Genomic DNA, 72,089 nt, shown 5'->3' with positions numbered 1-72,089 from the left:
TCGCCACAGTGACCTTTCACCCTCAACCTTACTCTGTAATTGGTGTAAGAGAATTTCAATATTCTTATCCCATTCTGCATTCCACACACCCCTGCAACAGATTGGCAGTGGTCTCCATGTTTTAATCCTTCTTTTGCTTTCATGCTCTTTGTCTTCCATATTCCCCTCTTTGAGACCTACTGGTCTTACCTAGAGAAAGACGACAATAAGCTCAGACCCTCTGATGCCCAACACGGACTAAATAAGTTTCTTAGTCTGAGGTTTAAAGGATTCTTCCTCCATTCCTGGGGTCCCTTGGACCAAAAACCTGTCCTCCAATAACCAGGACAGGAAAAAAATCCCAAAAGCACAAAGCCGGTCGGGAAGGTAAGTGATTGCTATTAGAGTGAGTGTGTTCTAGACCCCAGGTCCTACAAAGTAGGGCCTTCCTCCCTCCTGCCTCCTCTAACCTAAATTAAAATTCCACAGACTTGCCCCAAAAAGAGGGTCCAAGGAAGTTCCTGTGGATTGAAGAGTGAGGCTTTAGCTCAGGAGTCTTTGACAAGAAGGTTGAGTGAAGTGATTACGCCACACTTAAAGAGGGTGAAGACATGACTGCCAAGCTGGTTCAGTGTGCTACTGCTTGATGTGGGAGGTCAACGACTCTGGTGTGTCTAGCTCGAATATGTGTGGAAAGTGTGTGCACATTCAGCTACTGACAGAGCATATCGCAGCACTGCTGAAAGAACTTGAGGACCTTAGGCTCATCCGAGAGAACGAGATCTTTCTGGACAAGACCTTCAGCGAGGTTATTACACCAATCGTACAAGAAGCAAGCAGACGATGAGGAAGGCAGAGAGGAGACAGGTGCAAGAGACCCCGGGCGAAGTACCTGTCAGGAACAAGTTGAATCTTTTGGAAACAGTAGAGACAGATGACACTGCCAGTCCGCGAGGCGGCCAGGTCTGTCAATCAAAAGTTGGCGCAGAGGCAGAGCGGAAGAGTCATACATCGCACAGAGCCGTGGTAATAGGGGTCTCCATAGTGAGAGGAACTGACTGGGGTTTTTGTGGCAGCAGGCGGGACTTAAGGATGGTCTGTTGCCTTCCTGGTGCCAGGGTTAAAGACATCACAGACAGAGTGCAGGAAATCCTCAAGGACGAAGGTGAAGAGCCAGAGGTGGTGGTACATGTCGTCACAAATGATGTCGGGAAGAAGAGGAGGAACATACTACAGAAGTTGCAGGATCAGTTCATTCCAAAAAGGAAGAAAGATTCTAGGAGGAGGCATGGGTGGCCGTGGCTGACGAGGGAAGTTAAGAAACATATAAAGTTAAAAAAGAAAAAGTATAACATAGCAAAGATAAGTGGGAAAACGGAGGACTGGGAAGCTTTTAAAGAACAACAGAGGATTACTAAGAAGGAAATACACAGAGAAAAACTGAGGTATGAAGGTAAACTGGCCAATAATATAAAGGAGGATAGTAAAAGTTTTTTTAGGTATGTGAAAGGGAAAAAAATGGTTAAGACTAAAATTGGACCCTTGAAGACAGAAACAGGGGAATATATTGTGGGCGGCACGGTGGCACAGTGGTTAGCACTGCTGCCTCATAGCGCCAGAGACCCGGGTTCAATTCCCGACTCAGGCGACTGACTGTGTGGAGTTTGCACGTTCTCCCCGTGTCTGCGTGGGTTTCCTCCGGGTGCTCCGGTTTCCTCCCACAGTCCAAAGATGTGCAGGTTAGGTGAATTGGCCATGCTAAATTGCCCTTAGTGTTAGGTAATAAGGGGTAAATGTAGGGGTATGGGTGGGTTGCGCTTCGGCGGGTCGGTGTGGACTTGTTGGGCCGAAGGGCCTGTTTCCACACTGTAAGTAATCTAATCTAATCTAATCTAATATTACGGGGAACAAAGAAATGTCAGAAGAATTGAATTGCTACCTCAGATCTATGCTCACTGGGGAAGACACAAACAATCTCCCTGAGGTATCAGTGGCTGGAGGACCTGAACTTAAGGGAATTTATATTTGCCAGGAATTAGTGTTGGAGAGATTGTTAGGTCTGAAGGTTGATAAGTCCCCGGGGCCTAATGGTCTACATCCCAGGGTACTGAAGGAGGTGGCTCGAGAAATCGTGGATGCCCTGGTGATTATTTTCCAAAGTTCGATAGATTCGGGATCAGTTCCTGCGGATTGGAGGGTGGCTAATGTACCACTTTTTAAGAAAGGTGGGAGAGAGAAAACAGGAAATTATAGACCAGTTAGTCTGACCTCAGTGTGGGAAAGATGCTGAAGTCTATTGTAAAGGATGAAATTACGACATATCTGGATAGTAGTAACAGGATAGGTCAGAGTCAGCATGGATTTATGAAGGGGAAATCATGCTTGGCTAATCTTCTGGAATTTTTTGAGGATGTAACTCTATAGATGAATGAGGGAGATCCAGTAGATGTAGTGTACCTGGACTTACAGAAAGCTTTTGACAAAGTCCCACATAGGAGGTTAGCGAGCAAAATTAGGACGCATAGTATTGGGGGCAAAGTACTAACTTGGATTGAAAGTTGATTGGCTGATAAGAAACAAAGAGTAGTGATAAACAGCTCCATTTCTGAATGGCAGGCAGTGACCAGTGGGGTACCGCAAGGATCAGTACTGTGACCGCAGCTTTTTACACTACATGTTAATGATATAGTGGTATTAGCAATAACATTAGCAAATTTGCTGATGATACTAAGCTGGGTGGCAGGGTGAAATGTGATGAGGATGTTGGGAGATTACAGGGTGACCTGGACAAGTTAGGTGAGTGGTCAGATGCATGGCGGATGCAGTTTAATGTGGATAAATGTATGGTTATCTACTTTGGTGGCAAGAACAGGAAGGCAGATTACTACCTAAATGGAATCAGTTTAGGTAAAGGGGCAGTACAGAGAGATCTTGGTGTTCTTGTACACCAGTCAATGAAGGTAAGCATGCAGGTACAGCAGGTAGTGAAGAAGGCTAATAGCATGCTGGCCTTCATAACAAGAGGGATTGAGTATAGAAGCAAAGAGGTTCTTCTGCAGCTGTACAGAGCCCTGGTGAGACCACACCTGGAGTACTGTGTGCAGTTCTGGTCTCCAAATTTGAGGAAAGACATTCTGGCTATTGAGGGAGTGCAGCGTAGGTTCACGAGGTCAATTCCTAGAATGGCAGGATTACCTTACATTGAAAGACTGGAGCGACTGGGTTTGTATACCCTTGAGTTTATAAGACTGAGAAGGGATCTGATTGAGACATATAAGATTATTAAAGGATTGGATACTCTGGAGGCAGGAAACATGTTTCTGCTGATGGGTGAGCGCCGAACCAGAGGACACAGCTTAAAAATATGGGGTAGACCATTTAGGACAGAGATGAGGAGAAACTTCTTCACCCAGAGAGTGGTGGCTGTGTGGAATGCTCTGCCCCAGAGGGCAGTGGAGTCCCAGTCTCTGGATTCATTTAAGAAAGAGTTGGATAGATCTCTCAAGGATAGTGGAATCAAGGGTTATGGAGATAAGGCAGGAACAGGATACTGATTAAGGATGATCAGCCATGATCATATTGAATGGTGGTGCAGGCTCGAAGGGCAGAATGGCCTACTCCTGCACCTATTGTCTATTGTCTATTATCCCTCGCAATCTAGGACCCGCGCGTTCTTCAGAAGTATCATCGATATCCTCATGTGGACATATTCCTTGCACTGTAGTGGTTGTCAGATTATAATAGTAAAGCGCTGGGGCTCTGTCAGAATAGGAAGCACTTCCAGGGGTAGCTGAAATGACCATAAGTTGCCGTGTGGTGACGCAAACTAAAAAAGACTGAATAAAAGGTAAAGCGCAACAAAAGACGAAGGCAACTACAAGTAAAACCGCATCTATAATAAGACCAATCTTGACAAACCATCCTCCCCAAGACCCTAATATGTCATTCAACCAATCAAAAGCCTGATGACCAAATCCCTCATTGTCTTTTCGCCCCTGTCTTAGATCCTTCAGTTTTCTATTGCTTTAATAAAAGATCCCCAGGGCTAGTGTTGTTAGGTATAAAGGTACAGCAATGCTCCCCAGACGTTACACAAACCCTGCCTTTTTCTGTTAGTATCCAGTATAAGGCCTGTCTGTTTGCCATGTCATTTTGGTTGTAACATCCAATTGTTCTCCCAAGGCCACAAGGGCATCATCAGTATAATTGATAAATCTCTGCTGGTTGTAATAAATGTAATTAATCCATTCAGCATTCTTGCTAACCCCTATCATTGGGATAAGAGTCTCCCAGCCTGCGTGACCCCGGCATTACCAGTCCAGGTCTGCCAGGTTAATGGTCTCCAAATCTGAGTATGCAGGCCTGGCATCAGAGAAGGGGGTATCGGGGTGTCCCCCATGTTTTTCCCCATCCCCCTGCCAGGAGAAGAGCTATGCTCCACATCTCCATCACTATCATTTCTGGGATGATCGGCGTCCCCAAGAACTTCACCTGTACCTTGTTCGGAACCCTGCTGAGGGGTACTAGCCTCCTGTGTACCCTGCCCGTGTCCAAGTTCCTCAGCCTCAGCTCCACTTACCTCAGTGTTAGAATTAGTTTGTGCTGGTAGGAGAGCTTTAGTACAATGATTAAGGTGATACCATATGTATCGTCCTTCCATTTGGATGGCAGTAGGTGATGCCTCAGTCACTGCAAAAGGCCCCTCTCTCCTCGTCTCATTCCAGGGTCTTCGAAAAACCTGCACGTACACCCTATCCCCGGGCTTAATAGGTCCTTCCTTGTTGACAGGTGTCGGATCCCTTTGTGTTTCCTGCAGGTGGATAGTCTCATGTATCATAGTTAGCTGCTGCATATATTGCTTAAATTCTAAGCTTAACTGCTCCAAGCTCGACCCTTCATAGGCACTGGCATAGGTCAACCTGTAAGCATCTCATGTGGTGTTAGATTGGTCATGCAATTATTCTGCATGCGATAACTCATTAGCGCTAGCGCCAGCTCATCAACCTAATTAAGGTTGGTGCTTGCACAGATCTTGCTTAATTTGGCTTTCAATGTCCCATTAATCTTTTCCATCATACCCTGTGACTGGGGATGATACACGTAGGTAAAAACAATGACTGCAGATGCTGGAAACCAGATTCTGGATTAGTGGTGCTGGAAGAGCACAGCAGTTCAGGCAGCATCCAAGGAGCTTCATCAGGAATAAAGGCAGTGAGCCTGAAGCGTGGAGAGATAAGCTAGAGAAGGGTGGGGGTGGGGAGAAAGTAGTATAGAGTACAATGGGTGAGTGAGATAGGGGATGAAGGTGATAGGTCAGGGAGGAGAGGATAGGTAGAAAAGGAGATCGGCAGGTAGGACAAGTCATGGGAATAGTGCTGAGCTGGAAGTTTGGAACTAGGGTGAGGTAGGGGAAGGGGAAATGAGGAACCTGAAGTCCACATTGATGCCCTGGGGTTGAGGTGTTCCGAGGCAGAAGATGAGGCGTTCCCTAAAGTGCTCTGCTAGGAGGCGTCCAGTCTCCCCAATGTAGAGGAGACCGCATCGGGAGCAACGGATACAATAAATGATATTAGTGGATGTGCAAGTAAAACTTTGATGGATGTGGAAGGCTCCTTTAGGGCCTTGGATAGAGGTGAGGGAGGAGGTGTGGGCACAGGTTTTACAGTTCCTGTGGTGGCAGGGGAAAGTGCCAGGATGGGAGGGTGGGTTGTAGGGGGGCGTGGACCTGACCAGGTAGTCACGAAGGGAACGGTCTTTGCGGAAGGCGGAAAGGGGTGGGGAGGGAAATATATTCCTGGTGGTGGGGTCTGTTTGGAGGTGGCAGAAATGTCGGCGGATGATTTGGTTTATGCGAAGGTTAGTAGGGTGGAAGGTGAGCACCAGGGGCGTTCTGTCCTTGTTACGGGTGGAGGGGTGGGATCTGAGGGCGGAGGTGCGGGATGTGGATGAGATTCGTTGGATACACGCACCCAACCCTTTGTTAGATTCTGAAAGACTGCAGCACCAACTTTACTTTCTGAATGAAGACACACCCATTGTCTGAACTGATTTCCGACGGTATACCAAACCTTGCGATAACTTAGTTCATCAGAAATTTCACGACTGTTCCAGCTCCTGCATCTTTGGAAGGGACAGTTTCTACCCATTGGCTAAACCTATCAATCCCCACTCACATGTACCTTTTCCCTCTCACCTTTTTTTATCATGTCCACATAGTCAATTACTAAATGCTTGAATGGCCCTTCCGGCACTGGTATGTGTCCTAAAGGGGTTGTTATCCCCTTCCTAATATTGTACTGTGCACACACCTCACATTGTGACAATAAATAGTCCACTGAAGCCTGCAGATATGGTGACCAGAAACCATCCCGCTTTATCTTCCTCAGCACTTCCCCTCGCGCACAGTGATCCAATCCATGCACCTCTGAAATAAGAAATGTCAACAGTGGGGTGGGTGCTACCCATAAACCTTCCTCTGTGGTCCATAAGCCTTCTTGATTCTGCCCAGTACCCCTCTGCTTCCATAGTGTTTGCTCAGCCAGGGTAGCCCTCCCCTATATATCAATAAGGTCATCTATCATCGGTTCTGGATTTATCCGCACCTGAGGCGCAATAACAGATGAAGAACAACCCGAAGCCATCTTAGCTGCGTCCACTGCCTGATTACCCCTTATCCCCATATCGCTGCCTTTTCTGTGTGTTTGGCACTTAATGATAGCTAGTGCCTTTGGCTTCATCATTGTAGTCATCAACTCTACAATCTGCTGGCAGTGTTATATGGGATCCTCATTACTCTTCTTAAAGCTTCTTTGCTTCCACACTGCCCCAAGCAGGTGGCATACCCCATGTGCATAAGCCGAATAAGTATAAATGTCAGCTTCTTTACCCTCCATCATTTCACAGGCTGCCATCAATGCCTTAAGTTCAGCCAACTGAGCTGAACACAACTGTGGGCAAGTTTCCAGTTTGATTGTCCTATATTGGGACTGGTCCTGTCTTACAACCGAGTACCCATCATGATTCCCATCATAATCCCTCTATCAAGAACCATCCACAAATAGAACCTCCTTATCTGCATCAAGCAGTGGCTTGGGCTGTAAATCAGCCCTCAGTTTGGCAAATGCAGTCACTTCCCTTGGGGGCTCTCCCTCATACACAAGTGGCACATAGTCCACTATGTTCCTTGTAGTACACTTATGTATGGTTATGGTGGGAAATGTCAGCAGCATCCCATATGCTAGTATTCTAGCTGGCGTCAGTACAAATTTCCCTTTCTCCAATAACTCTGCCACCTTATGATAAATGTATAGGATGACGGGGTAACCCATTGTTACTGAGGATGCTTTTTCATATGCAAAATAGGCAGCCACCAATCCCTGATCGCATGGTGGATAGCCCTGAGCTACTTCATCTAGTGGGATGCTATAGTAAGCAATTGGCTGCATGCGTCTCCCTACACTCGCCTCCTGCATTAGTACTGCAACAGTATAGCCTGTCCGCCTGTTTGACAAATAAAGGTGAAAAAAATTGTCGTAATCAGGCAAGGCCAATGCTGAGGCTGACAGCAAGGCTCATTTAAGGGTATTGAAAGCTGTAATAGCCTCTTCATTCCATTGCAAAGCGCCCCTTAAACATGAATGTCCGACATCCTTCATCCTTCCTTAAGGATGCCGTAATCTCAGCATACTCCTCAATCTAATCTGCACTAAATCCTGTCATGCCCAAGAATGTCATCATTTGCCCTACTGTCTCTGGCCTAGGAATTTTAACAATTGCTTCAGTCTGACTTGGTGCAATTGCCTTCGTGCCCTTAGCAACCAGGCAAAAGTGAGGACCGCAGATGCTAGAGATCAGAGTCTAGATTAGAATGGTGCTGGAAAAGCACAGCAGGTCAGGCAGTATCCGAGGAGCAGGAAAATCAACGTTTTGGGCACCAATGAAGGTCTTTTGCCCAACATGTCAATTTTCCTGCTCCTCGGATGCTGCCTGACCTGCTGTGCTTTTCCAGCACCACTCTAAACTAGGCCCTTAGCAACCAGCCTACCCAAATAGTCAATCTGCTATTTGTAAAAGAAGAAAAGGGTATCTTGCTCACACAGTTTCTGACTATCTGAACAGACAAGCGAATCATAACATACTGTATCAGAGTACTTTCTAAAGTCAGACCCTCCAGTTCTGATTTTAACACCTGGTTGAATACATACAGTGAATGCTTAAACCCCTGGGGCATTCTTGTCTAAGTGTATTGCTGACCTTTGTACATAAAAGCAAACAGATACCGGTAGTGTTCTGCTAGAGGAATGCTAAAAAAAAAGCAGAACATAAATCTACCAGCGAGAAGCAAACTGCCTGTGGGGGCACATTAGTTAGCAGTCTGTGCCGATTAGGAACAACTGCTGGCCAATCCTCCACTACCTCATTTATAGCTCTTAAATCATGTACAATTTTGACCCGCCTGCCTTTAAAACTGGTAACATGGAGTGTTGCAGGGTCTACAAGTTTCTTTAAGTATCCCTGCCTTCAGCAATCCTTGTATTGTTGCTGCTATTCCCTCTATTGCCTCTGGTTTTAAAGGATTTTTTTTATTTCAAAAATATACTTTATTCATAAAATAATTTGATGGTCTGTACAGTTGGTCATGCCACACATATGTAAACATGTACATACAGAGATCAAAACTTATCATTTTTATACAGGTCTGTACATTTTTTGATCATATGCCCATATAATTAGCTGAGGCGTCAGCAGAGCCCAAATGACTGCATGGCCCCCCTGTTCTTCGTTAGGCAGGCAGACTTTACACAGTGGTCTTTCCCCACCGTGCCTTGGCGGCAACTGCCCCAAGCTTCAGCGCGTCCCTCAACACGTAGTCCTGGACCATGGAATGTGCCAGTCTGCAACACTCAGTTTTTAAAGGATACTGCGGTCTCCTCGGCAGAATAGCTCTTGGGTTCAACCTTATTTCCACTGGGCTAGCTGATCTCACTCTCCCCACATCTGTATCATGCTGTGACCACAAAGTGGCTGGTAATGTATCCAATTGCTCATTACCATATTGATCACATTCCTCCACTGTCACTGGCATACTCCGCTGGGGTGTTACCTTGACTTCTTTTGGATTCCCTGTCAGTTAGCAGCATGCTAGGATTTTAATATCACTGCCATCCCCGTATTCCCAAACCCCTGTGAGTTGTGAGTATATGCCATTCCCTAACTGTTTCTACATGCCTGGCCATAGGTCCGAAATCTTTAGATTGATATCCCTTATTTACCAGTAAGGTTACATATGGTGCTGTGCCCAGTACACTATACCACTTTTCCAGGAACACATTTCTCTCTATTTGCAGGATCACTCCTTGCTCCCCTATTGCTATTGCTTCACTTCTCAAATGTTCTGGAGCAGTGACTTCCTGCTGCCACTGCCTCTCTAACACCTCATCCTGAGACTCATAAAATATCATTGTACCCAGTGCAGTTCAAACTTAGGTGGTCAACACTTCTGCTTACCACACCTCCCAAATGTCTTGACTATCACCTGCTATACCCCCTGTCCAATAAACATTAACATGTTTAACTTCTTGCATCACTAATTGTGTATTGACCTTTTAAACAACCATGCCCTGCTGTGTGCACTCCAATCTTTTTGCTCACAGTATTAACAAGTTAATTGGCGTCTCTTTAGATACTAATATTGGCAGAACTATCTCCCTACCTTCCATTTTTAATCTTACTGGAGCTGTAAATCAAGTTAACTATGACTTCCCTGAGAACCCAACAGTTTTAACATATTTACTTGACATGGGAAGGTGAGAAGCATACCGCGGCTGTACACAAGTTTATATAGCTCCAATATCTATCATCACCGGTGTCTGCTGCCCTTCGATATTAACTTGTATTACTGGTTCTTGATCAGCCTCCCATGCTATTACAGGGTAGTGCCCCTTCCCTCCTAGATTCTCAGGGCATCCTGAGCACATCCCACACAGGTAAGCAGGTCCTGCTGGGCCTGTCGGCTTCTGGGAAGTGGCCACTGGGGATTCCTGCTGTCTAAGCCCACTGTAGGACAGAGTGGGCCCGGTCCAATAAGGGTAATTCCTCCTAAAGTGGCCCAGTTGATGGCATCCCCAGCACATCATTTCTGGCCCCCCCCCCGGAGCCTGATTATTTATCATGTCCCTTAGGCCCCCATTCCTACATCCCTGTCCTTGGGGACCCCAGTTCTATTTAGGCTGTTGTTTAAATCTGCCCTGCCCTGGATACGTCACCTGCAGGAAAGCTTCTCTAAATACCTCCATTGCTGGCATGGGACTTTCTGGCCCCTATCCAACTACCTGATAGGACCCCCCCACCCCCCCTTGCGCTGGCAATTGGTTCATGCCAGTGTTGATTACTGTGTCGGTTCGTACTAGCAACACCTTTTTAGCCTTCTCTTTTTCTTTCTTTTTAAGCTCTTTGAGCTGCATTTGCGCCAGCTTCCTTTGCAACTCCTCCAGACAGTTTCTCTTTGTCTTTTCAAAAACTTTCAAATTCATGAGCTACATGATCTCTAAATTCCTGGTGGCTCATTGATGATGTCAGACTCACCACCTCCTCCAGTCTTGACCTGACTTGGGAGAGCATTGCCTCAATGAAGAAATTTCAGTACATTGTGGTCAGCAACTGATTAATCTGTATATCTTACTCTGTTTCCCGCCTCCACTTTCTTAACTGTTTCTCCAAGTAGGCCGCCACGTTTTCACTTTCTCCCAGTGGATCCCCTCTCAAAGCCTGGGGGTGATTTTGGGTGGATAACAGTCTTTTAAGGCTTGCTATACATTCTGTCTCACTCGAACAAACCCGACCCCATCAATCATTGGATTGTCTGCTACATTTTTCAAACAGGCTTGGACTATTATTTCCTTTAACTTTGGGAACCCTACCAAACTCACCAGCAGTGCCTTCAAGTCTCCTAGAGCAAGCAATCACCCTGTGGTTTCACCTTTAAAAGCCCTAATTCACTTTCCCGCTCCCTCATGTAAACTGGGCAGCACATTCTTCAGCCCTTCCAGGTCCTGAATTCCCCAAGGAATGTACTGTGGGTTTCTCCTCTCTTTTACAAGCAGCAGTAGCATCCTTCCCAGTTGGCCCTTTTTCCCTTTACCTGAGCTACTTCTCAATAATTCCCCCTTGGGCTCTGAGTCTGATGCTATTTCCACTTCCTCCCATTCTTTAGGTACTGGAGACTTTTTCTTTCCTTGTCTCTCTTCATCCCTTTCCACTTCCTCTGCGCCACGTTCACTTCTTTTCTCATCAGCCCCCCTTTCATATCACCATGAGTATTGTTGTGGTTCTGTTCGCTGAGCTGGAAGTTTTTGTTGCAAACGTTTCGTCCCCTAGCTGGGCGACATCATCAGTGCTTGGGAGCCTCCTGCGAAGCGCTTCTTTGATGTTTCCTCCGGTGTTTATAGTGGTCTGTCCCTGCCGCTTCCGGTTGTCAGTTTCAGCTGTCCGCTGTAGTGGTTGGTATATTGGGTCCAGGTCGATGTGTTTGTTGATGGAATTTGTGGATGAATGCCATGCCTCTAGGAATTCCCTGGCTGTTCTCTGTCTGGCTTGCCCTATGATAGTAGTGTTGTCCCAGTCGAATTCATGTTGCTTGTTGTCTGCGTGTGTGGCTACTGAGGATAGCTGGTCGCGTCGTTTCGTGGCTAGTTGATGTTCATGTATGCGGATTGTTAGCTGTCTTCCTGTTTGTCCTATATAGTGTTTAGTGCAGTCCTTGCATGGTATTTTGTACACTACATTCATCTTGCTCATGTTGGGTATCGGGTCCTTCGTTCTGGTGAGTTGTTGTCTGAGCGTGGCTGTTGGTTTGTGTGCCGTTATGAGTCCTAGGGGTCGCAGTAGTCTGGCAGTCAGTTCCGAGATGCTCCTGATGTATGGTAGTGTGGCTAGTCCTTTTGGTTGTGGTATGTCCTCGTTCCGTGGTCTTTCTCTTAGGCATCTGTTGATGAAGTTGCGGGGGTATCCATTTTTGGCGAATACCTTGTATAGGTGTTTCTCTTCTTCTTTTTGCAGTTCTGGTGTACTGCAGTGTGTTGTGGCCCTTTTGAATAGTGTCCTGATGCAGCTTTGTTTGTGTGTGTTGGGGTGGTTACTTTCATAGTTTAGGACTTGGTCTGTGTGTGTGACTTTTCTGTATACCCTTGTAGTGAATTCTCCATCTGGTGTTCTCTGTACCATCACGTCTAGGAATGGGAGTTGGCTATCCTTTTCTTCTTCTCTCGTGAATCGGATTCCTGTGAGTGTGGCGTTGATGATCCGGTGTGTTTTTGTTTCATGTCAAGCAACATGAATTCGACTGGGACAACACTACTATCATAGGGCAAGCCAGACAGAGAACAGCCAGGGAATTCCTACAGGCATGGCATTCATCCACAAATTCCATCAACAAACACATCGACCTGGACCCAATATACCAACCACTACAGCGGACAGCTGAAACTGACAACCGGAAGCGGCAGGGACAGACCACTATAAACATCGGAGGAAACATCAAAGAAGCGCTTCGCAGGAGGCTCCCAAGCACTGATGATGTCGCCTAGCCAGGGGACGAAACGTTTGCAACAAAAACTTCCAGCTCGGCAAACAGAACCACAACAACGAGCACCCGTGCTACAAATCTTCGCACAGACTTTGAACCATGAGTATTCCTCAGCTGCTTTTTGTTCCCTTAGTCCACACAGCATACTAATCTCATGTTTCAGCTTTTCTTGCTCTCGTTACATAGCTTCCATTTGCTCCTGCCTGTCCCTTTTCTCTCTTTCTTTTCTTTCCCTCAGTTCAGACTAAGACTTTCTATAGGGATTTAAGGAATAAAAGAATGACGAGAGTAAGATTAGAGCCAATCAAAGATAGTAGTGGGAAGTTGTGTGTGGAGTCAGAGGAGATAAGGGGAAGCACTAAATGAATATTTTTTGACAGTATTCACTCTAGAAAATGACAATTTTGGCAAGGAGAATACTGAGATACAGGCTACTAGACTAGGTGGGACGGAGGTTCACAAAGAAGAGGTATTAGAAATCCTGCAGAGAATGAAAATAGATAAGTCCCCTGGGACGGATGGGATTTATCCTAGGATCCTCTGAGAAGCCAGGGAGGAGATTGCTGAGCCTTTGGCATTGATCTTTAAATCGTCATTGTCTACAGGAACAGTACCAGAAGACTGGAGGATAGCAAATGTGGTTCCCCTGTTCAAGAAGGGGAGTAGAGACAACCCTGGTAATTATAGACCAATGAGCCTTACTTCAGTTGTTGGTAAAGTGTTGGAAAAGGTTACAAGAGATAGGATTTATAATCATCTGGAAAAGAATAATTTGATTAGGGATAGTCAGCATGGTTTTGTGAAGGGTAGGCCGTGCCTCACAAACCTTATTGAGTTCTTTGAGAAGTTGATCAAACAGGTAGATGAGAGTAAACCGGTTGATGTGGTGTATATGGATTTCAGCAAGGTATTTGATAAGGTTCCCCACAGTAGGCTATTGTACAAAATGCGGAGGAATGGGATTGTGGGAGATATAGCAGTTTGGATCAGTAATTGGCTTGCTGAAAGAAGACAGAGGTTGGTGGTTGATGGGAAATGTTCATCCTGGAGTCCAGTTACTAGTGGTGTACCGCAAGGGTCGGTGTTGGGTCCACTGCTGTTCGTCATTTTTATAACCGACCTGGATGAGGACGTAGAAGGGTGGGTTAGTAAATTTGCAGATGACATTAAGGTCAGTGGAGTTATGGATAGTGACGAAGGATGTTGTAGGTTACAGAGAGACATAGATAAGCTGCAGAGCTGGGTTGAGGGGTGACAAATGGAGTTTAATGCGGACAAGTGTGAGGTAACTCACTTTGGTCAGAGTAACCAGAATGCAAAGTACTGGGCTAATGGTAAGATTCTCGGTAGTGTAGATGAGCAGAGAGATCTTGGTGTCCAGGTACACAGATCCTTGAATGTTGCCACCCAGGTTGACAGGGTTGTTAAGAAGGTGTACAGTGTTTTAGCTTTTATTAATAGAGGGATCGAGTTCCGGAACCATGCGGTTATGCTACAGCTGTACAAAACTCTGTTGCGGCCGTACTTGGAGTATTGTGGACAGTTCTGGTCACCGCATTAGATGAAGGATGTAGAAGCTTTGGAAAGGGTGCAGAGGAGATTTACGAGGATGTTGCCTGGTATGGAGGGAAGGTCTTACAAGGAAAGGCTGAAGGACTTGAGGCTGTTTTTGTTAGAGAGAAGGTTGAGAGGTGACTTAATAGCGACATATAAGATAATCAGAGGGTTAGATAGGGTGGACAGGGAGAGCCTTTTTCCAAGTATGGGGACGGCGAGCAAAAGGGGACATAGCTTTAAATTGAGGGGTGAAATATATAGGACAGATGTTAGAGGTAATTTCTTTACTCAGACAGTAGTAAGGGTATGGAATGCTTTGCCTGCAACGGTAGTATATTCGCCAACTTTAAGTACATTTAAGTCATTATTGGACAAGCATATGGACGTATATGTAATAGTGTAGGTTAGATGGGCTTCAGATTGGTATGACAGGTCGGTGCAACATCGAGGGCCGATTGGCCTGTACTGCGCTGTAATGTTCTATGTTCATTTTTGTCTTCTGTACTTCTGTCCCATTCTAACTGTCCCTCTATTTTTACTGCTCCCTTTATTACTGGACACTACTTCAATGCCTCTTCATTTGTGTGGGAAGAAGGTCTATTCAGCTCCTCCACATCTGGGTATGGGGGGGGGGAGGGGGGGGAGGTTGTAGGGTATCTGATTCCTGCTTTTCTGTTTCCCGTAACTGCTCAGCTTGTTCTTTCCAGCTTTCCTAGTCACCATGGGTGTCTGACAAGCTACCTTCCACTCCTGACTCTCTTTCCTGAAATGTTTCAGTATTTGCATCGCCTGATCCCTCTTTCGGTTCCTATTTTAGATTTCTCTTTCAGCTTATAGTTCTTAATTAGTCCTTCCACTTCATTGCACATATGAATATCAAAGGTATTCTCTTTTGGCCATTTAGTCACTTTCTTATGCTATTCAAGTCTGGTACAGCTTTGTCAACAGTATAAGCAATCCTTAACTTTATAACTTGCAATTGTCCTTTACCAATCTAACAATTCTTAAATGTTCTCAGTTAATAATTCTCATTCGTTCAGCTTAAACCAATCTAACACTGCACCAGCAAAATGCAGCAATCACTAATGGTTTCTTGAAAAATCTCTCTCTAAAAAAAACACTATCTTAAATTCTTACAGTGCAAAATAAAATCAAACTACTCCAGGATCTCGAGCTCCAGGGAAACAAAATATAAACATTTAACCAACAACAAACAATTATGCATACAAACCAGATCACAATGGTTAAACTATGAAGTCTCTCTCTCTCTCTCACACACAGAAACTTTCTACTCACAGTCAAGAACTCAGCATTAAATCAATGGCTCTTTCTCTCTCATGCAGAGCCTTGTTGCGAACAGCCAAGAGCTTAGCAGTAAATTAATCTCTCTCTCTCTCTCTCTCTCTCTCATTCAGAGCCTTACTTAAACAGACCCTTTGTTAATTTCCCAAACTACTGTCTCAGTATTATACAAGCCTTGTCTAAAACATTCAACAGTCTAGTAACATTTTAACACTATGACTATTTGCTACTATTTTACTTTTAATCATCCACTACAAATCTGCCGGCTTTCTAAACAGGTCTATCAGTTCTCTTTTTTTTTAGTTTAGCTGAGTTGGCTGTAATGTTGGTTTACAGAGCAGTGTGATGTGGACAGCGTGGGTTCAATTCCCATTACCAGTTTGAGGTTGCTATGAAGGAATCTCGTTCTCAAATTCTTCCCTTGCCTAAGGTCTGAGGTCCCTCTGGTCAAAACACCATGAGTCGCTTCTCTCTGTACTGAAGAGGGCAGCCCCTGTGGTCTGGTAAGGCTATGGTGACACACACATTCCAGTGAGTTAACATGTGATTGTATTCTGCTGTTATTGCATCCAGAACTGAACTGTGTTTATTCTTTTTTTTTCTTTTTAACCCCCACACTACCACCTAAGTGCGGTAGTGTTTATTTTATCCCCAGCACCCATGGTGTGTGTGCGCAGGTGTGAGACACAGTGAAAGACACAAAGTGCACGAATCTTTAGTCAATTTCCACTACCAGGAAGATAGGAAAACACCCGGGTGGCCAGTGACAAACACTGCCCTTCACATCAAAGGGCAGTGCTGTGTGATCAAAACAGTGAAGGGGAGGGTAGGGACTAAATCAAAATAGAGTTGGAGGGAGAAATGATGCACTCCACTCCCTGCGGCGCCCACCTCTCCCTGAACAACTCCAGGGTGTTGGTCGACACCGCGTGCTCCTTCTCCAAGGACACCCGGGTGTGGTGAAACGGTTAAAAATTATGTCCCAATACATGTGTGAATCTAACCGGAATGGAGGTGTTGCTTAGTCCCGTGTGAATCTTATTACACACCTCCCCGTGTGAATCTTCTTATCTGTATGTAACCAGAATGGAATGTGTTTTTTAGCCTTGCTCTGCTGTTCACATGAATGTTTATATCTGGAAAAGAGTATATCAGCTGGAAAAGTCTCCAGTTCGGTGAGTCTGCTCCGGGGTTACGTTTAACCGCCGAGCGTGGGTTGTTGGCAACCGCTCTACGAGAACTGACGGCTCCCAGTTCCGGTAACATGTAGAGTGAGTATAAGCCAGACCCGTTGTAAGTATGAGACCTGGTTGTGGCGACGCTGCGGGGAATAAAATGCTCATATTCTAGCAGACTCGCCTCTTGGTCGTTTGTTCTGTGTCAGACTACTCTCCTACGAACCTGACCTAGAGAATTTTTTAAAACACCGGGCTCTAACGTAACCGCGGAAGAGGGGCAGGCAGTCGGCTCTAACGACCCCCTCCACGGCCCGCTGCCTGGACCTGTTGATGGCCAGTTTGGCCAGGCCCAGGAGCAGACCCATGAGGAGATCTTCAGACCTGCCCTCCTTCCTCCGTACCGGGTGCCCAAAGATCAGGAGCGTGGGACTGAAGTGCAGCCAAAAACAGAGAAGGTTTTTCAGGAAAAAAGGTCTATCAGTTCTTTTAGTAAAACAATTCCCCCTTATTTATATTGCCCTATCTGTTCAGGCCCTTGTTTCCATGAGGCATTATCTATAGGGTCTTATATTCACCACGTGGAATTTTCACTACCACCATGTGGAAGTTTTGCTCGGGCAATTGCTACGTTCTATTCTTACTCACCTCTTACCCCACTGCGCAGTTTTCTTGACCAATTCTCCACATTTCCTTCATCCCTTTTTGACTCTGATCTCCTGTATCTGCAGTCCTCACTTTCTCCCAATTCAGTGTGTAGACCAGCAGGGGGTGGGAAGAAACAGCAAGCATGAAGAAGGCTTACACCCAAAATGTTAACTTCTCCATCTCCTGATGCTGTCTGGCTTGCTGTGTTTTACTTTGGATTACAGCATCTGCGACTTGTTTCTCTGGATAATTTAGTGAAACAGGTTAGTTTATTTTAGTCTGACAACTCGGTGAAGCTGGCGAGTTCGTGAGATGAGGTGGCGATAGCTAGGTTGTTGGTTATCAAGGTTGCGAGAAGAAAGCGGGGGAGTGGGGCTGGGAAACGTCTCAGGCACGGCTGGCTGAGCAGACTGGATGGGCTGAACGGCCTCATTCCCGCTTCCCCTGAACCGCACGTGCGGGATGAAGCCGTTGGTTGACGTCACTGGAAGAGGACGGCGCGCGGGGGCGGGAGCTGTCTCGAGCTGCGGCTCCTTAAAGCGGAGCGGCTTCGGGGAGACTTTCAGGAGGAGGGGCCGGGGAGGGGGGTTCGGGCTTTAAGGAGGTTATTGTTGTCGCTGTAAACTGCTGCTTTAGTGTGGGTTTACACTTTCCCAGGTTATCCGGCAGCATGTTCAGCTGGCTGGGGGCGCATGACCGCGGCAAGAAGGATCCCGAGGTATTTCAGACGGTGACGGACGGCCTGAAGAAGCTCTACAAAAGCAAACTGCTTCCCCTGGAGGAACATTACCGCTTCCACGAGTTCCACTCGCCCGCCCTGGACAATGCGGATTTCGACAACAAGCCCATGCTGCTGCTGGTCGGTCAGTACTCCACCGGCAAGACCACCTTCATCAGGTGAGCACACACCAGCCGGACCCTCACTCACTCACTGTGCCCCCCTGGGTGAGAGGGAGAGGGTATTGCACAGGAAAATCAGGCTGCACTGACCCTCACTCACTCACTGTGCCCCCCTGGGTGAGAGGGAGAGGGTATTGCACAGGGAAATCAGGCTGCACTGACCCTCACTCACTCACTGTACCCCCTGAGGGAGAGGGTATTGCACAGGGAAATCAGGCTGCACTGACCCTCACTCACTCACTGTACCCCCCACTCCCGCTGCCATGAGTGAAATCTGAAATCTGTCCCCAGGATGGGAATGTTGCTGTTTGGAGAAACCAGAATCCCCCTGTTAGAAACGAAAATCGCTTCTCAATAATCGCTCTAGACAAATTCAGGAAAACAAAGTTTTATTAACAAGTCTGCAGAGTTGGGCACCCTTGGAAAAAAAAAGGAGCCCCAGGCTAACAATGTTTCTGATTAAATACAGTACAAGTCCCTCCCCTCTATAGCTCTAAAGAGTCACGAGGTTCACATTCTCACAAAGTCTGCAACAGTTTCCCGAGTTTTTCTACCCTGTAGTCTTATCAGTCAAGGACTTATTCTTCTCTGTCAGAGTTAGTGGTCTTATCAATCAAGGACTTGTTTTTCTACTCTGTAGCAGCAGATGTCTCGTCCTTTATTATAGAGAAGCATGTTTTACCCTACCCCCACGGCTCTATTCCCCTTAGACTCTGAGGTCATGCACATCTTAACTATTTGTACCAAAATCGTCTCTCACACCCCTGTATTCATCCTGCCCAGGGTAGAGGACTCACTGAAGAGAGAAATGGCTTTTTGCATCTGACTTTTATCTGTATTTAATATACACAGGGAATAGAATCAGACAGCAAGAATGCAGATGTTTTGGTCAAACTCCTCTGTGTTGACCAGGCATCCCAATCTGATCCCATTTGGCCTATATCCCTCTTGAGCCCTTCTTATTTGTGTTTCAGCTTGGCTTGTTAGTTCTCTGTCTACCTGACCTCTGGGGAATTTATAATTTCTGTTCTTCCTTCTCTACAGGGTTATTTGCCCTTCTGATCCTCCTGTCATGTTTATCTGCTCTCCAGTGTTGGATACTGTAGGGGGTGGGTCCTTGGGATGGTAGCATTTAGCCAGTTTCTGGTATGGTGACTGGTTCTAATGTAATCAGGCAGACCACTAATAATGAGAAAAGCTCATACAGTATGGGAGTAAGTCAAATAGTCAAGGTAGACAAGAGCTTGGCAGAGCATGAGGTGGGACTGATAAATTAGCATTGCATTTCAATGCAAGAAGCCTGACAAGCCAGATGAACTTGGGGCAGAGCTGGGGACGTGAGACTGAGATATCATAGCTATTATAGAAACGTGGGTCAGGGATGGGCAGGACTTGCAGTTTTAATGTTGAGGTATTAATGCTATGGGAGAGAAACAAAGGGGGTCAAGAGATGAGGGCATGTGGAGTGTTTCTTTTTGTTTGGTTCAGGATAGCACTATTCCTGTACTTAGGGAAATATTCCTGGAAGATTTACCAGTGAAAGCATAGGTAGAAGGGTAGAACTGAGAAATAAAGGGACAATCACCTTGTTAGGATTGTATTATAGTGCCCCTCTCCCTGCCCCCCAATAATCAGTAGGAAATTGAGATGCAAATACATAAAAGTATCCCTAGAATAATAGGGTTGTAATGGTGGGGGATTTTAACTTTTTCCAATCCTAGACTGTCAGTGTTAAGGGCTTGAATGGAGAGGCATTTTAAGGAAGTTCTCTTGTATGCACTTGATCAGTATGTAAATGTGAAGGGCTTTTGCCTGAAACGTCGATTTCGAAGCTCCTTGGATGCTGCCTGAACTGCTGTGCTCTTCCAGCACCACTAATCCAGAATCTGGCTTCCAGCATCTGCAGTCATTGTGTAAATGTTCCTACTTGAATAGGAGCAATAATCCCTTCAGTTGGGGAATGAGGCAGGGCAAATGACTGAGGTATCAGTGGGGGAGCGCATGGGGCAACTTATCATAATTCTAATAAAGCTCCTATGGAAAAGGATAAACTTGATCCAAAAAGTTGGAAATTCTAGATTGGTGTAGCCAATTTTGATCGTTCAGGAGGAATTTGAAAAGCTGGGGAGGGTATGCACAGGAAATGGGATTTGATTGGGAAGTGAGTCAAAATAATGAGTTCACAGGCAGTATACTCCTGTTTAGTGTGGAGGGCAAGGCTGGTAGGTGTATAGGGATACTGGATGACAAGACAAACTGAGGTTCTGCTCAAGAGAAAGGAGGCACATGTCAGACATAGCCAGTTGGAGTCAAGTGAATCCTGAGAGAAGTAGAAGGGCAGTGGGAGTATATTCAAGAGGGAAATCAGAAGGAACATGAGGTAGTTTTGAATAGTTATGGAGAATCTGAAGAGGTTGAGTACATGAAAGGCAGAAGAGAAACTAGGGCGAAGAATTGCTCTCATTGAAGAGCAATGTGACTCCTGTCTGGAACCACACAAGATGGGTGAGATACTAAACAAATATTTTGCACCCTCTCCACAGTAAATAATGACGTGGACACTCTGGTACTTGTAGGAAACGAAATAGTGATTGTATTGAAAAGCGTTCATCCAAGAGAAGAGGAGATGCTGGAAGTCTAACCTATCAAGGTAGATAAATTGCCAGTATTTCCCAAGCATTGTAGGAAGCTAGGTAAGATTACTTGGCCCCTTTTCTTTGTTCTTAGAGATATTTGTCATTGACAGCCACGTGAACTAATGGAAGACTGAAGGTTGGCTAATGTGCTATTTCTTAAGTCTATAATCAAAAGCCTGGCAACGATTGACTGGTGAGCCTGACCATTGGTCAGCTCTTTTCTCTCTGGTTACTGTTTTGTCCTGAATATTTGTAGAGTACCTTTGGATTTCCCTTAACCTTATTTGCCAAAGGTATTTCATGTCTCATTTTTTGCCCTCCTGATTTCCCTGTTCAGTGTAACAGGCAATAGAAATATACTTTTCTAGGGTGTCCAATTTCTCTCTCTAGTCATCCAGCATTCCTTCCACCTACCAGCTTTTCCCTTCACCCTAACAAGAACATAGTGTCTCTGGATGTTATTTTGCTTTTGAAGGCTTCCCATTTTCCAGATGTCCCCTTATCTGTAAACATCTGCCCCCAATCAACTTTTGAAAGATCTCTCCCCGTAGTGTCAAAATTGGCCTTCCTCCAATTTAGTACTTCAGCTTTTAGATCGGTCTATCCTTTATCATTATTTTAAAACTTGCAGAATTATGGCCACTAGCCCCATAATGTTCCCCCAACTACAGCTGTTACTCACCCTGCCTTATTTCCCAAGAGTAGGTCAAGTTGTACGCCTTTCTCTAGAGGTGCACCTACAAACATTCAAATTTTCTTGTGTGCACTAAACAAATTCTGCCCCCCCACCCCAGCCCTTGTCCCAGTCGATGTTTGGTTTGTTTTCCCCTACCATAAGTACCCTATTATTCTTAGAGATTGTTTCTCAATTTCCCTCTGAGTATTGTACTATAGAACCCCCCCCCCCCATAAAGAATCACTATGATTGAAGAAATGATCTATCCTAATAAGGATTCCTGTCAACAGGCAGTTTGTTCACAGGCTTCTTGCATGGAGTGAAGAAGCCACTACTTGAGAGACCGTGTGTGCTTGTGTTTTTCTAACTATTGGGTAAGCATTCTCAGGATGATACATTGCAACACTGTCTCCTGTTCAATTCCTACTCAGGAGAGCAATCACTGGTATCATGACTTCCATAGAAAATAAAATTTCCATAGTTCAGTTAAATGAATGTGGTGAAGTATTGAAGATTTAAGAGGAATAATTCCCCTCCTTCAGAGAAGGAGTCTGCATTAAATGGAGAGCACTTGGCCCATTGTATACCTGGAACACACAGACAAATGGACATTGGAGATAAAGTCAAATAGTTAGTGTGTGGGGAATTGGCTTTCAGTCCAGCAATATTCTGGGTACAGTCACACTAACATCTTGTGCAGTTCCAGAACCTCCTCCCAGATTTGAACCAGCATTTTGTTTGGAATAAATATATAAAAAATGCCATTTGCTCTACCCACCTTGTTTCCTGCATCAAAGCACTGTTTCACATTTCCTTGACTCTCAAATTCAAAATAAAGATCTCAAGAGAGTTTGGGTTGGATGTGAAGGGATAGGAGAACTTGAGCTGGTTTAGGCTGCTGCAAACTGGTTGCTGTTCTCCACACTAATTTTAAAATTCAGGTGGTGAGTCCCACTGTCTTGTCAACAAGTGACTGGGACAGATGAGCCAAAGTGGAATTCAACAAAAGCTGTAACGTAATGAACCCCATGTTGTTGCGCTCATCCTCTTGCAGCCTGCCAATGGAATCTGACCAAGTTTACTGACAAGAAACTGGTGTTTACTTGATTATGACTAAACTAACACAAATATATTAATCAAAGTGTATTCAGTCTGCAGTATTACATTGCTCTAGTCATTTGTAGTCAATGTAATACATTTAGTCACCATGTGATTGACTCCACCCATTCACCAAGATACATTGTTGGACTTAGTCTTTAGAAATGAGTTGGGCCAATTTGGATGAAGTGGTAGTGGGAGACAGGAGACAATGATCATTGGAGCTGGTGCTACAAGATGGTGTTGGAGAATGACATGCAGCAATCCAGGGTGAGAAAAACATTTGACAAGAAAGCTGGCCAGATTGACTGGAACAAAGAGGATGGCAGGAAAACCAGGAACTGAAATGGGCTACCTTCCAAAAAGAGATGGTTGAGGTCCAGTTAAAGTTTGTTCCCTCCAAACAGGAGAAGGTAGGACAAAAATAGAGTCCCTCAATCAGAAAGGAGGTAGAAAGCAACACGGGCAAGAAAAGTGCTTCTAAATAAGGCGTATGGCAGAAAATACAGTTAAGAAGCTGTTGGCATATTAAAGGTTCCAAGGAGTGGCAAAAAAAGCATATTATGACAAAAACTAGCAGCTAACCAAGAGGAATCCCACTCTTCAATAGAGAGATAAGAGATCAAGAAAGAATAGAACTGATTAGAGACCAGAAAGAGGATTTACAAGGAGGGAGGTGGTATGGCTGAGGTGTGAAATGAACTCTTGGCATCTATCTTTAACAGAAGAGGAGGATGTTGCCCAGGCCATGGTGACAGAGGAGGGAACATGGTCACAAGAGGGTTCAAATAGGGTCAGGGGATACAAGCTGTCGTTAATATCTGGTCCTTTTGATTTGAATTAGTTTTTTTCTGAAGCGGTACAAACATGAGAGAATGCCACTGTACTGGAAAGACTAGGAAAGTAGATTAAACCATTGGGAGGTGCTGCCATATAGAGAATGATGCACCCACCAGCAGGTTCTGGGGCAGCTTCCGTGCAGTTTAGTCTATTGAATGGACTCTCCGCTCAAATGATGCTGAGCTACATTGCACAGGGCGTACAAGAGAGATCAATGTTACCTGTAGTCCTCCGTCTGAATATCTTGTTCTGAGCCTTACTGTGATATGCCTGTAGTGCTCATAAAGCTTTTCACTGTACTTTATACACATGACAATAAATCAATTACCTGGATCCAGCAGTTTTCTGAACCTCCACTAATCTGAGTAACACTGAACTGGATTGAGAAACGACCTTTCTCCTCATCCCCTCTACTATGTCCAGTGTCTCCTTATCAGGAAAAGGGAATATTCTATTGTCCATGTAGAGAGTGGAGTTTTCAGCCTGACCTGTTGTTCCTTACAGCAGTAACCAGTGTTCACCGCTTCCACTCTCTTCCCTCTTTCTGGTTCCTAGGCCACTCCAATTCAAATTTGAGGTGTCTATAGTGTGACTGGGAACTCATGACGAATTCTAAATGCATGAGGAATGTGTCTGGCACTTTCTGGTTCCACTTATAAGATCCTTCCCCCTCCAGACTCCATTCCACACCCGTCTTCTTCCTCTCACTTACCCCTCCTGTTCCTGAGCCTCCATGCAAGCTCCCACTTTCCTGCCCCCTTTCATTGTGCTGCAGAGTTCAACAAGTGCAACCTCTGACCTCAGACACAAGAGCACAAAGGTGACTGTTGTACGTCACTTTTAAATAAATATCAGGTGCCTCGTGATTCTCATGTGTAACTAACTTTCAGATGAAGGTGGAACATCATTACAAAAGGGGCTCACGATAATGAGTAATGATGGGATACAAATCAGTTTCCTGCTCACAAACTAATCTGACACAAACACAACATTGAGTGAATCGCAGAACAAGAATTCATCTTGGAATGGAGAATTTTTCGTACCTATCTCATTAGATCAGCCTGTGGCCATGTTTCCAACTCCTTCAGAACTCATGAAATTTCAGGAGTACCAGTTCCAATACTGTACAACCCAGATGGGCTCCTTCTTCAAAGACCGCAATTTCCCCCCAGACATAATCGACGATGCTCTCCACCGCATCTCCTCCACTTCCCATTCCTCTGCCCTTGAGTCCCGCCCCTCCAATTGCCACCAGGACAGAACCCCACTGGTCCTCAACTACCACCCCACCAACCTCCATATACATGGTATCATCCGTCGTCATTTCCGCCACCTCCAAACGGACCCCACCACCAGAGATATATTTCCCTCCCCTCCCCAATCAGCTTTCCGAAAAGACCACTCCCTCCGCGACTCCCTCGTCAGGTCCACACCCCTCACCAACCCAACCTCCACTCCCGGCACCTTCCCCTGCAACCACAAGAAATGCAAAACCTGCACCCATACCTCCCCCCCCCCCCCCCCCCCCCCCCCCTACTTCCCTCCAAGGCCCCACGGGATCCTTCCATATCTGCCACAAATTCACCTGTACCTCCACACACATCATTTACTGCATCCGCTGCACCCGATGTGGCCTCCTCTATATTGGGGAGACAGGCCGCCTACTTGCAGAACGTTTCAGAGAACACCTCTGGGACACCCGGACCAACCAACCCAACCACCCTGTGGCTCAACACTTCAACTCCCCCTCCCACTCCACCAAGGACATGCAGGTCCTTGGACGACTCCATCGCCAGACAATAGCAACACGACGGCTGGAGGAAGAGCGCCTCATCTTCCGCCTAGGAGCCCTCCAACCACAAGGGATGAACTCAGATTTCTCCAGTTTCCTCATTTCCCCTCCCCCCACCTTGTCTCAGTCCCAACCCTCGAACTCAGCACCACCTTCCTAACCTGCAATCTTCTTCCTGACCTCTCCGCCCCCACCCCTACTCCGGCCTATCACCCTCAACTTAACCTCCTTTTCCAACGCCCCTCCCCCAAGTGCCTCCTCCCTACCTTTTATCTTAGCCTGCTGGACACACTTTCCTCACTCCTGAAGAAGGGCTCATGCCCGAAACATCGATTCTCCTGCTCCTTGGATGCTGCCTGACCTGCTGTGCTTTTCCAGCAACACATTTTCAGCTCTGATCCCCAGCATCTGCTGTCCTCACTTTGTCTTTTATAAACAGGATCCCAGGATTCTGAGATGGGCCATTTGAGGAATTGGTCAAATTCCCAATATGGGGACATGTATATAGAACATTATAGCGCAGTCCTGGCCCTTCGGCCCTCGATGTTGCGCCGATCTGTCATACCAATCTGAAGCCCATCTAACCTACACTATTCCATATACGTCCATACGCTTGTCCAATGACGACTTAAATGTACTTAAAGTTGGTGAATCTACTACCGTTGCAGGCAAAGCATTCCATACCCTTACTACTCTCCGAGTAAAGAAACTACCTCTGACATCTGTACTATATCTATCACCCCTCAATTTAAAGCTATGCCCCCTCGTGCTCACCATCACCATTCTTGGAAAAAGACTCTCCCTGTCCACCCTATCTAACCCTCTGATTATCTTATATATCTCTATTAAGTCACCTCTCAACCCTCTTCTCTCTAACGAAAACAGCCTCAAGTCCCTCAGCCTTTCCTCATTAGACCTTCCCTCCATACCAAGCAACATCCTAGTAAATCTCGTCTAATCTGTCTAACGAACAGTTATTGTATTCACTAGTAGGCAGGTATAATGGTATACCTTTCTGTAGGTAAGGAGACCAGAATAATACAAAGTGCAGTTTGGGCAAGACCGAACAATTAAAGAATTACGCACATCTCACTGTTCAATATGTACAAAAAGGATTTCAGAAAAATTTCATTCCAATTCCTGTGTAAAACATGTTTGTATTAATCCATCTTTTTATTTTATTCTATTTGATGAAAAAGATTTTTCAAGGTTTCTGACGTCTTGTTCAAACTTCTTCAGGAAATCAAATACTAGTTCTTCATATTCTTTCCATTCAAATTAACTGAGAAGTCCTGCAATGGAATTAAGAATATATACATTTAATTCTCATTTCTTGTGACAAAACCTGTCTGGATCTGAGTAGATTAACAGGGCAATAAGAAAGTCTTCCAGCCTTTTGAGAACCCTCCATCATGCAGTTCAATTGTGATTACAGAAACAGAATTAATAGGCGATCAGAATGAACAGTCCTGTGGCTGATAAGGGGATGTATTTTTGTGAGGTGTTACAATAAATGGATTGTCACTTCAGAAAATTGAACAAGGAAATTTTGGGTGTGCCAATATTTGAAGGAAGCATTACTTGAGATAGTAACTAGCAAAGCAAATGGAATATTGAGTTTATACTGAGAGGATGGATTACAGAATGAGGGAGTTTTTGCTGAACCACAATGGAAGTCTGGAATTGCCCCAACTTGAGCATTGAGTCCATTGATTGGCATTTTAGGAAATATGTGAGTGTCCTTGAGGTTGCAAAGAGCAACTGATAAGGAACAAGGAAATTGAATATGAATGAAATCTGTTTTAAAAAAAAACATGGACGACAGAAACCCATCTACTTTGCCATTCAATGAGGCCATGGCTGATCAAATAATAAGACCGTAAGACATTGGAGCACAAATTAGACGACTCAGCCATCAAGTCTGCTCCACCATTCAATCATGGTTGATCAGTTTCTCAACCCCATTCTCCTGCTTTCTCCTGGTAATCCTTGATACTCAAGAACCTAATAAGACCATAAGACATAATGCTCAATTCCACTTTTCTGTCTTTTTCCCCATAAGCCTAAATTCGGTTGCTGTTTAAAAATCTGTCTATCATAGACTTGAATGAACTTAATGACCCAGCCTCTGCAGTCATTCTTTCCCTCAGAGAAATAGTTCTTGCTCCTCTCCAGGTTAAAATATAACAGCTAACTAATTGCTTGTTGACCCCGAGAGCAATGACCCATCATGGGCTTTCCACTGGAAATAATTTTCATTTGTGCACATTACTCCTGTTGTAATGAAGGAGCACTCTCTACCAAGCTTCCGACTGGAAAAGATGCACAAGAGATCAGGTAAGGTTAGCAGTTTTCTTTCTTAACTACATTCGTGAACCAATAGTTTTTTTTTCTGACAATCGGCAATGATATCATCATTGTGATGATTAGACTCCAGATACTTATTGAACTCAAATTCCACCATTTCCTGTGGCAGGTTTGGAATCCGGATCCCCAGAACGTTAACTGGGTTTTATTTTTGGGTTAATAGACGTCATTGAAGGCAGACAAATGCCAGAAATGTTTCAGACTACAGATAACCGGTATTAATCAAGAAACTCTGTGAATGTTCTGGGGACCTGGGTTCAAACCCTGCCAAGGCAGATGGTAGAATTTGAATTCCGTCTATTTTTGTGGAGTTAGAAATGTACTGATGACCATGAAACCATTGTCGATTGTCAAAAAACCCCATCTGGTTCATTAATGTCCTTCAGAGAAGACAATCTGCCATCCTCATCTCACGTGACTTTCAACCCACAGCAATGTCGTTGACTTGTGCTGCTATCTGAATTGGCCAATCAAGCCATTAAGTTGGATCAATTGCTACAAACTCTGAAGGAAATGTAACCGGACTGACAACCTGGCATTGACCTAGGCATCTGAAATGACTGGCAGAAACTGGCCTGTTGACTCTGCAAAGTCTTCCTCGCTAACATCTGGAGGTGAGGGCCCAAATTGGGAGCTGTCTCACAGACTAGTCAAGCAAAAGCCTAACATGGTCATTGTCTCTGAGGTATGATTCAGTGACAATGGACTAGACACCACCATCATGATCCCTAGATATGTCCTGTAACAGACCCCGCAGAGGGGCTTGCCATGGAAGTCTGAAAGATTGACTCAGGACCCAATGAAGTCTCAGGTTAAACATGGGCAAAGAAACCTCTTGCTAATTATCATGTACTGTCTTCTCTTGGCTAATGAATCGATAGTTCTCCATGATGAACAATTCTTGGAGGAAGCAGTTAGAATTACAAAGGCACAATCTTACTCTGGGTGGGAAATTTCAATGTCCATCCAAGAGTGGCTCAGCAGCAGCACTACCGCTTGTGCAGGTCAGATCCTGAAGGATGTAGTTGCAAGATTGGGTCTACAGCAGATGGTGAGGGAACCAACAAGAGCAAGAAACAGACCTCATTCTGACCAATCTGCCAGTCACATCTCTCCATGGCAATTGGCAAGAGTGACCACTGCACAGCCCTTGTGGAGACAAAATCCCACCTTCACATTGAGAATAGCTTCTATAATGCTGTGTGGCACTTAACACAATGCTAAATGGCATATCCACCAACTCAAGACTCTGCTTCCATGAGGTGCTATGTGCCATCAGCAGCAGAATTGTACTCCCGGCACAATTTGCGATCTCATCGCCCAGTATATTCCCCACTCAACCATTACCGTCAAGCCAGGAGATCAACTTTGGTTGAACCTGAGCTATAGATCAGGTGATGGAAGAGGTAGTGAACAGGCAGATACGGCATGTGGAAAGTCTGAGAGGAGAGCTTGGCACTTGATAGGGCAAAGCCCTGTAATATTGTGGCTATTATGGAGACTTGGATATCATAGGGGCAGGAATGGTTGTTAGATGTTCCAGGGTTTAGATAATTTCAAAAGGAATGGGGGTGAGATAAAAGAGGTGGAGGAGTGGCTTGGCTAATCAGCAATAGTATCACAGTTGCAGAAAGGGAGATCATGTAGGAGGGTTTGTCTATAAAGTCAGTGTGGGTGGAAGTCCGAAACAAGATAGGAGCAGCCACTTTATTTGGGAGCTTTCTACAGGACCCCCAATACCAACAGAGATATGGAAGAGCAGATGGGAGGCAGATTTTGGAAATGTGCAGAACTAACATGGGTGACTTTAACTTCCCAATATTGATTGGAACCTGCTTAGTTCCATAGTTTGGATGGAGCAGTTTTTGTCAGGTGTCCAGGAAGGATTTCTGATGTAATAGGCCGACTAGAGGGGAGGCCATATTGGATTTGGTGCTTGGCAATGAACCATGACAGGTGTCAGCTCTCTCTGTGGGAAAGCATTTTAGTGATAGTGATCACATCTCTATGACTTTTACTATACTCATGGAGAGGGTTAGGAGTAGACCATGTGGGAAAGTATTTAATTGAGGGGAGGGGTAATTTACGATGATATTAGGAACAGGGGTGCCAAAATTGAGAACAGATGTTCTCGGAGGAAATTTGCAACAGAAATATGGAGGTTGTTTAGGAAGCACCTACTGATAGTGCTGGGCAGGTTTATCTCACTGAGGCGAGGAAAAGATGGGAGGTTGAAAGAACCTTGGTTGACAAGGGATGTGGGGCATCTAGTCAAGAGGAAGAAGGGTGCTTACTTAAGATTGAGGGGGCAAGGATCATTCAGGACTTTGAGGTTTACAAGGGAGTGAGGAAGGAACTGAAGAATGGACTCAGGAGAGCTAGAAGGGGGCATGATTAAATCTTTAGTGGGTAGGATTAAGGGAAGCCCTAAGGTGTTCTATGCTTATGTAAGGAACAGGAGGTTGGCCAGAGTGAGATTAGGACTGATCAGGGATAGTGGAGGGAACTTGTGCCTGGAGTTGGAGGAGGTAAGGGGCGTTCTTACTGAATACTTTGTTTCAGTATTCACTACTGAAAGCGACCTTGACATTTCTGAGGACAGCGTGAAACAGACTGATATGCTAGAACAAGTTGATGTTAGGAAAGAGGATGTGTTGAAAATTTTGAAGAACATAAGGATGGTTTGTACCCTGGGCCAGACAGGATATACCATAGGTTACTACAGGAATTGAGGGAATAGTTTGCTGCACCATTGGCAATGATCTTTGCATCCTCACTGTCTACTGGAGTAGTACCAGATGATTGAAGGTTCCCTTGTTCAAGAAAAGGGATTAGGATAATCCTGGAAATTACAGACCAGTCAGTGGTGGGCAAAGTTTTTTGAGAGGGTTCTGAGACACAGGATTTATGATAATCTCTAATCAAACTATGGTTTTCCAGGTAATCAGCATGGCTTTGTGAGGGGCAGATCATGCCTGACAAACCTTATTGAATTCTTTTGAAGATGTGACAAAACGTGTTGATGAAGGTAGAGCAGTGGATGTGGTGTACATGGATTTTAGCATGGTAGGCTCATTCAGAAAGTAAGGAGGGATGGTATATAGGGAAACTTGTCTGTCTGGTTACAGAATTAGCTGGCCCATAGAAGACAGCAAGTGGTAGTAGGTGGAAGGTATTCGGCCTGGAGCTTGGTGACTAGTATTCCTCTTTGTGATTTTTATAAATGAGTTGGATGAATAAGTTGAAGAGTGGGTTAGTAAGTTTGCTGATGACATGAAGGTTGGTGGATTTGTGGATAGTGTGGTGGGCTGTTGTAGGTTGCAATGAGATATTGACAGAATGCAGAACTGGGCTGATAAGTGGCAGGTAGAGTTCAACTTAGAAAAATGTAAAGTTATTCACTTTGGAAGGTCGAATTTGAATGCAAAATGCATGGTTAATGGCAGGATTCTTGGCAGTGTGGAGGAATAGAGGTATCTTGGGATCCATATCCATAGTTCCCTCAAAGTTGCCACCAAGGTTGATTGGGTTGTTAAGAATGCAGATGGTGTGTTGGCTTTCATTCACATGGGGATTGAGTTTAAGAACCGTGAAGTTATGCTGCATCTCTATAGAATGCTGGTTAGACTACACTTGGAATATTGTGTTCAGTTCTGGTTGCTTCATTACAGGAAAGATGTGAAAGCTTTAGAGAGGGTGCAGAGAAGATTTACCAGGGTGGGCGGGCGCAGATTTTGCACTTCCTGTGGTGGCAGGGGAGGGTGGCTTGTTAAGGGGCGTGGACCTGACCAGGTAGTCTTTGGATTAGTGGTGCTGGAAGAGCACAGCAGTTCAGGCAGCATCCGAGGAGCAGGAACGGTCTTTGCGGAAAGTGGATAGGGATGGGGAGGGAAATATATTCCTGGTGGTGGTGTCCTTTTGTAGGTGCGAAAATGTCGGCGGAGGTTGGTGTGGTGGAAGGTGAGGACCAGGGGGTTCTGTCCTTGTTGCAGTTGGAGGGTGAAGTTCGAGGACCGAGATGTGGGATGTGGATAAGCTGGTTGAAGATGCCTTCCAATGCAAGTGGGAGTGGAAATTTGGTGTTTAAAGGAGGAGGCCATCTGGTGCTCTGTGGTGGAACTGGTCCTCCTGGGAACAGATGCGGAGGAGGAGGAATTGGAAATACTGGATAGCATTTTTGCAGGAGGTAGGGTGGGAGGAGGTGTAATCCAGGTAGCTGTGGGAGTCGGTGGGTTTGTAGAAAATGTCAGTGTTGAGTTGGTCACCGTTGATGGAGAGGTCCACAAAGGAGAGGGTCGTGTCAGAGATGGGCCAGGTGAATTTAAGTCTCGATTGGAATGGTGCTGGAAAAGCACAGCAGGTCAGGCAGCATCCGAGGAACAGGAAAATCCCTTCAGAAATTTTGTAATGTGTTGTAATGGAGGTGGAGGTCCAGTGATAGTTTGGCGCAGTGGACAAAGGAGGTGCTGTGGTAGTTTGGTGGCTGTCTCAACCTGTCCAACCACTTCACCAACTCTCGCCCTCACAACGCGCAGCCCTCCACGTCCTTTGCTCCATTCCCAACCTCTCTATCAAACCAGTGGACAAAGGGAGTGCACTGGTAGTTTGGTACACTGACCTCTACACCGCTGACGCCAGGTGCCAACTCGAAGACACCACCTCCTACCACCCCTTCGACCATGACCTTACCCCCCATCACCAAACAATCATCTCCCAAACCACATGCAACCTCATCACCTCAGGGGATCTCTCACCCACAGCTTCCAACCTCCTAGTTCAGCAACCATGCACTGCCCGATTTTCAACTCCTACCCAAGATCCACAAGCCTGCCCACCCCGGCCGACCCATCATCTCAGCCTGCTCCTGTCCCATCGAATTCATCTCGACCTACCTCAATATTGTCCTATTTCCACCCCCCTCCCCGGTCCACCCACGCCCTCCACCACCTCCAACCTCCAAGGCTTCCATTTCCCTGGCCTCCAACACCTCATCTTCACCACGGACATCTAGTCCCTCGACACCTCCATGACCAGGGCTTCCAAGCCCTCCGTTTCTTCCTCTCCCGAAGTCCCCACCAGTACCCTTCCACTGACACTCTTATTCATTTGGCTTAACTGGTCCTCCCCCTCAACAATTTCTCCTTCCAATCCTCCCACTTTCTCCTGACGAAAAGGGTAGCTTTGGACACCTGCATGGGCCCCAGCTATGCTTGTCTCTTTATTGGCTACGTTGGACAGTCCATATTCCGGAGATGCACCAGCACCACTTTTTCTTCTGCTACATTGACTGCATCAGCACCACCTTGTGCTCCCACGAGGTGGTCAAACAGTTCATCAACTTCACCAACACATTCCACCCGACCTTAAATTCACCTGGACCATCTCAGATACCTTCCTCCCCTTCCTAGACCTCTCCATCTCCATCCACAAGGACCGACTCAACAGTGACATTTTTCACAAACCCACCGACTCCCACAGGTACCTGCATTACACCTCCTCTCATTCTATATCCTGCAAAAATGCTATCCTGTATTCCCAATTCTTCTTCTGCCTCCGCCACATCTGCTCCCAGGAGGACCGGTTCCTCCACAGAACACACCAGATGGCTTCCTTCTTTAAAGATTGAAATTTCCCCTCCAACACATCTCATCCACGTTCCGCATCTCCGTCCTCGAACCCCATCCCTCCAAACTCAAAACGACAGAACCCCTCCCCCGGTCCTCACCTTCCACCCCACCAACCTCCACATAAATCGCATCATCCACCGACATTTCTGCCACCGACAAATGGACACCACCACCAGGGATATAGTTCCCTCCCCATCCCTATCTGCTTTCCACAAAGACCGTTCCCTCCGTGACTACTTGGTCAGGTCCATGCCCCCCCAACAAGCTACCCTCCCCTCCTGGCACCTTCCCCTGCCACCGCAGGAATTGCAAAACCTGCGCTGCATCTCTCTCACCACTCCATCCAAGGCCCCAAAGGAGTCTTCCACATCCATCAAAGTTTCACCTGCACTTCCTCACATGTCATTTATTGTATCCGTCGCTTCCGATGCGGTCTCCACTACGTTGCGAGAAGGTGTCCAGTCTCCCCAGAATGTTTCAGAGAACATCTCTGGGACACCCGCACCAATCAACCCCACCACCCTGTGGTCGATCATTTCAACTCCCCCTCCCATTCTACTGAGGACATGCAGATCCTGGGCCTCCATCGCCACTCTCTCACCACCCTACGCCTGGAGGAAGAACGCGTTATCTTCCACCTCGGGACCCTTCAACCCCAGGGCATCAATGTGGAGTTCAGTTTCCTTATTTCTCTCTTTTTTTTCTTTCCCCCCCCCCCAACCTTACCCCAGTTCCAACCTTCCAGCTCAGCACCGCCCTCATGACTTGTCCCACCTGTCAATCTTCCTTCCCACCTATCTGCTCCAACCTATCATCTTTACTCCTGCCTTCATCTTCCCATTATGCTCTCAATTACCTTCTCCCCAGCCCCACTCCCCTCCCACTTTTCTGTCCACCCACTAGGCTCCCAGCCTCATTCCTGATGAAAGGCTCTGGCCCGAAACATCCATTTTCCTGTTCCTCGGATGCTGCCTGGCCTGCTGTGCTTTTCCAGCAACACACTCTGATCTCTAGCATCTGCAGCCCTCACTGACTCCTAGAGGATATATGGGAACACCACCACCTTCAAGTTCCCATCCAATCCTGTCACCATCCTGACTTGCAGACATATTAGTTTCTTCACTGTGAGTCAGAATCCTGATATTCCCTCTCTCATGGTGTGGGTCAACCCAAAGCAGGTGGACTGCAGTGGTTTAGAAAGGCAGTTCGTCACCACCTTCTCAAGGGCAACTAGGGTCAGGCAATAAATGCTGGCCAGACAGCGACATCCACACCCCACAAATTAATTTTAAAAATGATTATGCGAGCAGGAATGATGCCTGTCGCACCTACGGGTTGTAGGGCAGATTTAAGGTGGACTAATGAGACAGCGCCTCCTTGGGCAATAAATGAACATTTATTTAACGTTTGACGGCAAAGGGTCAAATAATTCACTGGGTGCTGGCTCAGGGCACTAGCATCTGTGTATAACATCATTTTAGAAAATATCACCAAGAACAATGTGTCAGCAAACTTTAAGAACAGCATCTCATTTTCCATTTGGTGACCCTGCAGTCTTAACACAAAATTGCTGTTTGTGTTAATTGGTGTTGTGTTAATGATTCCTGTTTTCCTGTCATCAAAGCTTGGCAATGTGTTACATAGAGCCAAAAATATTGGGGTATTTAGAGTGTAATGACACTAACTGTCATAATGTAGCATCATATGCCACCTTAACTTGCTTACTTGCCACCAGGTGGCGGGATCCCCAGTGGATGTCTCTCTTTGCTGGAGTCCTCCCTCTTTCCCTCAGGAACCGGGGGTAGAAGGTGTTTTATGCAGCAGTCCCTTATAACAACAGATTGCAGTGATTCACAGATTCCCAACACAATTGCTTATTTTGTGGTGCTGTTAAGTCTGTAGATCATGCATATATTGGTTGTGTGTGTTTGCAGTCCCTTTTCAATTACTTGGTCCAGGCAGTAGGCTGTGAGGGGGCTTGTCACTGCCAACTGTGCCTGCCCCTCGTCCACAGTTATCTTTGAACATGGTTCTCTTTGGAGGTGTCCACCCACACCAATGCTCTTGATGCCTTGAGGGAGTAGTGGGCACTGTGGGTGGTGGAGTGCTTTATTTCCCCTGCCAACTCTATTTTCATTTAGTTCTCTCCTGAACTGCCCTCCTCTCCTCTCGCCAATTCAACTTTTGATGGAATCATTGCTCTTATCAGGCTTTGCTCATTCATGTTTCACTACACATGTGGATGTTTTCCTGGTGGTGGAGAATAAAGAATAAAGTCTTCACACAATGGTGTCTTGTTGCCTGTGTCAGTAAGCATATTTAAAAAAAAGAGAAAAACATTCTTCAGTTCTCCCTTTATTTAAAGATACTCCACAGAGAAACTGTGTGTCAGTACCTCATTTTTCAAAATATGTTTCTTTGCTCTTCAGGTCAAAAGATCAAAAGTTGAAGAGGTGAGGCATATATATCCTCACACATGGTCCCGATTCTTCGGGTAATGGCCAAAGCATGCAATCCAGCTCTCTTAAAACTTCTTGAGCTAGGGACAGACATCACCAAGAGAAAGTTCTCAGTTAATCTATTTCATTGGCACTTTTTCTTTTTTCTTGAAATATCCCATTTACCTTCACTTGTGGTGGTTATTCATATTCCATGTTGTCATTTTCCAACTACCAGTGATTGAAAATATTCCCATAATACTCTTAAAACAGGAATCAAATATTCCTGTTTTATCCGAGACTTTAAACCAGGAACATGCAAGAACCTGTTACAGTTGGGAATCTCAGGATTCTAAAGGTCGGTTGATAAATTTCTTCAGACATTTCAGTTTTAAAATATTTCAGAACGTTGCTCATAGATTAGATCACTGAACTGCTTAAACTTCATGTAATTTCCCCACTGAGTGCTTGCCGAGCACAATTTATCACTTTATTTATCAATCCAAATTTCAGAAACAATTCCCAGGCTTGGTGGTTTCAAATGGTTTTTGTTAGATCAGTATCCTGAGTGATCGGAGTCTGTTTTAGGTTCTCCCCTTCATGAACACTTTGTCTCAGAAGATAACACATGTCTTGGCTTGTCAAGGACAAGTCTCTCAAAGGCAAATCCAGGTAGGATGTCTGTAAATTTCCATTAATACACATCTAGCAATATGAAAGGTGTCTGGGCAAATTGAAAGGAAGCTGCCAGCAGAAAGAGTTGAACTCCTTGCAGGACTGAGATAGGGGGTGGGGCCCAAGTCACTCTGTGATGTTGTAATTTAATTTTGTTCAGGAAAGCTGTTAAAATCTGCTGTTCATTTCAAACTGACCTTGTGAATTTGATAGTTATTTCTTTGGATTTTACGATTTGTTTTCAATTGTCTCCAATCGTTTTAGTATTTTTAAGATCACCTTCACAGCAGAAGCATTTATCTTTCGCCTTGATGTTTTGTATGTTTGTCTTAAACATTTTTGAAAAGCTGAGTTCAATTTGATATTTGCCGATTGATTGTTTATCTGTATTTTGAGAACAACTTGGGGTTGTAAAGCACAAAAACTTGTTTGCAAAATCGAATCAAAAAACACAGTTCACGCCATTTCAGAAGATTTGAAATTCACCATTAAATCAGTTTTGAATCTCTCATGTAGTATGAACATGATCCCTGATCTCCTGCTCCTCGGATGCTGTATTCCTTTAGTGCTTTTCCAGCACCACTCTAATCTTGACTCTAACCTCCAGCATCTGCAGTCCTCACTTTCACAGTGTATGAACAACACTCTAATTTTCAGTGAGCCCTCTTTAACTATCGGGTGAGTTCCCACCTTCGTGCAGTGTAGTGTGGTATACGGGGTGTCCCTGTCTACTGCCCATTTTTTCAGCTATTTTATACCTTATCCCCATCGACACCTGCTGCAGCCACTGACTCGCAGTTTCTTCTTGTATTAGTATAAATTCATCTACACAACTGTAAATATAAAGTGGTGATGATCACTTCCCCTTTCTGATCTTTTTCCTTCTTTGAAACCATCCATATACATTTTCCTCCCTTTGGATTGAACCCACCTCTCAACATTGCCTTTGTCAATTTTGACTGTTGTTCTGCTGTAAACCTGGTGATGGAGCTCTCTGACATTCAATCAAATTCTCCTCATTCACTCCCAGATTGCCATTTTTTTTTTTAAAAGCCCCCTGAGAATATTGTTCCCCACTAAAGATGTGATTTTAACCACTGACAGAGGCATTGCGACAATGACTCCTCTTGTGAGATCTGTCAGCACAGGTGTGGTATGATGTAGGAAGGAGGAGCCCAGTTAAATGTTAGGCTTTAATGTTTTGAAATTATTTTCCTCGGTAAAAATGGCAGAATAGAGTATTCAACCCCTTGAAACTGTCCCTCAATTCCCTCTGGACTGTCCAAGTGTCACTCTTGCTCTCACTCCTATCTCTTCACCATTTCCTGCTTCAGGCTTCTCTTCCCCTTCCCCAGTTGTAATCTTTCCCGAGACAACTTTCCCAATGCCTCAGCCCCTCCAGTCTCAGGTAGCATCCTTTGTCGTACCTACTACAGTGTGTTTAAATTCTTGCATTCAGCAAAATAAGTAACTATAAGTTGGCGCTTATGGACAGTAATACTTATTTATTAACATAGTTAACATTAGAACAATAAAGTATCCTGTAAACTAACTGAAAACACTACGAACTATATTCTGCTTTTAACTTTGTATGATCATATACCACCACACGAGAACATGGCCAGGCTCGTGGTGATGTCGTTGTTTCTTCCGATGGTCTTAGTGGTGTTTTCTCTTTCGGTGGTTATTCTCGAGTTAATGCCCTGAAGGGGGTTTGTGGTGATTCTTATCCTTCCAGGTCTTTGTGCTGTTTTGGGAGGGTCTTGAGGATCTGTCAATGGATCGATCAGGTTCAATTGCCCTGATCAATCAGACCCAACCAGGTGCTGGCACATTGGGTGTCCATTATGGTAGGTGCTGGGTACATGTATCTGGATCAGTGGTGCTGGAAGAGCACAGCAATTCAGGCAGCATCCGAAAAGCTTCGAAATCAACGTTTCGGGCAAAAGCCCTTCATCGGGAATAAAAGCAGAGAGCCTGAAGCGTGGAGAGATAAGCTAGAGGAGGGTGGGGGTGGGGATAGAGAAGCATAGAGTACAACAGGTCAGTGGGGGAGGAGATGAAGGTGATAGGTCAGGGAGGAGAGGGTGGAGTGGATAGGTGGAAAAGGAGCTGGGCAGGTCGGACAAGTCAAGGGGAGGTTAGAAATTAGGATGAGGTGGGGGAAGGGGAAATGAGGAAGCTGTTGAAGTCCACATTGATGCCCTGGGGTTGAAGTGTTCCGAGGTGGAAGATGAGGCGTTCTTCTTCCATGCGTCTGGTGGTGAGGGAGCGGCGGTGGAGGAGGCCCAGCACCTCCATATCCTCGGCAGAGTGGGAGGGGGAGCTGAAATGTTGAACCACGGAGCGGTTTGGTTGATTGGTGCGGGTGTCTCGGAGATGTTCCCTAAAGCGCTCTGCTAGGAGGTGCCCAGTCTCCCCAATGTAGAGGAGACCGCATCGGGAGCAACGGATACAATAAATGATATGAATATATGTGCAGGTAAAACTTTGATGGATGTGGAAGGCTCCTTTAGGGCCTTGGATGGAGGTGAGGGAGGAGGTGTGGGCACAGGTTTTACAGTTCCTGCGGTGGCAGGGGAAAGTGCCAGGATGGGAGGGTGGGTCGTAGGGGGGCGTGGACCTGACCAGGTAGTCACGGAGGGAACGGTCTTTGCGGAAGGCGGAGAGGGGTGGGGAGGGAAATATATCCCTGGTGGTGGGGTCTGTTTGGAGGTGGCAGAAATGTCGGCGGATGATTTGGTTTATGCGAAGGTTGGTAGGGTGGAAGGTGAGCACCAGGGGCGTTCTGTCCTTGTTGCGGTTGGAGGGGTTGGGTCTGAGGGCGGAGGTGCGGGATGTGGACGAGATGCGTTGGAGGGCATCTTTAACCACGTGGGAAGGGAAATTGCGGTCTCTAAAGAAGGAGGCTATCTGGTGTGTTCTATGGTGGAACTGCTCCTCTTGGGAGCAGATACAGCGGAGGCGGAGGAATTGGGAATACGGGATGGCATTTTTGCAAGAGGTAGGGTGGGAAGAGGTGTAATCCAGGTAGCTGTGGGATTCGGTGGGTTTGTAGAAAATGTCGGTGTCAAGTCGTTTGTCACTGATGGAGATGGAGAGATCCAGGAAGGTGAGGGAGGTGTCAGAGATGGTCCAGGTAAATTTAAGGTCAGGGTGGAATGTGTTGGTGAAGTTGATGAATTGCTCAACCTCCTCACGGGAGCACGAGGTGGCGCCAATGCAGTCATCAATGTAGCGGAGGAAGAGGTGGGGAGTGGTGCCAGTGTAATTACAGAATATCAACTGCTCTACGTAGCCAACAAAGAGACAGGCATAGCTGGGGCCCATACGTGTGCCCATGGCTACCCCTTTGGTCTGGAGGAAGTGGGAGGATTCAAAGAAGAAATTGTTAAGGGTGAGGACCAGTTCGGCCGAACGAATGAGAGTGTCGGTGGAGGGGTACTGTTGGGAACGTCTGGAGAGGAAAAAATGGAGGGCTTGGAGGCCCTGGTCATGGCGGATGGAGGTGTAGAGGGATTGGATATCCATGGTGATGATGAGGCGTTGGGGGCCGGGGAAACGGAAGTCTTGGAGGAGGTGGAGGGCGTGGGTGGTGTCCGACTCCCACAGCTACCTGGATTACACCTCTTCCCATCTAGAAAAGGAAGAATTGATTAGGGATAGTCAAGGCAGTTTTGTGAAGGGTGGGTCATGCCTCACAAACCTTTATTGAGTTCTTTGAGAAGGTGACCAAACACTGGGATGAGGATAAAGCAGTTTGATGTTTATATGGATTTCAGTAAGGCATTTGATAAGGTTCCCACAGTAGGCTATTGCACAAAAAGGAGAGGCATGGGATTGAGGTTGATTTAGCAGTTTGGATCAGAAATTGGTTCGCTGAAAGAAGACAGAGGGTGGTCGTTGATGGAAACTTTGCATCCTAGAATTCAGTTTCTAGTGGGGTACTGCAAGAATCCGTTTTGGGTCCACCGTTTGTCATTTATATAAATGACCTAAATGAGAGCATAAAAGGATGAGTTAGTAAATTTTCAGGTGACACTAAGGTTGGTGGCGTTGTGGATCGTGACGAAGGTTGTTGTAGGTTACAGAGAGACATAGATAAGCTGCAGAGCTGGGCTGAGAGGTGGCAAATGGAGTTTAATGTGGAAAAGTGTGAGGTTATTCACTTTGGAAGGAGGAACAGAAATGCAGAGCGCTGGGCTAATGGTAAGATTCTTGGTAGTGTATGTGATCACAGAGATCCGTGTCCAGGTGCATCAATCCTTGAAAGTTGCCTCCCAGGTTGAGAGGGTTGTTAAGAAGGCATATGGTGTGTTAGCTTTTCTTGGTAGAGGGATTGAATTTCAGAAACATGAGATCAAGCTGAGCTGTACAAAACTCTGGTGCAGCCACATTTTGGAGTATTGCGCACAGTTCTGGTCACCGCTCTCTCGTGGTGAGCACGTGGTGAGCTCTCTCTCTCCAAGCACTAGCTCTCGGAGCACTGCTCCTTCATCAGCTAGCTGTGGATCAGGATCATTAGGCACCGAGCTTATAGCAACAGCTTAGTGTCCTGCAACTGAAATGATATATTGAACAAACCTAGATTGCTATCAAGTCTTTCATCTTTTAGAATGGGTTGCAGGTTTCGGTTCATTATTATGTCAATCCCAGAACTTCTTAAATCGCCTTCTCTGGAGTTTCGGAGGCTGAGGGGTGACCGTATAGAAGTTTATAAAATCATTAGGGGCAAGGATAGGATAACTAGACAAAGTCTTCCCCCTGGGGTGCGGAGTCCAGAACTAGAGGGCATACGTTTAGGGTGAGAGGGGAATGATATAAAAGAGATCTAAGGGGCAACTTTTTTATGCAGCGGGTGGTACGTGTATGGCATAAGCTGCCAGAGGAAGTGGTGGAGGCTCGTACAATTGCAACATTTAAAGGGCATCTGGATGGGTATATGAATAAGAAGGGTTTGGAGAGATATTGGCTTGATGCTGGCAGGTGGGACTAGATTGGGTTGGGATATCTGGTCGACATGGATGAGTTGGATTGTTCTGCACATCTTGACAACTTTGTGAATGCCACCATGACAGATGATAAAGTTTGAATTTAATGAAACAAGTCTGTGGAATTAAGGGTCTATCCAGAGTTGGGGCTGAGGGGATTCCATTGAGCTGAGTTACACAGTGGTTAGTACAGCTGCCTTACAACACCAGGGACCCGCGTTCAATTCCATCCTCAGGCGACTGTCTGTGTGGAGTTTGCATGGTCTTCCTGTGCCTGTATGGGTTCACATCAAGTGCTGAGGTTTCCTCCCATTGTCCGAAGATATGCAGGTTAGGGGGATTAGGCATGGTCAATGCAGGGATAGGGTAGGTGACTGGGTTTGGATGAGGTGTTCTTCATAGCTAGTTGTTGACTAGTTGGGCTGAATGGCCTGTTTTCACAATGTGAGGATTCAAAGATTTCATGACCTATTCTGCTGTTTGACCATGGACAGACCATCATTTACTCACTGAGTAGTAGATTAGGTCAGTGTGGGTGCTGACTGCCCAGTGACTGGAATATCTCTCAAAGATCCTGTTTGTGTCCTTCTTTCCTCCCCTGGGATTACAGGGCTGAGTGATCCTCTCCTTCAAAACTACTCCCACTGACATCCTGCTCCTGACACAGCTTTTCACTGGTGTGCTGCCTATCACTGTGGCACAGACTCTCACTGGGTCAACATTGCCCTGTCACAAACTCTCTCCATTAGTTACTGTTTCTGGCGAACAGTATAGCTACAATCTTAATTCTATTTGTACCTGTTTACATGGATTAGGGGCTAAGGAGAGAAAGCAGGAGAATTAGGGTTGAGAAACTATCAGCCATGACGGAATGGCAGAGTAGGTTCAGTGGGCAGAATGGTTGAATTGTGCTGCTGTGTCTATCGTGTCCCAATGTACATTATATACTTGGAATGAGAATGTGTTGTAATGATATTAAGAAAGTCAGGAAAGCAAATTGGGGAAATTATGGCCACGTGCATGCAACTGTCAGAACAAAAGATGGAGGAAGAAAATTTATTCACTTTCTTTGACATTGAAGAAAAGTGGAAAGGAAAAGGTCGGGATCTACAGAGGGATGGGCCTGACATCAGTGGTGGGCAGAATCTTGGAGGGGATTCTGAGGGACAGGATTTAAACCTGTTTGGAAAAGTAAGGACTGATTAGGGAGAGTTTGTGTGCGTGGCACATTGTGTCTCACTAACATGATTGAGTGATGAGGATTGATAAAGGCAGAGTGATGGATGTGGTCTTTCTGGACTTCAGTGAGGCATTTGACAACAGTTCCCTATCATAGACTGGTTAGCAAGATTAAGATCGCATAGAATACAGGGAGAACTAGCAATTTGGACACTTGACTGACTCGAAGGTTGGAGACAGAAGGTGATAGTAGAGAGTGGCTTTGCAGAAGGAAGCCTGGGACCACCGGTTTGCCGCAGGGATTGGTGCTCTGCCCACTGCCTTTTATAAATGATTTGAATGTGAATATAGGAGGTATGTTTAGTAGGTTTGCAAATGACACCAAAATGGGTGGTGTAGTGGACAGCAAAGGTTACTTCAGGGTAAAATGGAATCTTCAATTGATGGGCTGAGAAGTGGCAGATCGAGTTTAATTTAGAGAACATTGAGGTGCTGCATTTTGTTAGTACAAATCAAGGCAGAACTCATATACCTTAATGGTAAGGTCTTTGGGTAACTCCTGAAGAAGGGCTTATGCCCGAAACGTCGATTCTCCTGTTCCTTGGATGCTGCCTGACCTGCGCTTTTCCAGCAACACATTTTCAGCTCTGATCTCCAGCATCTGCAGTCCTCACTTTCTCCTCTTTGGGTAACTTGCCAAACAAAGAGGTGTTGTAGTGCAGGTTCATTTTTCCTTGTAAGTGGAGTTGCAAGTAGACAGGGTAGTCAACAATCTGGATCAGTGGTGCTGGAAGAGCACAGCAATTCAGGCAGCATCCGAGGACAGGCAAAATCGACGTTTCGGGCAAAAGCCCTTCATCAGGAATAAAGGCAGAGAGCCTGAAGCATGGAGAGATAAGCTAGAGGAGGGTGGGGGTGGGAGAGAGTGGCATAGAGTACAATAGGTCAGTGGGGAAGGAGATGAAGGTGATAGGTCAGGGAGGAGAGGGTGGAGTGGATAGGTGGAAAAGGAGCTGGGCAGGTCGGACAAGTCCGGACAGGTCAGGGGATCGAGTTTCTGGAGGTTAGAAGCTAGGATGAGGTGGGGGAAGGGGAAATGAGGAAACTGTTAAAATCCACATTGATGCCCTGGGGTTGAAGTGTTCCGAGGCGGAAGATGAGGCGTTCTTCCTCCAGGCGTCTGGTGGTGAGGGAGCGGCGGTGGAGGAGGCCCAGCACCTCCATATCCTCGGCAGAGTGGGAGGGGGAGTTGAAATGTTGAGCCACTGGGCGATGTGGTTGATTGGTGCGGGTGTCTCGGAGATGTTCCCTAAAGCGCTCTGCTAGGAGGCGTCCAGTCTCCCCAATGTAGAGGAGACCGCATCGGGAGCAACGGATACAATAGATGATATTAGTGGATGTGCAGGTAAAACTTTGATGGATGTGGAAAGCTCCTTTGGGGCCTTGGATGGAGGTGAGGGAGGAGGTGTGGGCGCAGGTTTTACAGTTCCTGCGGTGGCAGGGGAAAGTGCCAGGATGGGAGGGTGGGTCGTAGGGGGGCGTGGACCTGACCAGGTAGTACCTGGTCAGGTCCACGCCCCCCTACGACCCACCCTCCCATCCTGGCACTTTCCCCTGCCACCGCAGGAACTGTAAAACCTGCGCCCACACCTCCTCCCTCACCTCCATCCAAGGCCCCAAAGGAGCTTTCCACATCCATCAAAGTTTTACCTGCACATCCACTAATATCATCTATTGTATCCGTTGCTCCCGATGCGGTCTCCTCTACATTGGGGAGACTGGACGCCTCCTAGCAGAGCGCTTTAGGGAACATCTCCGAGACACCCGCACCAATCAACCACATCGCCCAGTGGCTCAACATTTCAACTCCCCCTCCCACTCTGCCGAGGATATGGAGGTGCTGGGCCTCCTCCACCGCCGCTCCCTCACCACCAGACGCCTGGAGGAAGAACGCCTCATCTTCCGCCTCGGAACACTTCAACCCCAGGGCATCAATGTGGATTTTAACAGTTTCCTCATTTCCCCTTCCCCCACCTCATCCTAGCTTCTAACCTCCAGAAACTCGATCCCCTGACCTGTCCGGACTTGTCCGACCTGCCCAGCTCCTTTTCCACCTATCCACTCCACCCTCTCCTCCCTAACCTATCACCTTCATCTCCTTCCCCACTGACCTATTGTACTCTTATGCCACTCTCTCCCACCCCCACCCTCCTCTAGCTTATCTCTCCATGCTTCAGGCTCTCTGCCTTTATTCCTGATGAAGGGCTTTTGCCCGAAACGTCGATTTTGCCTGTCCTCGGATGCTGCCTGAATTGCTGTGCTCTTCCAGCACCACTGATCCAGAATCTGGTTTCCAGCATCTGCAGTCATTGTTTTTACCAGGGTAGTCAACAAGGCATTTGGTACGCTTGCCTTTATTGTTCAGTGCATTGAGCATTGGAGTTGGGAAATCCTGTTGCAGCTGTACAGGACATTTCGTAGGCCACTTTTGGAATATTGCCTTAAAATCTGGTCTCCCCGCTATAGGAATGATGTTGTGAAACTTGAAATGGTTCAGCTAGATTTACATGGATGTTGCCAGGGTTGAAGGTTTGAGTGATGTGGAGAGGCTGAACATGCTGCGGCTATTTTCCCGGGAGCATCGGAGGCTGGGTCGACCGGTGAGGGAACCTTATAGACGTTTATAAAATCATGAAGCACATGGATAGGCTGAATAGTTAGCGGAGTGGAGTCCAAAACTAGAGTGCATAGGTTTAAGGTGAGAGGGAAAATGTTTAAAAGGGAACCACGAAGCAACTTTTCCATGCACAGCATGGTGTGTGTATGGAATTAAGAGGAGGCTGATACAGTTGCAACATTCAAAAGGCATCTGGATGGGTATATGAATAGGAAGGGGTTAGAGGGATATGGACTAAATGCTGGCAAATGGGATTAGATTAATTTCAGATATTAAGTCCACATGGATGAGTTGGACTGAAGGGTCTGTTTCTGAATTGTACATCTTGATGACTGCCTCTATTTCATTTCTCAAAGTATTCCAAATTCAAACAAAAACATTCCTCTTGGAATTTGTTGCTTCCTTGGAACTACTTCTGTGATCAATCTTGCTCTGAACTGAATATTTACGACTTCATGAATTTTTCATGATACAACTCCTTTAACTTCACCTCGCCTTACCTTGTCAGTTCCTGTTGGGTACAACTATTTACTCACGACCTTCACAAAGGCTCCGAAGAAAACTAAAAATTCCCTTGGCCTGTCTTGCACATCTACAGGCCTTGACAGTCTATTGTGTCCTTTGAACTGTGAGGAAGCTCCCATTTTTATTTGCAATATCTTTAAAACCAGCTGCTTCCAGCAACTTAATCAGCACATAGGTTAGGCAAATCAAATTAGCCACAATGCCATAGAGGAGAAATTCCTGGCATGTATATGGGATGGTTTTCTTGACCAATATGTGGAGGAATGAACTAGAAAGCAGGCCATCTTAGACTGGTTACTGTGTAATGAGACTGGAATCATTGCATAAATACTTTGGTTCTGCCTTCACAAAAGGGAACACAAGTCAGATACCAGAAATGTCAGAGAATGCAAGATTTAGTGAGAGGGAAGAACTGAGGGGGGTCAATATTAGTCGAGAAATGATGCTGGGAAAATTGAGGGAATTGAAGGTGGATAAATAACAAGGGCCTGATAATCTACATCCCAGAAAAGTGGCTCTAGAAATAGTGGATGCATTGGTGGTCATCTTCCAGGATTCCAGAGACTCTGGCACAGTCCATGCAAATTGGTGGTTAGGTAATGTTACTCCAATATTCAAAAGGGGAGATAGAGAAAAACCATGGAATTATACACCAATAAGCCTGACATCGGTGGTGGGGAAAATTCTCGAATCCGTTATTAAGGGCTTTGTAGAGTAGCATTTAGAAAGCAGTGGCAGGATCAGACAAAGTCTTCATGGATTTATGAAGGAGAAATCCTGCTTGAGAAATCAGGTGGAATTCTGTGATGTAACTAGTAGAGTTGACAAGGAGGATCCAGACAATGTGGCATATTTGGACTTTCTGAAAGTGTTTGACAACGTCCTGCATAAGAGATTATTGTGCAAGATTAAAGCGCACAGATTGGGGGAAGTGTATTGAGATGGATAGAAAACTGGTTGGCAGAGAGGAAACAGTAGGAATTAATGGGTCCTTTTCAAATTGGCAGACACCAACTAATGGAGTGCCACAGGGATCAGTGCTAAGACCCCAACTATTCACAATATATATTACTGATTTGGATGAGGGAAGAAAATATAACATCTCAAAGTTTGCAGATGACAGCAAGTTGGGTGGGAGAATGAACTGTGATGAAGATGCAGAGATCTGGACGGGTTGGGTGAGTGAACAAATCAATTTGCAGATGCAGTATAATTTGGATAAATGTGAGGTAATTCCCTTTGGAAGCAAAACAAGCAGGCAGTTTACAACCGGAATGGCTGTAAATTGGGAGAGGGGAATGTGCAGTGGGACCTGGGTGTCCTTGTTCACCAGTTATAGAGTCATACAGCATGGAAACGGACCCTTCGGTTCAACCTGTCCATGCTGACCAGATATCCCAAGCCAAACTAGTCCCACCCACCTGCCAGCACCTTGCCCATATCCCTCCAAACCCTTCCTATTCATATACCCATCCAAATATCTCTTAAATGTTGCAATTGTACCAGCCTCCACCACATCCTCTGGCAACTCATTCCATACATGTACCACCCTCTGCGTGAAAAAGTTGCCCCTTGGGTCTCTTTTATATCTTTCCCCTCTCACCCTAAACCTATACCCTCTAGTTCTGGACTCCCCAACCCCAGGGAAAAGACTTTGTCTATTTACCCTATCCATGCCCCTCAATTTTGTAAACCTCTATAGGGCCACCCCTCAGCCTCTGACGTTCCAGGGAAAACAGCCCCAGCCTCTCCCTGTAGCTCAGATCCTCCAACCCTGGCAATATCCTTGTAAATCTTTTCTGAACCCTTTCAAGTTTCACAAACATCTTTCCGATAGGAAGGAGACCAGAATTGCTCACAATATTCCAACAGTGGCCTAACCAATGTCCTGTACAGCCGCAATATGACCTCCCAACTCCTGTACTCAATACTCTGACCAATATTGCATACCAAATGCCTTTTTCACTATCCTATCTAACTGTGACTCCACTTTCAAGGAGCTATGAACCTGCATCCAAGGTCTCTTTGTTCAGTAACACTCCCTAGGACCTTACCATTAAGTGTATAAGTCCTGCTAAGATTTGCTATCCCAAAATGCAGCACCCGCATTTATCTGAATTAAACTCCATCTGCCACTTCTCAGTCCATTGGCCCATCTGATCCAGATCCTGTTGTAATCTGAGGTAACCCTCTTCGCTGTCCACTACACCTCCAATTTTGGTGTCATCTGCAAACTTACTAACTGTACCTCTTATGCTCGCATCGAAATCATTTATGTAAATGACAAAAAAGTAGAGGACCCAGCACTGATCCTTGTGGCACTCCTGGTCACAGGCCTCCAGTCTGAAAAACAACCCTCCACCATCATCCTCTATCTTCTACCTTTGAGCCAGTTCTGTATCCAAATGGCTAGTTCTCCCTGTATTCCATGAGATCTAACCTTGCTAATCAGTCTCCCATAGGGAACCTTGTCGAACACCTTACTGAAGTCCATATAGATCACATCTACTGCTCTGCTCTCATCAATCTTCTTTGTTACTTCTTCAAAAAACTCAATTAAGTTTGTGAGACATGATTTCCCATGCACAAAGCCATGTTGACTATTCCGAATCAGTCCAAACATCAACTGAGACTGCCATAGTGTTAAAGGTTTAGCTGGAGAGAAATTTCTTAAGTGTGTACAAGACAATTTTCTGATTCAGTATGTGGATGTACCTACTAGAGAAGGTGCAAAAGTTGACCGACTCTTTGGAAATAAGGTAGGGCAGGTATCAGTGGGGGAGCACTTTGGGGCCAGCAACCATAATTCTATTTATTTTAAAATAGTGATGGAAAAGGATAGACCAGATCTAAAAGTTGAAGTTCTAAATTAGAGAAAGGTCAATTTTGACGGTATTAGGCAAGAACTTTCGAAAGCTGATTGGAGGCAGATGTTCCCAGGTAAAGGGACAGCTGGAAAATAGGAAGCCTTCAGAAATGAGATAACAAGAATCCAGAGAAAGTATATTCCTGTCAGGATGAAAGGGAAGGCTGGTAGGTATGGGGAATGTTGGATGATAAAAGAAATTGAGGGTTTGGTTAAGAAAAGGAAGGAAGCATATATCAGGTATAGACAGGATAGATCGAGTGAACCCTTAGAGTATAAAGAAAGTAGGAGTATACTTAAGAGGGAAATCTGGAGGGCAAAACGGGGACATGAGATAGCTTTGGCAAAAAAAATTAAGGAGAACCCAAAGGGTTTTTACAAATATATAAAGGACAAAAGGGTAACTAGGGAGAGAATAGGGCCCCTCAAAGATCGGCAAGGCGGCCTCTGTGTGGAGCCACAGAAAATGGGGGAGATACTAAATGAATACTTTGCATCAGTATTAACTGTGGAAAAGGATATGGAAGATATAGACTGTAGGGAAATAGGTGGTGACATCTTGCAAAATGTCCATATTACAGAGGAGGAAGTGCTGGATGTCTTGAAACGGTTAAAAGTGGATAAATCCCCGTGAGCTGATCAGGTGTACCCGAGAACTCTGTGGGAAGCTAGAGAAGTGATTGCTGGGCCTCTTGCTGAGATATTTGTATCATCGATAGTCACAGGTGAGGTGCCGGAAGACTGGAGGTTGGCAAACGTGCTGCCACTGTTTAAGAAGGGCGGTAAAGACAAGCCAGGGAACTGTAGACCGGTGAGCCTGACGTCGGTGGTGGGCAAGTTGTTGGAGGGAATCCTGAGGGACAGGGTGTGCATGTATTTGGAAAGGCAAGGACTGATTCAGGATAGTCAACATGGCTTTGTGTGTGGAGAATCATGTCTCGCAAACTTGGTTGAGTTTTTTGAAAATGTCCAGTTGGTGAAGGTAAGCACACAGGACTTGGAAACAAACATGATCCGCAAACTGGTTAGTTGATTGTCATCCTTCCATCTGTGAGAGATGATTGAAATGCAGCCTCAGCATTTTGCTGAGATTATCTGCTGCCCTCCGAATAGTTGAACAATTAATTCTGTAAAGAATCATCATCATCAAACAAAACCTGACAAGGCAAATGGTATGTTGGCCTTCATTGCAAGAGATTTTGAGTACAGGAGCAGGGATGTGTTCTGGCAGTTGTACAGGGCTTGGTGAGGCCACACCTAGAATATTATGTGCAGTTTTGGTCTCCTTTCCTAAGGAAGGATGCTCTTGCTCTCCAGGGAGTGCAGCGAAGGTTAACCAGGCTGATTCTAGGGTTGGAGGGTCTGACATATGAAGAGAGATTGTTTAGGTTAGGTTGTTTTCGCTGGAGTTCAGATGAGTGAGGGGGGCTCTCATAGAGACTTATAAAATTCTATCAGGACAAGACAGGGTGGATGTAGGGAGGATATTCCCAATGGTGTGTGTGTGTCCAGTACCAGGGATCGCCGTCTGAGGATTTGGGTGGACCATTTAGGATGGGGGTGAGGAGGTATTTCTTCACCCAAAGAGTGGGCAGCCTGTGGAATTTATTGCCACAGGAAGTAGTTGATGCCAAAACATTGAATGTATTCCAGAGGCAGCTAGATATAGCACTTGGAATGAATGGCATCAAAGGTTATTGGAAGAAGGCAGGAATGAGCTATTGAGTTGAATGATCAGCCACAATTGTGATGAGTGGTGGAGGAGGCTCAAAGGGCCGAATAGCCTCCTGCTGCTGCTTTCTTCTATGTTTGTGACTTGAGAATGTGCAGTAAAACTCTCTATTCCTGAACAGCTGCTGAGGTGATCAGAACACTAGTTATAGATCAGATCACTGAACTACATTTTAAACTTTTTCAAGCAAGCAATACCGACATCCCGTGTCTTCAGCCTATATACATCCTCCTGCATCGTCTGGTAACCCACCTCCCTATCCACAGCTCCCCAGTAGAGATGTACAACAGTGACAAATCAACTGTGATCCAACATTTTCTATCCATTGGAGTCAATATTATTCCACTATTAAACAATGTATCTCTGAAATCCACCTCTGTCTCAATCGGTGAGTTGACTTGCATTGTGGAGCTTGAGTGGCATGTAGACCAGCTGAATAAGAGGTCTCTGCAGCTGATCAAGAGTGTTCGAGGTCATCGCTCTCACACCATTTGTATGATCTTTTGATCTCTCTGGTTATCAAATCTGTGCCTGTGTGCTTCCTTTGCTTCACCTGACGAAGGGGCAGCACTCCTGAAGCTTGTGATTTCAACTAAGCCTTTTGGACTATAACCTGGTGTCATGTGTCTTCTGACCTTGTCCACCCCAGTCCAACACCGGCACCTCATCATCACTCAAGGATAGATTTCCTGTTATCATCCACATGTTCTCAGTCAGATCCCTCACACTGGTGTTCTTTTCCCTTCAGACCACTGCCTCCTGCTGGCCGACCAGCAGGCTAGCAAGGTTAAGTGGAAGCTGAATGTGAAACTGTTGACCTCAAAAAACATTGAAGAGCTGAAAAGGGATTTCATAATTGGAGAATCATGAAGCCTGTCTTTGTGTCCATTGGATTGGTGAGAAACAGTCAATGGAAACAACAAGAGGTTCTTTATCCTCAAAGGTGTTCAGAAGGCAAGAGAGAGGGATAGAAAACTATCCAAACTCCAAAAGATCATGCAGAACCTACTCCTGCTACAGACGATGGGGGTCGGTGTGACGGAGAATCCCCAGGAGGTGAAGAGTCAGCAAGTCTTGCTCTTTGCCTCGGAGGTCTCCAAGATTATCTTCCAATCCACCATGGAGCAGGATGAGACGTGTTCACGTTCTCCTTCCAGAATATGCACAAGGAGAGCTCTGTACTCAGCAGCCTGAATGAAGATGGCTCGGTAACATCATCTCACTCTAACTTCCTGAACCTCAGCAAATGCCAGTCGGGATGACAGGAAGCTCCCAGACAGAACGGCCTCCCAGCTCCTGTCTTCTATCACGGAGGTCTTAGACGACAGTGGCTGGTCCAGCCTCTCCCGCGTGCTATCCCTTGATGAGCTGACCAAGGCCCTAGAGTCCTTTAGAGAAGAATAAAACATGCCCAGAAACAGTGGCTTACTGCCGTTTTATTTGGCTCTGTGGGATTGGATTGGCCAGGACTGCTGGAGGTGGAAGACAGCATGTTTCTATCAGGTAGCATGTGCGAATCCACGAGGAAAGGTATTGTCACCCTCATCTACAAGCAGAAGGAGGAGATTAGAAATTGGCGATTGATATCATCGCTGAATGCAGACTACAGAATCCTGTCTAAGGTCCTGTCTAACCAGGTCAGGCCTGCTCTGGAATCAGTCATTCACCCAAACAAATCTGTGCATAGTAGTCAGGACCATCTCTGAGAGTCTCTCTCTCCACAGGGAGACGATTGCCTATTTGCAGGAGGGCGGATGCTTGTGGGGGCAGATGCTTGTCTCATCAGCATGGACCAGTAGAAGGTCTTTGACAGTAGAAGGCCTTTGACAGGATCTATCACAAATACATGTGATGTGCTCTTCAAAATAGGCTTTGCGGAGGGCATCCACATTTGGATCTGACTGCTTTATACCAACATCGTTAGTGCAGTCTGAATCAACGGGTGGGAATTGGAAAGCTTCCTGAACAGATCTGAAGTCAGGCAGGGCTGCCCTCTCTCCCTCAAGTGTGAGGTCATGCACTTTGGTCGCAAGAATACAAGCATGAACTATTTTCTAAATGAGTAGAAAATGCTGAAGTCTGAAGTACAAAGAGACTTCGGTGTTCTAGTCCAGAACTTGCAGGTCGAGTCAGTACTTAGGAAGGCAAATGCAGTGAAGGCATTTATTTCAAGAGGACTTCTGAGTATTTCTGAAGCTCTAGAAGGCCCTGGTTAGACCACATTTGGAGCAGTATGTGCAATTTTGGGCCCCATATCTCACGCAGGATGTACTTGCCCTGGAGCATGCTGAGAAGAGGTTCATGAGTATAGTTCTAGGAATGAAAAGCTGAACATATAAGGAACGTGTGAGGACTCTGGGTTTAGACTCAATGGAGTTTAGAAGGACGATAGGGGATCAAATTGAAACATACAGAATACTGACTGGCCTGGACCGAGTAGATGTTGGGAAGATGTTTCCGTTGGTAGGAGTGATGAGGACCCAAGGACATAGCCTCAGAGTAAAGGTAATTTGTTTTAGAACAGAGATGAGGAGAAATGTCTTCAGCCAGAGTGGTGAATCTATGGAATTTACTGTCACAAAAGGCTGTGGAGGCTAACTCATTAAGTATAATTAAGACTGAGCTCAATAGGTTCTCAAGGATCAAGGATTGCAGGGAGAAAGTGGGAGAATGGGGTTGAAAAATGTATCAGACATTATTGAATGGTGGAATAGACTCGATAGGCTGAATGGTCTAATTTCTGCTCCTATGTCTTATGGTGTTACGGTCAGTGTGTAGGCTCATGAGCATCTGCGATCAGTTTGAACTGGCCTCGGGAGCCAAGGTAAATCGAGGCAAGAGCAAGACCGTGTTCTTTGGAAAGTGCTGTCCGACCAATCCTTCATTCCCTTCACCGTCAGGACTGATTACCTGAAGGTGCTGGGAATATGATTTGGAGGGACTGGGGTGTGCACAAAATCTTGGGTAAAGCACTTTGCCAAGGTGACACAGAAACTGGGCTTTTGGGAGCACCCCTCCCTCTCCATTGTCATGAGGTAAACCCTGGTCAATAGGTGTGAGGAACTCTCTCTGCTGGACATGGTGTGGGTCTGGCTCATTCCCAGAACCTTCTCTATTGCAGTTACTCCATCTGGAGACCCAACATGGACTGTGTCTGCAGCGTCTCCATGTACAAAACCCTGGATAAAAGGGAGGGGGGAAATGTACCCCATGTCACCCTCATCCTGATGGTCATCTTTGCATGTGGCTGCATCAAGCTGTGCATAGACCCTTGATACACAAACACCAAGTATCACTATGTACTGAGGTTCTACCTGTCCCTGGTATTGTGAAGGATGCGACTGGCCTGGCTACCATGGAATGTTCCAAGTATTTGGACCATTCCGTATTACCTGTCCTTCATTGAGGTCAAAGGTGTTTCTCTTTGCAAATGTCTCCAAGTCGAGAATACATTGTGATCTCGAGACCCTGAGGGAATAGGAGAAGGTAAATCCTGTCACGTGGTTCCCTGAGCAGACTGTCAAAGTCACTCCAACCAAAATTTTCCAACAAGCTTCAAGACATTGCTTGACTGGTGATGAGAAGAACACTACCTGTGAGATCCTTCATGTATGCCCTGTTGGTCTGTGGAACTGCACACTGCTCTCGAAGTGGGGTGGGTAGGGGTAGAGACTTGTCACACATCTTCTGGAATGTGCCTTTTACAAAGGAAGGCTGGAGAAAGATGCAGTGGCTGTGTCAAGGTTCGTCCTGAGCAGCTCTGACACAGAGCTCTGTGCTATGGTCTGCTCCCCGGGACACAAACCGAGATAGACATTGACTGTGCCTGGAGAACCATCAACTCAGTGAAAGAAGCTGTTCGGTCTGCCTGAAACTTGTTAGTCAGGGTCAACTCCTTGTTCTGTAAGACCGAGTGTTGCAGACTGGCACATTCGAAGGTCCAGGACTACGTGCTGAGGGACACACTAAAGCTTGCCAAGGCGCAGTGGAGAAAGAGCACTGTCTGAGGTCTTCCTGCTGAAGTTAAATAGGATTCCATTACAGTACCAGACCCTCCTGCAATGTGAATACCTCAAATGCATGTGAATATAGTTCTATATGTGTCAGAGATGCCTTTGGTTTGTTATAATGGAATCAAACTCCAATGTTTCTTTGTTTCCTTGATATGATATTGTACAGAACTGAACTGCGTTTGTGACAATGTGTATATATGCAAAGATATTTTTATGAATAAAGTATATTCATGAAATGGAAAAAATGAGTCTTTCTGAATCCTGCTTCCTCAATGGTGAACACAGAGTTAAATAATCCCCTCAATGGGGCTGTTCTCTACTGACTGGGGTCTTCAGATTCTTTCTTTATTTCTCAGATAATGAAGCAGTTCATAATTACACACAGCAATTCAGAGCGGGACAACTTTTGATACCTGGATGGCAAGTGAAATCCATGCGGTGAAAGTGCCAGGCAGTGACCATGTCTGATCATACTAACACTGTTCGGTCCAAGTTTCAAATTCCTGGTCATTCTCATTGACCAGAAACTGAACTTGACCATCCAAATCAATACTGTTTCTATCAGGCCAGATTTGAGATTGTGCACTGACTCACTGTCTGCACAAACAAACCTCAGTAAAACTTACAATTCTAGTGTGTAATGGAATATTCACAATTTCCTGGATGGGTGCATTCCCAACAACATTCCAGAAAGTAGACACAACAGTCCACAATAAACCAATCTCCTTGACCGGAATCCCATGTATTATCTTCAGTACTCCATTCCTGCCTCTGATGGAACATTGCTCTGTCAATCTGTACTTGCTACAGGATGCAGTGAGGTACTGCAGCTTCTTCAGCTGTTTGTCCTCATTCACACTCAAAGGACAAATGCAGCAGGTAGATGAGAACACTCATCATTTCCAAGTTTCCCTCTGAGACATTACTCTCCATTGTGTCACCATCACTGGCTTCATATTCTAGAACAACTACCTTAACAATGCTAGTGTACAGACACCACACAGACCACAGCGATTCTAACAGACGACTCACCACCATCTTTGGGCATCAAGGAATGGGCAATAAAAACCAATCTTGCCAGAATCCTCAACACGCCAAGAGGCAACAACAAACACTGTATGCAATGTGAAATGACTAAACCAAATATGTTTCTGTTCAAGTTTTTTCCAGCTTAATTTTTCAACGTGAATGACCACCACTTTTAAAGTGTAGCTCATTGCTCTGAAATGCAGATCTTGTAGATGTATGGACGTACAATTGGAATTTAGTTTCAGGTCTGCCTTTTGAGTCTAATTTTTCTTCAGTGAATGTTGGGTGGTCCAATCTTAGAATCTCCAACACCCCAAGAGGAAACTGCATACACAATGTTTGTTATGTGAAATGACTAAACCAAATATGTTGGCCAACATTTACAACATCGCTGTTCATGAGAAAGATACTGAACTAACTCTATTACTTTGCACTAAGAGGAATATCAATTGGCCCCTTTTCTCAATAGTATCTCAATGGTGATGGAATATTTTAATGTTGAGTCATGAGAGATGTAGAAAAATATTGAGACTTAAAGTGACTCCATCCATACCTGGACCATTCAAATCTCTGAATTTGACTAAATGCAGATTTTACAACATGAGACGCAAAATGTACCTGTCATTCTCCCAGGCTCTTTACTCCCTGGAACTGTGACAAATCTTGTGGTAAATCCTGAACCAAGCAGGAACGAGGTGGTGGGTGGGAGAGTGATACCACACGGCATTAGGATACCACACCACCTTAGATTGGAGGGAATGAACCCTGGCATCGGGAACGTGGTCCAGGAAAAGGTCTTGGGGAAGGGGAAAAGAAGTTTGGAGCAGGGAATGTGAAGAGATGGGAGTGGGAACTGGAGTGACATTTGGACGGACCACAGGATGGGAATAGTCTCCAGGGGTTGAAAAGTCTCTGCATTTTTGTAGAGCAGAAACTTCAAAACATTAAAATCAACATGAGGCTGGACTTCTCCGAACCGAGAAGCTAAATCACATCAGGTTTGTGCTGACAGATCTCACGAGAGGAGTCTCTGTCTCAATGCCTCTGTCAGTGGCTATAATTGTATCTGGGGAGAATATTGTTAGGGGGATGAATGAGGAAAAGGCTTTGTTTGAATATCAGAGTGCTCCAACACCAGGTTTACAGCAGAACAACAGTCAAAATTGACAAAGGGAATGCTGAGAGATTGGTCCAACCCACAGGGCACCACATTCCCAGAGGAAAATGTTCATGGAAGAACGATAAAGATCACAAAGGGGAAGTCATCATCACCACTTTATATTTACAGTTGTGTAGATGAGTTAATACTAACACAAGACGAAACTGAGTCAGTTGCTGCAGCAGGTGTCAATGAGGATAAGGTAGAAACACCTGAAAACTAGGCAGTAGACAAGAACACAACTGTATATTGAATCAAACTGTGCACTTCACTACACTGCACGAAGGTGGGAACTCGCCCGATAGTTAAAGAGGACTCACTATGTTATTCACACAACATCAAATATTCAAAATTGGATGGACAATAAACTTCAGTCTTTGGGAATGGAGTGAATTGTCTTCTGGAGGAGAAAGTGAGGTCTGCAGATGCTGGAGATCAGAGCTGAAAATGTGTTGCTGGAAAAGCGCAGCAGGTCAGGCAGCATTCAGGGAACAGGAGAATCGACGTTTCAGGCATAAGCCCTTCTTTGAAAAATTTTTTTTGTACTTTATAACCTCAAATTGTTCTCAAAATATAGATAAACGATCATTTGACAAACATCAAATTGTCATTTTTTAGGCGTTGAGAGTGTGGTGCTGGAAAAGCACAGCAGGTCAGGCAGTATCCGAGGAGCAGGAGAATCGACATTTTGGGCAAAAGCCCTTATTCCTGAAGAAGGGCTTTTGATTGAAACTTTGATTCTTCTGCTCCTCGAATGCTGCCTGACCTGCTGTACTTTTCCATCCTCTGATCTCCAGCGTCTGCAATCCTCACTTTCTTCTATTTTTCAGGTGTGTCCAGGAAGGATTCCTGACTCAAAATGGAGATAGGCTAACTAGAGGGGAGGCCTTATTGGATTTGGTGCATGGCAACAAGCCAGGTCAGGTGCCAGAACTCTTGGTGGGAGAGCATTTTGTTGATAGCGATCACAACACCTTGACCTTTACTATAGTCATGGAGAGGGATAGGAGCAGACAGTAGGGGAAGTTATTTAATTAGGGCAGGGGGAATTACAATGCTATTCAGCAGGAACTGTGGAGCATAAATTGGGAACAGATGTTCTCAGGGAAATACACGACAAAAATGTGGAGATTGTTTAGGGAGCACTTGCTGCAAGTGGTGGATTGGGAGGGATGGTCGGGTGAAGGAACCTTTGATAACAAGAGATGTGGAACATCTAGTCAAAAGGAAGGAGGAAACTTATTTAAGGTTGAGGAAGCAAGGATCAGACAAGGCTGTGCTGAAAATGTGTTGCTGGAAAAGCGCAGCAGGTCAGGCAGCATCTAAGGAGCGGTAGAATCGACGTTTCGGGCATGAGCCCTTCTTCAGGAATGTAGAGGGTTGTAGAGAGTTACAAGGTAGCCAGGAAGGAACTGAAGAATGGACTTAAGAGAGCTAGAAGTGGGGGTGGGGGGGCATGAAAATGCCTTAGCGGGTAGAATTAAGGAAAACCGCAAGGCGTTTTACACTTATGTGAGGAACAAGAGGATGGCCAGAGAGAGGATTGAGCCGATCTGGGATAGTGGAGAGAACTTGTGTCTGGAGTCGGAAGAGGTAGGGGAGGTCCTTAATGAATACTTTGCTTCCATGTTCACTACTGAGAGGGATCTTGACATTTCTGAGGTCAGTGTGACACAGGTTGATGTTAAGAAAGAGAATGTGCTGGAAATTTTGAAAAACACGAGGATAAATAAGTCCTCTGGGCCAGACGGGATATACCCAAGTTTTATACAGGATGTGAGGGAAGAGATTGCTGCTCCTTTGGCGATGTCTGTGTCCTCACGATCCACTGGCCAGATGTTTAGAGGGTGGCAAATGTTATTCCCTTATTCAACAAACTGAATAAGGATAATCCTGTAGAGCCATCTCGTCAATATTCCACAAATTCCTTTCCTTGTAATCCACTACCAACCTGATTTTCCCAGTCCACCTGCATATTGAAATCCCCCAGGATCGCTGTAACATGGCCTTTCTTACATGCCTTTTCTATTTCCTGGTGTATCTTGTGCCCCGCATCCTGACTGTTGTTTGGTGGCCTGTACATAACTCCCTCATTTTTCGCCTTTGCAGTTCTTCAGTTCTACCCATGCAGATTCAACACCATCTGACCCTACTTAGTTCTTTATTATTGATTTAATTTCAGTTTTTTTATTAATGCCCCCACTCCCCTCTGCCCACCAGCCTGTTTTTTTCTACAGCATGTATATCCTTGGATATTTAGCTCCAACTGCTGTTCCCCGACAGCCACGTCCTCATGATGCCCTCTACATGGCCAAACGCCAGCTCGCAGATACCTCCTCCTACAGCCCCCTTGACCATGACCCCACCCACCACCACCAAACCATCATCTCCCAGACCATCCATAACCTCATCACCTTGGGGGATCTCCCATCCACTGCCTCCAACCTCATAGTCCCACAACCCCGCACCCCCCGCTTCTACCTCCTGCCCAAAATCCACAAACCTGACTGCCCCAGCCGACCCATTGTCTCCACCTGCTCCTGCCCCACCGAACTCCTCTCCGCATACCTTGACATGGTCCTGTCCGCCTTAGTCCAAGAACTCCCCACGTACGTTCGGGACACCACCCATGCCCTCCACCTGCTCCATGATTTTCGCTTCCCCGGTCCCCAACGCCTTATTTTCACCATGGACATCCAGTCCCTGTACACCTCCATCCCCCATCACGAAGGACTCAAAGCCCTCCGCTTCTTCCTTGCCCGCTGTACCGACCAGTACCCTTCCACTGACACCCTCCTTCGACTGACTGAACTGGTCCTCACCCTGAACAACTTCTCTTTCCAATCCTCCCACTTCCTCCAAACCAAAGGAGTAGCCATGGACCCCAGCTATGCCTGCCTCTTCGTAGGATATGTGGAACAGTCCATCTTCCGCAACTACACTGGCCCCATCCCCCCCACCTTTTCCTCCGCTACATCGATGACTGTATCGGCGCCGCCTCGTGCTCCCACAAGGAGGTTGAACAGTTCATCCACTTCACCAACACCTTCCGCCCCGACCTCAAATTCACCTGGACAGTCTCAGATTCCTCCCTCCCCTTCCTCGACCTTTCTATTTCTATCTCAGGCGACCGAATCAACACGGACATCTACTACAAACCGACCGACTCCCACAGCTACCTGGACTACACCTCCTCCCACCCTGCCCCCTGTAAAAACGCCATCCCATTCTCCCAATTCCTTCGACTCCGCCGCATCTGCTCCCAGGAGGACCAGTTCCAAAAACGTACAACCCAGATGGCCTCCTTCTTCAAGGACCGCAATTTCCCCCCCGACGTGGTCGACGATGCCCTCCACCGCATCTCTTCCACTTCCCGCTCCTCCGCCCTTGAGCCCCGCCCCTCCAACCGCCACCAGGAAGGAACCCCACTGGTCCTCACCTACCAATCTCCATGTACAGTGCATCATCCTCCGTCATTTCCGCCACCTCCAAACGGACCCCACCACCAAGGATATATTTCCCTCCCCTCCCCTATCAGCATTCTGTAAAGACCACTCCAACTGTGACTCCCTCGTCAGATCCACACCCCCCACCAACCCAACCTCCACTCCCGGCACCTTCCCCTGCAACCGCAGGAGGTGCAAGACTTGCGCCCACACCTCCCCCCTCATCTCCCTCCAAGGCCCCAAAGGAAACTTCCATATTCGCCACAGATTCACCTGCGCCTCCACACACATCATCTATTGCATCCTCTGCACCCGATGTGGCCTCCTCTATATTGGGGAGACAGGCTGCCTACTTATGGAGCATTTCAGAGAACACCTCTGGGACACCCGGACCAACCAACCCAACCACCCTGTGGCTCAACATTTCAACTCCCCCTCCCACTCCACCAAAGATATGTAGGTCTTTGGACTCCTCCATCGCCAGACCACAACAACACAACGGTTGGAGGAAGAGCGCCTCATCTTCCGCCTAGGAACCCTCCAACCACAAGGGATGAACTCGGATTTCACCAGTTTCCTCATTTCCCCTCCCCCCACCTTGTCTCAGTCAAATCCATCGAATTCAGCACTGCCTTCCTAACATGCAATCTTCTTCCTGACCTCTCTGCCCCCACCCCAGTCTGACCTATCACCCTCACCTTGACCTCTTTTCACCTATCACATTTCCAACGCCCCTCCCCCAAGTCCCTCCTCCCTACCTTTTATCTTAGCCTGCTGGACAAACTTTCCTCATTCCTGAAGAAGGGCTTATGCCCAAAACGTCGATTCTCCTATTCCCTGGATGCTGCCTGACCTGCTGCGCTTTTCCAGCAACACATTTTCAGCTCTGCCCTCCACATCACACCATCGAGGGCCAAAGGGTCTGTACTGCGCTGTATTTTTTCTATACCTGCCAATTTCAATCTGCCCTATAAGCTCATTTACCTTATTTTGTGCACATTCAGCTACAATACCTTCGGTGCTGGATTGACTGTCCCTCTGCTCGTTGTTATTCACTTATCCAATGTGCTTGAAGAACAAAAATGGATTAATGCAAGTAGGTTTTACGTAGGAATTGGAATGACATTTTTCTGGAAGGTTCTGTTACCTTTGTATGTATTGAACAATGAGATGTGATAATTCTAAAACTTTTCTGTCTTCCTCAAACTACACATTGTATTAACCAAAAAGTTCTGTGCATAATTCTGATCTCATTAGCGAGAGAAAGATGTACCCTTATACCTTGTTTCCAGTGAATGCAGTGACTGGTCATTAGACAGATTATGTATATGTGCCCACATTGGGAATTTGACCAATTTTAATTTCCTATCTCATAAATCCTGCAATCCTGTTTATAAACACTGCCCTCTATTGGCAGTCAATAATTTCAACCTGAACCAAAAATGTGGCATTTATTCTTAATTCAAAATTATTTAGTGCATTAACATCAACGTTGGGTCGGAAATTCTGATCTTTTGAGAGTCAGTGGCTGTCACCAACACAACTTTCCCCATTCCCCCGACCCAAAGCACTCCTGACATGACCCTGTCAGACCGGACAAACCCCCTCCACCTGACACCCATGATCCAGCTGGACCTGAAACTCCCTCAGCTCCCCACCAACCCCAGGAGTCTGCAGAATCTTCAAACACACTTTCCCACACTGTCCAATGATGTCATTGCGCTGACCTGAATTCACTCTTGGGTACGATGAGCAAAAATACGGATGTCATCCACTACTATAACTGAAGTGAGACTTCTTTACTCTTTCTAAGGAACGCTCACCAGACCTGAAACATTAACTCTCTTTCCTCTCCCCAGATGCTTTTGAGACTTACTGAACTTTTCCAGCAATTTCCTGGCCTTTTACCTGTCTGGGAGCAGCGGGAGATAGATTGGAGGTGACATGGAGACCAGGAGGGTGCCAAGAAGATAAGGACTTAGTATATATTTAGACAGCGGCTAAACCCAAGATACTACATGCCCACCCCCCTCCTCTAACTAGATGAAAAAGACTGTAAGATAAGGTTTTTATTTTTTTCTCTTTCTTCCATATATTTAAGTGCATTGATTGGTTTTAGTTAGTTGATATAAAGCTAAGGCTTACAATGGCAGGGGACCTCAGACCCGTGACATGTGCCTTTTGCTTGATGTGGGAGCTCAGGAACGTGGCTGACGTTCCTGACTCTTACACTTGCAAGAAGTATGTCCAGCTGCAGCTCTTGTTTGACTGCATGATGGCTCTGGAGCTGCGGGTGGACTCACTGTGGAGCATCCGCAATGCTGAGGAGGTCGTGGAGAGCATGTTTTGCGAACTGGTCACACCACAGTTTAGAATTGCTGAGGGAGACAGTGAAAGGTGACCAAAAGGCAGAAAAAGAGTAGGAAGGCAGTGCAGGTGTCCCCTGCAGTCATCTCCCTCCAAAACAGGTATACCGATTTGGATACTGTTGGGGGAGATGGCTCACCAGGAGAGAGCAGCAGTTGCCAAGATCATGGCACCGTGGCGGGCACTGCAGTTTAGTGCAAGAAAAAGACTCGTAGGGCTATAGTCATAGGGGATTCTATTGTAAGGGGAGTAGATAGGCGGTGCTGTAGCCAAAAACGGGACTCCTGGATGGTATGTTGCCTCCCAGGTGCTCGGGTCAGGGATGTCACCGATTGGCTGCAGAGCATTCTAAAAGGGGAGGGTGAACAGCTAGTTGTCTTGGTGCATATAGGCACCAATGATATAAGTAAAAAATTAGATGAAGTCCTGAAAGCAGAATTCAGGGAACTAGGAAAGAAGTTAAAAAGGAGGACCTCAAAGGTAGTGATCTCGGGATTACGACCGGTGCCACGTGCTAGCCAGCGTAGAAATGAAAGAACATGTGGCTTGAGGGATGGTGTAGGAGGGAGGGATGTCATTACAACACATTCTCATTGCAAGTAATTAATGTACATTGGGACACCATAGACATAGCAGCACAATTCAACCATTCTGCCCATCGAGTCTACTCTGCCATTCGGTCATGGCTGATAGTTTCCCAACCCTAATTCTCCTGCTTTCTCCCCTCAGCCCCGAATCCCTGTAAACAGGTACAAATAGAATTAAGATTGTAATTATGCTGTTCACCAGAAACAGTAATTAATGGAGAGCAAATGCCAGGGCAACGCTGACCCAGTGAGAGTCTGTGCCAGGGCAGTGCTGACCCAGTGAGAGTCTGTCAGGGCAACGCTGACCCAGTGAGAGTCTGTGCCACAGTGATCGCCTTTCACTGGTGTACAGCCTGTGTCAGGAGAAGGATGTCAGTGGGAGTAGTTTTGAAGATGAGGGTCACTAAGCCACTCTCAGTAATCCCAGGGGAGGAGAGAAGGACACAAACAGGATGTTTGTGAGATATTCCAGTCACTGGGCAGTCAGCACCACACCGACCTCATCTACTACTCAGTGAGTAAACAATGGTCTGTCCATGGTCAGAGAGCAGAATAGCTCATAGAATCATTGAATCCCCACAGTGTGAAAACAAGCCATTCAGCCCATTAGTCCACACCAACCCACTGAAGGATATGCCACCCAGACCATTCCCCTACCTTATCCTTGCATTACCCATTACTGCTTTCCTGGGTTTTCAGAGTTCCCAGGAGCCAGCACACAGAGAGTTAATGATTTCTGAATCCATTGCAAGGTCAGAACAAAGAGAAATTTCCATAATTAATCAGCTGGATTGTTTCTCCAAGACACCATGTTCCTACCGGAAGCGAAACTGTGTTCAAAATCATCTTCATGAAAGAGTACATAAAGATTGTAGCTCAGTGTTCAAACTGCAGATCCACCTGAAGGTGCAGAGGAGTCAGTCAGTGCATTCACCAGTGATCTGAGAGAACACCAAGATGCTGAGAATCTTCTTAACTGTGTCTGCCCTCTTTGGACATCAAATTGCTACATATGACACAGAGCAGGAGGTGATCGATCTCTGTAGAGTCTAGAGCCAGAACAAGTCATCTAGGACAAGGTCAGTACAGCTAAGAGTTTCCTCTTTTCTGTCGTGTTTGTACCAGTGGAGATTGTTTCATGCTGTTTTTATTCCATAACCTGCAGTGCACCGACAGTGCACATCCCAACCTGAACCATGAGACTGGACTGAAATTACTCCTCGGGCCCCATTAACACTTTCTACATGAGCTGCCATCGCCTGCCTAGCTCCCACTGCCAGCTTGTGCAGTAAGAAGAATATTAGGGCTTCCATCTCCAGCAGCAGGTGAAGGGAAGTGTCAGTGTGCTCACAGAGAGGGGGATGGTGGGGATCAATGCAAGGACTGTAGAGTCAGGGAGCTCTCCTACTGCTCCTGTCTTCACTCAATCTAACCCTGTATTTGAAAGGCAGCTTATCACAGGCTGAAGGTCTGTGCTGGATTTCAACCCAGGTCCCCAGAACCTGATCTGGGTCTCTGGATTAATAGCCTTGTGATAAATCCCATGAGGCCATCACCTGCTCCAATCCAGCAGGCTGTAAGTAATGGTATTTTTATCCTTTCATTCAGTGAAGGTGTTGCTGGCATGGCTGAAATCACGCTCAGTGACTTCCCTACTTCCCTCCGCCACCCCTACTGCCGTGTCTGCCACCACTTCCGACTCCACCAGCGCCACTCACCTGCATTCTGCTGACACGCCCCCCACAGACCCCACTGTCACTATCCCCACGCCCCAGAACCCCGAGGGGAACACTCCCCCTGCTCATGACTCTACCCCCATTCCTCCCACCATCACACCCACTACAGGTACTGGCTCCGACCCCACTCCCAGCTCTACACCCACACCAGCTCCAGGCTCCCAGCCCTGCCGAGTTTTCACCATCCCCCCAGACCTCCCCCTCACTGAGGACGAACGATCAGTCCTCAGCAAAGGACTCACCTTCGGCCCCCTCCGTCCACGCATCAATGAATTTAATACAAGCCGTGACATCGAACAATTCTTCCGTCGCCTCCGCCTCCGAGCTTACTTTCACAATCAGGACCCCCGCCCACCTTCCGAGGACCCCTTCGCCCACCTCCAACACACTGCATCCACCTGGACACCCCGCGCTGGCCTATTACCTGCCCTCGACCTCTTCATTTCCAACTGCCGCCGGGACATTAGCCGCCTCAACCTGTCGACCCCCCTCCCCCACTCCAACCTCTCACCCTCACAACGCGCAGCCCTCCAATCCCTCTGCTCCAATCCTGACCTCACCATCAAGCCAGCGGACAAAGGGGGCGCAGTGGTAGTCTGGTGCACTGACCTCTACATCGCTGAAGCCAAACGCCAACTCGAGGACACCTCTTCCTACCGCCCCATTGACCATGACCCCACCCCCCATCACCAAACCATCATCTCCCAGACCATACAGAACCTCATCACCTCAGGAGATCTCCCACCCACAGCTTCCAACCTCATAGTCCGGGAACCCCGCACTGCCCGGTTCTACCTCCTTCCCAAGATCCACAAGCCTGACCACCCTGGCCGACCCATTGTCTCAGCATTCTCCTGCCCCACTGAACTCATCTCTACCTACCTCGACACTGTCCTATCCCCCCTAGTCCAGGAACTCCCCACATACGTTCGAGACACCACCCATGCCCTCCACCTCCTCCAAGACTTCCGTTTCCCCGGCCCCCAACGCCTCATCTTCACCATGGATATCCAATCCCTCTACACCTCCATCCGCCATGACCAGGACCTCCAAGCCCTCCCTTTTTTCCTCTCCAGACGTTCCCAACAGTACCCCTCCACCGACACTCTCATTCGTTTGGCCGAACTGGTCCTCACCCTTAACAATTTCTCCTTTGAATCCTCCCACTTCCTCCAGACCAAAGGGGTAGCCATGGGCACACGTATGGGCCCCAGCTATGCCTGTCTCTTTGTTGGCTACGTAGAGCAGTTGATCTTCCGTAATTATACCGGCACCACTCCCCACCTCTTCCTCCGCTACATTGATGACTGCATTGGTGCCACCTTGTGCTCCCGCGAGGAGGTTGAGCAATTCATCAACTTCACCAACACATTTCACCCTGACCTTAAATTTACCTGGACCATCTCTGACACCTCCCTCCCCTTCCTGGACCTCTCCATCTCCATCAGTGACGACCGACTTGACACTGACATCTTCTACAAACCCACCGACTCCCACAGCTACCTGGATTACACCTCTTCCCACCCTACCTCTTGCAAAAATGCCATCCCGTATTCCCAATTCCTCCGCCTCCGCCGTATCTGCTCCCAGGAGGAGCGGTTCCACCATAGAACACACCAGATGGCCTCCTTCTTTAGAGACCGCAATTTCCCTTCCCACGTGGTTAAAGATGCCCTCCAACGCATCTCATCCACATCCCGCACCTCCGCCCTCAGACCCAACCCCTCCAACCGCAACAAGGACAGAACGCCCCTGGTGCTCACCTTCCACCCTACTAACCTTCGCATAAACCAAATCATCCGCCGACATTTCCGCCACCTCCAAACAGACCCCACCACCAGGGATATATTTCCCTCCCCACCCCTCTCCGCCTTCCGCAAAGACCGTTCCCTCCGTGACTACCTGGTCAGGTCCACGCCCCCCTACGACCCACCCTCCCATCCTGGCACTTTCCCCTGCCACCGCAGGAACTGTAAAACCTGCGCCCATACCTCCTCCCTCACCTCTATCCAAGGCCCCAAAGGAGCGTTCCACATCCATCAAAGTTTTACCTGCACATCCACTGATATCATTTATTGTATCCGTTGCTCCCGATGCGGTCTCCTCTACATTGGAGAGACTGGGCGCCTCCTAGCAGAGCGCTTTAGGGAACATCTCCGAGACACCCGCACCAATCAACCAAATCGCCCAGTGGCTCAACATTTCAACTCCCCCTCCCACTCTGCCGAGGATATGGAGGTGCTGGGCCTCCTCCACCGCCGCTCCCTCACCACCAGACGCCTGGAGGAAGAACGCCTCATCTTCCGCCTCGGAACACTTCAACCCCAGGGCATCAATGTGGATTTCAACAGTTTCCTCATTTCACCTTCCCCCACCTCATCCTAGCTTCTAACCTCCAGCAACTCGATCCCCTGACCTGTCCGGACTTGTCCGACCTGCCCAGCTCCTTTTCCACCTATCCACTCCACCCTCTCCTCCCTGACCTATCACCTTCATCTCCTTCCCCAATGACCTATTGTACTCTATGCCACTCTCTCCCCACCCCCACCCTCCTCTAGCTTATCTCTCCACGCTTCAGGCTCACTGCCTTTATTCCTGATGAAGGGCTTTTGCCCGAAACGTCGATTTTGCCTGTCCTCGGATGCTGCCTGAATTGCTGTGCTCTTCCAGCACCACTGATCCAGAATCTGGTTTCCAGCATCTGCAGTCATTGTTTTTACCTCGATGGCTGATATTTAATGCCCAGTCCTCATTCCCCAAGGCATTTCTCTGTTTAAATAATGTGTTAAAACATACACAGAGATACACAACACAGGGACATGTGGTCATTAACCTTGGCTCAATGTAGAAGGATTTCAATAAATTCTCTAAATGTTGTTATTGAAAACCCAAAGGGAAGGAGCAAGGTGAGTCAAACAGGACAACATGAAAGATGAGAGAGTGAGAGAGAAAGGGAATGAATCAGGAAATGCTGCTGTCAGGAATCCCATTAAAAACTCCAAACTCTGTTTCAGGTTTTGTCAGAGTCACGGAGATGTATATCACAGAAACGGACCCTTCAGTCCAACTCGTCCATGCCAACCAGATATCCTCTATAAATCTCTTCCCATTTGCCAGCATTCTGGGAAGCTAGGGAAGTGATTGCTGGGCCCCTTGCTGAGATATTTGTATCATTGATAGTCACAGGTGAGGTGCCAGAAGACTGGAGGTTGGCTAATATGATGCCACTATTTAACAAAGGTCGTAAGGAGAAGCCAGGGAACTATAGACCCGTGAGCCTGACGTCGGTGATGGGCAAGTGTTTGGAGGGGACCCAGAGGGGACAGGATTTACATGTATTTGGAAAGGCAAGGACTGATTAGGGGCAATCAACATGGCTTTGTCCATGAGAAATCATGTCTCACAAACTTGATTGAGTTTTTTGAGGATTAATGATGGAAGACGTGATCTATATGGACTTCAGTAAGGCATTTGACATGGTTCCCCATGGAAGATTGGTTAGCAAGGTTAGGTCTCATGGAATACAGGGAGAACGAGCCATTTGGAGACAGAACTGGCTCGAAGATAAAAGACAGATGGTTGTATTGGAGAGTTGTTTATCAGACTGGAGACCTGTGACCAGTGGAGTGCCACAAGGATCGATGCTGGATCTACTGCTTTTCGACATTTATATAAATGATTTGGATATGAACATAGGAGGTATACTTAGTAAGTTTGCAGGTTACACCAACATTTGAAGTGTAGTGGACAGCGAAGAAGGTTACCTCAGATTACAACGGGATCTTGATCAGATGGGCCAATGGGCTGAGAAGTGGCAGATAGAGTTTAATTCAGATAAATGCGAGGTGCTGGATTTTGGGAAAGCAAATCTTAGCAGGACTTATACACTTAATGGTAAGGTCCTAGGGAGTGTTGCTGAACAAAGTGACCTTGGAGTGCAGGTTCATAGCTCCTTGAAAGTGGAGATACAGGTAGATAGGATAATGAAGAAGGCATTTGGTATGCTTTCCTTTCTTGGTCAGAGCATTGAGTGTATGAGTTGGGAAATCATGTTGCAGCTGTACAGGACGTTGGTTAGGCCACTTTTGGAATATTGTGTGCAATTTTGGTCTCCTTCCTATCAGAAGGATGTTGTGAAACTTGAAAGGGTTCAAAAGAGACTTACAAGGATGTTGCCAGGGTTGGAGAATTTGAGTTATAAGAGAGGCTGAATAGGCTGGGGCTGTTTTCCCTGGAGCGTCAAAGGCTGAGGGCTGATCTCATAGAGGTTTATAAAATCATGAGGGGTATGGATAGGATAAATAAATAAAGTATTTTCCTTGGAGTGGGAGAGTCCAGAACTAGAGGTCATAGGTTTAGGATGAGAGGAGGAAGATATAAAAGAGACCTAAAGGGCAACTTGTTCATGCAGACAGTGGTGTGTGTATGGAATTTGCTGCCAGAGGATGTGGTGGAGGCTCGTACAATTTCAGCATTTAAAAGGTATCTGGATGGCTATATGAATAGGAAAGGTTTAGACGGATATGGGCGAAATGCTGGCAAATGGGACTAGATTAGGTTGGGATATCTGGTCGGCATGGACGAGTTGGACCAAAGGGTCGGTTTCCGTGCTGTACATCTCTATGCCCATGTTGTCAATGAAGAGTCAGTGTATATTAGTAGATTTTCCTTTTCCTAGGAAGAGGGCATGTCGATTCCTCACGTCAGATCCAAAATAACATTAAAGACACGTAACTCTCCAGTGGCCACATTTCAACAGTTAAAGCAAGGGCCAGCCATTTGTCACTGGGGGTTTTGCTGTCTTGTTGCCAGTCTCAAAGTTGAAGTGGTGGGGTCTGCCTGTCCCCATTTTCAGGATCCTCTCAGGGAAGGGTTGTCCAGCAGTGGTCATCGAGCGGGCACTTGAGGTAGGTTCCGCCACCAGTGGGTATCCTGGTTCCAATCAACCCTATCAAGGCTGTCATACGGCATTTGGGATCATGAAGACGCTGGATTTAATTTGTTTTACCTGTAACTTGCATCATGGTTCAGTCCGGTTTGGTCTTGCGGTCAGGGGCATGCTTCATTTACATAACTCCAATTTCCGGGATGGCGGTTTAGGATGGCGCAGGCCACTTATCTCCATGTTAGGATTTGGGAGGATAAAAGGGGTCAGGGAGTCTCTTGCTGAAGTAAGGGCATAACAAACTACTTCATCCTCTCCAAATATTTTATTATGGGTTTCTAGAAACAAATTGTTAGTGAAGGTTAATATTCCCCCCCGCTTTGTCTCTTTTACTATCTTGATCTATCTGAATGGGGACAAGGCTTACCAGGGATGCCCAAAGTACAGCTGAAATCAAACTGAAATATAACACCTTGACAAGATAAAGACCATTGGGAGTTGTTCTGTAAATGGACTATCCAATCTTCTTGATGAAGTTGACCATTACGACAATCATAATAATTAATGTATAATAATATAAATCATCTTGGGTAATGTTCCACACATCGAAGGAATCAGTCTCTTGGCATACAAGAACATCATCCTGGCATAGGTGGTGTACAGTCTCTTGTTGCTCAGGATCACACAGATAGATGGTTCCCTCTTGTGTACTAATGCTGGCCTAGTCAAGTCCATATATCAGGAATTTTGTTGTTAATAAAAAACCTACATATATTTGTTGCTTCTGACAACAAAGGGACTTTGAAGCAGCCCCTTTAGTCAGCTTCAACCTTCTCGGTAATGGCAGATCATCCACTTCGATGGAATTTTCCCACAATATTCCCATTCCTATTGACGCTATTATTGTTGAGTCATAGAGTCACACAGCACGGGAACAGACTGTTCGGTCCAACCAGTCCATGCTGACCATAATCCCACACTAAACTAGTTCCAACTGCTTGGGCTTGGCCCTGGCCCTGGCCCATATCCCTCCAAACATTTCTTATTCATGTCCTTATCCAAATGTCCCTTAAACATTGTAGCTGTACGCATATTCACCATTTCTTTGGATGTTCATTCCACACACAAACTCATCTGTGCGGAAAACTTGCCCCTCATGTCTTTTTAAAATCTTTTTCCTTTCACCTTAAAAATACTCCTCCTTGTCTTAATTCCCCACTCGAGGGAAGAGGCACCTGCCATTTAGATCCCTCACAATTTTATAAATCTCTGTAAGGTCACCCTTCAACCTCCTCTGCTCCAGTGAAAGAAGTCGCAGTCTATCCAACCTCTCCTTTTCGCTCAAACCCTTGATTCCTGGAAACATCCTCAGAAATCTCTTCTGAAAACTCTCTCTAGCTTTAATAATGCCCATCCTATAACAGAGTGACCAGAACTGGACACATTACTCCAGAAGAGACTTCACCAATCTCCTGTACAACCTCAACACAGTGTCCCAACTCTGATACTCAAACATCTGAGCAATGAAGGCAAGTGTGCTCAACGCCTTCTTAACCACTCTGTCTACATTTGATGCAAACTTCAAAGAATTAAGTATCAGGGTTGAGTCAGATTTCATCTGATCAGTTTCTCCATTACCATTTCTTTACTAAGACTAATCTTCTCCAACTCCTCATCCTCACCAGTCCCTTGGATTTCAGTAATATTTAAGAGATTTATTTTATCTCCCTTTCTGAATGCAGACAAGAATAATTGTTATTTAGCTTCAGTGGAGAACCCCAAACATCTTACTTCTTTGAGATGTCTGATATCTGAGGAAGTGCAAATGTTACCGTCATAAGGACAGAGGGTGATGTAGGAGTTTGAGATGTCAGTCCCATGAGGAACACCCTCTCAGTTCCCAGAAAACTCTCTATAACCCGGGAAGAAAACAGTGAGTCCTGTGGGAATTTTGTTTGATTTCAAATAAATGTCTGACAATATCCCTTTGTAAATCAGATTTTGTAGCAGAAAGGATACAGCTGAGGGATTCTTTATCCCAAAGGGTGTAGTTCTAATAGATGCGATTGTGAGTCGGTACCTCACAGGCTGGTAATTGAATGGAGGTGGTCAGTGTCTCGCCCACTGACTGGAGAGCTGATAAGAGCCCCACATCAGCTCTCTCCGGGAAAGCTTGCTGCATTCAGTGATCCTCAAGCACTGCTGGCTCCTGGCTGCTGATGGCACTGTACCTGAGAGACCAAGCATCAGCACTGACTCCCAGGCTGATAGGTGTGTGTTACCAGGTAGAGGATCACAGGATGCTGACATGGGGGTGTGGAGTGGGTGAGGTGGGTCAGTAGAAATGGCAGGAGTGTGGGTGTCTCTAATGGCCAGATCCTGATGTTGGTTCATTTTTTCTCCATTCATGAGATTTGAGTTTGACCTATCCCCAATTGGCCTGGAGATGGCGACGGTGAGCTGAGTTCACGAACTGCTGCCATCCTTTGGGGACTTGGGCATCCACAATGCTGTCAGAAAGGGAGTTCCAGGTATTTGATCCAGTGATACTGAAGGAACGGTTGATATATTTTCAAGTTAGGGTTGAGTGTGGTTTGGAGGGGA

At 46.2% G+C, this 72,089-nt stretch overlaps 1 protein-coding gene across 1 annotated transcript; it reads left to right on the top strand.

The window, feature by feature from the left end:
* The first annotated feature begins 17,855 nt into the window (after positions 1-17,855).
* LOC148151766 (EH domain-containing protein 3-like) lies at positions 17,856-61,804 on the top strand. The gene is made up of 3 exons (XM_087984029.1): positions 17,856-18,141; positions 60,915-61,006; positions 61,770-61,804. The coding sequence occupies exons 1-3, from the start codon at positions 17,915-17,917 to the stop codon at positions 61,787-61,789; spliced, it is 339 nt and encodes a 112-aa protein (XP_087840155.1). The 5' UTR covers positions 17,856-17,914; the 3' UTR covers positions 61,790-61,804.
* The last annotated feature ends 10,285 nt before the right edge of the window (positions 61,805-72,089 follow it).

The sequence above is a fragment of the Chiloscyllium plagiosum genome, unplaced genomic scaffold (assembly GCF_037043375.1).
Source record: "Chiloscyllium plagiosum isolate Xiang-an unplaced genomic scaffold, Cpla_swu_hap1 HiC_scaffold_3, whole genome shotgun sequence".
Lineage (NCBI taxonomy): Eukaryota > Metazoa > Chordata > Chondrichthyes > Orectolobiformes > Hemiscylliidae > Chiloscyllium > Chiloscyllium plagiosum.
The sequence above is the reverse complement of the archived record's forward strand: the minus strand, read 5'-3'. Positions and strand labels throughout refer to the sequence as shown.

Bases quoted from the DNA above. Each gene is read 5' to 3' on its own strand.
- LOC148151766 (XM_087984029.1), top strand. From the start codon at position 17,915: ATGTTCAGCTGGCTGGGGGCGCATGACCGCGGCAAGAAGGATCCCGAG. The intron at 18,142-60,914 runs GTGAGCACACAC...GTGCACATTCAG, and splicing joins GGCAAGACCACCTTCATCAG to CTACAATACCTTCGGTGCTG. The intron at 61,007-61,769 runs GTAGGTTTTACG...TCCTCTCCCCAG, and splicing joins ACAAAAATGGATTAATGCAA to ATGCTTTTGAGACTTACTGA.